This window comes from Malus sylvestris, chromosome 15 (assembly GCF_916048215.2).
Source record: "Malus sylvestris chromosome 15, drMalSylv7.2, whole genome shotgun sequence".
In the NCBI taxonomy this organism is placed as follows: Eukaryota; Viridiplantae; Streptophyta; class Magnoliopsida; order Rosales; family Rosaceae; genus Malus; species Malus sylvestris.
The window spans coordinates 25939843-26011931 of record NC_062274.1 but is presented as its reverse complement, the minus strand read 5'-3'; the positions used below and the strand labels follow the sequence as shown (position 1 = coordinate 26011931).

Sequence of the window (72089 nt, the reverse complement as noted above, 5' to 3'; positions counted from 1 at the left end):
TTAAAGCAAGAGTATATGATACTACTAACATAACCTTTGCATTCATTTGATGGACTATATAATTGCCTTAGGGCCTTAGGATGACTATGAACCTTGGTTTAGATTCAACACGAGCCTTGTGTTGAATCTCGGTCTAGGGATGGTGATTGATTTTAGTTACGCGTTTAATCACATTAAGGCGTGTTGTCTTAGGGGCGTTGGACCCAACTACTTCATTTTCATGCATATCATATAAAGCAAGAAAGAAGTACTTCAAAGTAAAGGTGAGCTTATGCTCATTACAACATTTGCATATAACAAATTACTTTAAAGTAAAGAAGAGCTTAAGCCCTTTTACAACATTTGATCAAATCAAATTACAACCAAAATTAATCTACACATTCCCATGGTTCAAACAAATTTGAAACGGCCTATCACATAGCTCAATTATATTAGGCTTAGGTTCATAATCACCCTTTAATTAATTAACACTTTAACTAATTAAATTGAATGCAACATTTTCATTTGGTTTTTGTATCCATAAAATTGATTTAAATGGAGCTAAACAAAATGAAAATCCAATTCTCATTTAAAGAGACAAAACAATTTTGTTCTCTATCTAATTTGGGCCAATATGCAATAACCACAACTTTTGGGCCATAAAGCAATTAACCTCAACTTTTGGGCTATATTGCAAAACTTTTGGGGTCACTTTGTAAAGACACAAAAGTCCACTACTTCATGTAATTACACTAGAACCCAAAATTTAATCAATGCAAAAACTTCATTAAAGGATCAAAACAATTTGTCCCTTAGCGTTTTTGGACCTAAACGTAAAAACGTAAACTTTTGGGCCAAAGTGCAAATACACAAAAGTATCAAAACTTTATGTAATTGCATAAAAGACCCAAAAGTACCCCACTTGCAAGGGTGGCCGGTTTTGGAAGAGGATAGAGTGATGTGTGTGTTGATTTGTGAGTTTTAGACATAAAGCAACAAGTGGTGCAAGTGGTGTGTGTGAAAGGAAATTAATCCTTACACACCCATCACCATTTCCATCACCCTTCAAATAAATATCTTATGCATTAAAACATTTGAAAAACATAAAACATAAACTTTATGTAATAAATCAAAACTTTGAATCAAAACACAAACCTTTTTGTTCTTGGCAAAAATGTCAAGAACAATGAAGAACATTCATGAAAAACCCAAAATTTTTCCATGAACTTTTTTCACCCAAAAACATTCCAAAACCATTCAAACTTTAGGGAAATAACATCTAACCAAACTAGGGTACATAGGGGTTCCAAAAGTCACTTGAAAACACTTTTAACAAGTCAAACAAGAACCCAAAAATCCACCCTTTGGATTTGGCCGAAAATTCCCAAAGTCATGGCACCAAATTTTAGCTCCAATATTCATGCTCATATGAACTACATCTACAACTTTTGAGATGGCAAATTTTCTAACAAAATTTACATTCAAAGAAACAAGAATAAAGCTTGTAACAATTACAACTTTTAAATCACAAACTATGAACTACAAAACACAAAAGGATTCACCAACTACTAGACCTAGGCTCTGATACCACTTGAAGGAATATTTTGTGAAAACATGTTCATTTAAGCAACATCATATAGCATGCAATTAACAATTAAAGGCGGAATCATGCTAGCATGCACTTAAAAAACAAAACATTAACCAAGAAATTCAAAGCCTAGTAGATTGGTGAACCAATAAACAACTCAAAAACAAAGTGAGTTGAAATATATACCTTTGTAGATTCCTCTTTGTATTTAAACAAAGGCTAATCACCCAAGAGATAGGGCCTTCATTCCTTGCATCTAAGATCCATGGATTTGGATGGATCTACACCAAGGAGAGCATGGATGATAAATGAGTGACCATGGAAGAATAGATGGCTAGCTACAACTTCCATGGTGGCCGGCCTTTCTAGAGAGAAATGGAGAGACAATTCTCACCAATTTTCCCCAAAACAAACCCTTAATGAATAAAAGGCTATAAAGTCATATTTATACCTTTATTCATTTGAGTGGCAAACTTGTAATTAAAGCAAGTTCACTACCCTTTCTCTATATGGCCGGCCATGGGGGGTTGTTTGGGCTTTTGGGTCTTAGTGAATCATTATTCATTAAGTTGTCATACAACTTAAGTCAATGGGCTTGACGTTCGAAGCCCATTGGGCCTTAAGGTCCAAAAACCTATCCCGAGGTCTTTAACGAACTTATTCGTTTGATTAATTAACATATTAATTAATCCTTGCCATAAATAATTAAACTATTCAATTATTCTTACTCATTTAGTTTGTTTCATCCATCTCCACCTTATACGGTGTACGATCCATTAGGTTCCTTTTAGCGAGGCAGTGGGCGATCAAAACTCTTTCAAATCGATTATGAATTGAAACTTACTTTCAATTCTCCCTTTAGTGATAATACACTTTTAGGGTTTCCACATACCATGAGTGACACCTAGCCGTATGTCATGGTTACCCAAGCTAATCAGAAGAGGTTAAGAACCTATTCAGTTTAGGATTACAAATGCAATACGGTCCTTCTCTAATACAATACTCTTGACCACATTGTTTGGTTTGATAGTTTATTCATGTCTACTATCCAATGTGAATCTTGTGCATATATGATTACTTTGAATGTGATTTGGAACGCATTCCTAAATCTCATTCATACTCTGGCCAGAGATTCTAAATCATATCATAGAGTATTCTCCCTCAAACGGTTTGAAGGTTAGAGATCCCTTGTTGCGCATTCACTTGCCTCCATGACTAAGTGGCTTAACCCCAACGATGCCGTGGACACCCCGATGGGGTGACATTGACATAATCAAAGATCAAGGACTTAACCACAAGACAACTGTGATGCCTCAGGTCAAAGGACTAATTTGCATTATCCCAAACATGAGTTCTCATGTGACATGAGTATGAGAACTCTTCGTTGATCGCGTTCAGTGAACTCATTCTCTACTGAGCACCTACGTACTTGTCTTGATGTCACACACACCAATGACTCGAGACTAGTCACTCTCCCTGAGAGAAGACATAGCACGTACCGATCTTGACGGACTGTCAATGCCCAATTGTCAATCCTATGATCAGGAACATTTAGGATGTGTCTACGAAAGAATGGTCTCATGAATCTAACTTCATTAGATTACATTCTTCCAATCACATATTCCTTGGACTTTATCGTTTAAGCATATAACATTTATATGAGACCGCTCAAACAATAATCTTTGCCCTTTATATTAAACCAGATTAGTTTAACATGTGAAATGTCCGTAAAGTATCATCACATGATTGGTTTTAGGGCACATTTCCAACACGGATCTCCTTGGATAAAGCTTGTCTGTAATCTTTACACGCAACATCAGCTTTCCAGATACCACAGACCACTTTTTCAAAGTGCTCTGACAGAGTTAAAACATGTGAAGCTGGCAGCTCCCACTACCGTGTTATGACCAAGCATGGTAAAGGAATAACATTACTACTTGTTGTTAGGGAGACTCCTATATATGTTGACCTCTATCCACAACAGACAGGCAGACCTGCAAAAATGCTCAACCCTTCCTCATATCTGAGAGGGCACTCCCAAAGAAGCCTTTTGAAATATTCAGCTTTCTTTCCCCCCGATAATACCTCTGCAAACAAGCCATACTAGAGCAAGAATATCTCATATCATCAGGGTTAAAAGCAAGAGTATCCCATATCATGTTTTTTCTCTGTCTTTTCCTTTGGCCTTGTTTTTACCTGCAAGACAAGGAGAAATAGAGCAATCAGTCAGCACTTGGAATCAAGCTTCCAGTCAGGAACTGACTGCCTGGAACCCCTTACTTGATTACTTACCTGGCATTGCTCTCGAGTACTCATCTTCAACATCTTATGCTTCCAGGGAAGATACCGCATCTGCCTGAGGAACATATAGGGCAAGTGAGAAGGATACAAGGAAGCATGTGGAGACAAGCGTAACAGCACACGTGCCGATACATCCACTACTCTGTCAAAAGCAAAAGTATCCCATATCAGCAGGGTCGAACGTACTATAGATTTGATGGACTTGTTTTGACCCTCAAATTCTTCAGTCGGCCTTATACTCTGGAGGAAACCAGAAAACCCTCCAGCCCAGTTCAAGAATAAGCTTGTGGAAAGTTACTTCTTCAAAAGCAAAAGTATCTCATATCATCTCTTCTCATTTTTCTTCTCTTTATCCTTCATGCTGCCTGCAAGATAGGGAGAATGTGAACAATCAGCCAGAACTCAAAATCAAAGTTCTGATCTGGGACTGATTGCTTGGAGCTCTGATTGCTTACCTTGTCTGTCACCTCTTTCAGCAGATCCCCTAGCTTGGCGACTTGGAGGACTCCTACTACATGGTTTGTATCGCGCTTGACCAAGCCTGAAACTACAAGTAAGCTTCAAGTGAAATTGATACATTACCTTGTGCATCTCCACCAGTTAAAGATACCACCCTTGGATGGAGGAAGAGTACTTCCAGAGAAGATGCCACATCTACCTACGAGACAGATAAGGCAAGTCAAGACGATACCACACTCCGGAACTTAGAAGTTTCGTGATTACGGGATCATTCTCCCACAATATTTCCTAATGTCATTTGTACTAAATCATTCACTTGTACTCACTAAAAGAGAGCTTGAACCTATGTACTTGTGTAAACCCTTCACAATTAATGAGAACTCCTCTATTTCGTGGACGTAGCCAATATGGGTGAACCACGTACATCTGGTGTTTGCTTTCCTATCTCTATCCATTTATATACTTATCCACACTAATGACCGGAGCAATCTAGCGACGATCACAAAAAGCGACCGTTTTCGCTACCTAGGATCTATCTTGCAAGAGAACGGAGAATTAGATGGAGATCTCAACCATAGAATACAAGCTGGATGGATGAAGTGTAAGAGTGCATCCGGCGTGTTGTGTGACCGTCGTAGGTCACTGAAGCTCAAGGGAAAATTTTATAGGACGACAATAAGGCCAGTGATGTTGTATGGCACAGAATGTTGGGCGGTGAAGCATCAACACGTACACAAAATGGGTGTAGCGGAGATAAGGATGCTTCGTGGGATGTGTGGGCACACGAGAAAGGAGAAGATTGTGAATGAGGATATCCGAGGTAAAGTAGGAGTAGCCGAAGTTGAAGGAAAGATGAGAGAAAATCGGTTACGGTGGTTTGGACATGTGCAAAGAAGGCCTACTGACACTCCGGTTCGAAGATGTGACTACGGAACAGAGGTTCGGGGCCGAAGGGGTAGAGGAAGACCTAGGAAAACTTTGGAAGAGATCCTAAGAAAAGACTTAGAGTACTTGGATCTAACGGAGGACATGACACAAAACCGAGCGCAATGGCGTTTTAGGATTCATATAGCCGACCCCACTTAGTGGGAAAAGGCTTTGTTGTTGTTGTTGTTGTATAGTTAAAGTGGATATTACTCAATTTGTGGGAAGATTAATGTTCCTCAACGACTTCAAAATGGCAAGAACATTTTCTTCTAATCGGCCGCAAATCGACATAACGAAACTCAAACTCGTTTAAAACGAAACTACATAATATAGACAACTTAATCTGAGTTAGGATTCATGACAAGATAAACACCAAACGTAATTCTAATTAAGAACACCTTGCTACCATGAGGTGCCACCAAATCTAAGCATGAACGTACCATAACCATACAACTTTATCTAGAATAGGCAGACCTACCCAAAATCACCAAAACTTCATGTCAAATGTGAAGAGCATCAACACATCACAAACCAAAAACCAGTTGATGCCTTGCCGCGACCCACAAGAAGATGAAAGTAAAAACTCTAGAAAAATAAGTTAAAGCATCTGAATTTGACCCCAACACATGAAATACATAGGGCACCACAAGAGAGAATAGAGAGATAGTAGAGGGTAAGGGAGGGATTGCCACTGACTCCATAGTCAAAGGGAGGGACCAGTGGCTGAAGAATGATTTTTAGAGTTTTCTCCCACTTAGTTATTCACTAATTTTGTAATTACTTGAAATATATTTGAGATACTTATAGAAAGGTTTTGAGAAAGATAACACGCATTTGTATACAAATCAGTGCAGATGATGTAACACGAATATCTCTGGTAGTCAGTCTATTTCCTTCAGCCGGCCGGTGGGAGCGAGAGGTTTGGGATATGTTTGGTGTTTCTTCCATCAATCATCCGAATTTACACCGTAAGTTATCCTTCTTCTGATACAACAATACAATTTCACTATTAGTATCGAAATTAAGCATCCATGGCTGAATTAAAGCACCCACTCATATTTGGCGAATTCATAGTTTCAATTCCTACTGAATGCACGCCAATGAGACCCTCCAATAAGTCTATTGGAGTTGACTCTGTATCAATGGAATCTCATCATCCATTCTTGCTAAAACTTTACTTTGTAGGATTGCACTTGAAAAACCTTTAGAGAAAGAGATGAACTTGCATACCAATATCTTTAAGCCTTCCCTTCCACTTGATGAGAAACTTAAGGTAAGTGATTAATACGTAATCGATTGAACACTATTTGAAAATGAAAATAGCTTTTCTGCTCATAAATGATTGAGGCTGAAACACACCCTAGGACCAATGTGAAATACGATATGAAACAACTCACATGCTATAATGGGTGTTATCCTTTACCAATCAGAACAACAAGGAATAGCGGCTTTGTATCGGGAACCAAATTTTGAGTTTAGTATGGATAAAAGATCGTCCTATTTTATACAACGGCTCTGTAGTGATGAACAGTCATGTGATAAGTGATAAGAGGTGTTAGCACAATTGTGCCATTAAATATAATGCATCACGGAGTCCATGGTCTCCCTTAATGTTTTACCTTATAGGTGAAATTAATTCCTTTGTGGCATGAGTATGTTTCCCCAACATCAAAGATGACAAGAACTATGTAAAACCAAGTCACATGCTTCTAAAAAGACCTTGTGTTGTGGAGGTTTCCATCTCAAACCCACCTCTTCGTATACGATACTATTGTGCAAAGTTGGAAGTTTGAGACTAGACTCTAATTAAGGATGTTTTATGGGTTCTAATCCACATGATGAAGGCTAGCTAATACCAACAGAACTGAATTGATACCATATAAATCACTCTTTATTGACTTGAGCACCAAAGAGCCTTTTATGGAGGCTCCTAATTATGATTATCTTTCTTTGTCTTGCAGGGTTAATTTTGTGACATTATGATTGCTCATTGCTCTGAGCAACCTTTAATGTTGATAAATAAGTAAATTTTAAGTATAAATATAGAAATCTGTAAAAGTGTCCGTCATATTTAGCTGGTAATGAACATCAAAATAAAAACAATTTGTTTTAAATAACTTGATGACTGGACAAGAATGAATATTGATGAGATTATGAGATTTCCTTTGAGAAGAATATATTTATATTTGTCTAGATGAATGGAAACATTTATTTTAATTATTTAGTGAATATAACAATTACTTGACACATATTTGTCTTCAAAAGGGCTTGAGAAGGAGAAATACATATCCTGTTCTGGAGTGATCACAATTGTTCTTAAGTATTAGCATTGTAAGAATAATTGTCTCATTACTTGGTTGCACGTAAATTTGTCTCTCAAAAGACACTTAATTTTACGAAGTTTTAATATCTTTGGTCTTCATCATTGTATTATTATGAACATGGGTGGATTCAGATTGGACTTTTGAAAAGTGACTTGTTCGGTATCTTTCCAAACATGCACGACCACCTTCAACAGTTTCTCTACTCTAATGTAAATTATTTGCTTTTTAACCGTAAAGAAAAGAATGAGATTTGGCTGTTGAAAGATCAACTGCAGCCTCTGTTGATGATCAATTATAGCTGAATATGTGTTCAAATTGTTGATTTTTTTAATCTAATTTAAACACGTGTTCAGTTGTGATTGATCATCAGCAAGGGTTACTGCTAATTTTTTTAGCAGCGAAGTTCATTCCTAAACAAAAAGATCAATGCTTTAGAGCTTTTCGACCTATTTTATTCTTTGTATGTTACAAGGAGATGGATCTTAAAGTTTAAGGAGCAAAAAGGAGCTATTATATATATAAGATTTTTGAAAAAAAGATGAAGATATATATATTATATATAAGAAAATCCCTAATCTAAAAGCAGGCATTTTACACTTTAAATCTGGGATTAATTAATTAATTAATATGATACGGATCACCTACTCTAATTTGTTGATTAATTTTTTTTTTCATAAAAGCCCAAAGTGGTCAGTAAATCAAGTTGTCCTCCCAGTTAACAATTTTAAGGCTGATTTGGTATTACTGAAATTATTTTAAAAGTAGATTTAAAAAAAAAGTTGGGGCTAAATTTGTGTTTGGTCAAAAAAAAAAAAAAGGTTTATATCAAAATCATGGGTCCAAAACAGCAGAAAGCAGAAACAACACTATCCCAAACTAGTCCTTAGATGGGGATAAAACAGGTAAAAAAAAATGAACAATGCTTGGCTCCTCCATGACGTGGAGGAACTTCTCTTTAAAACACATTATTGCCAATTTGTAAAATTTCGTACTAATAATTAGAACTGTTCATGTTATAAACCAATTTGTAAAGAGCATCTCGAAAAAAAAGTCAATTACAACCAAGGTCGTTTAATCAATCAACTATAGCAAACAACTAAATAGTTCATAATAATTTTATCGAATTCAACCATTTGTTTGTTTACAGTTCGAAGACTAAATGTTGAGAGACCACATCAAGAAAATGAGGGATATTCCATGTACTTATAAGTAATTGAGATATTCCCCATATTGCCAATTGGTTTTATGGTGGAACCTCAATTTATTCATGAAATCAGAGCAAGTTGTCCCGTCTGAAAAACTCACCAGCCACACGTCTAACATCTCCATGCACCCGATTTGTGTTGTCTACATATATGTTAGGCTTGAAACTTCGCCACACGTGAGGGGGCGTGATGAGAGTACAAATCCCACATCGGAAAAATGAGGAACTTTGCATGTGCTTATAAGTACTTGGGTTACTCCTCATATTGCAAATTAGTTTTATGGTGAAACCTCAATTTTCTTCAACTTCTATTTAAACACTAAACGATCTCATGTTTTATTGACTTTTAGTAGAAATGATCTTTACATCTTATTTATAATATAAAACTATGAATTGTCTGATCATAACTATGAAGTTTCATGAATGAATCACAAAGTATTTTGAGAAGGAATTTTACCTCATTATTTGAGGAGCCAAGTTAATCCAAAAAAGATTAAATGGTGATGGCTGAGATTAATCAATGCATCTGCATGGTAGAGATTAAGTAAAGATTAATTAGCTTTTGGATTTATACTTGATTGAAGTAACTTCCTTAGTGCAGTGGAGGACCAAAACGCAGACCCAAACATAGCTTGGTGCCATTACAATTATAAATTCCATGCCAAATTTACAGCTTTGTTTTGGTATTTCAGAAAAGTTGTTCCAAAAAGAGACGTGGTGGTCCGGCTAAGCCTCTTGATCATTAAAATGTGGACAGCTTGGGTCCCAAAAGCTGAATTGTATAGAATGGATTTATTATTACTGCAACATTTTGATTCATTAATATAGTGTTATGAGTAAGTTTATGTCCCCTTGACATTGTATGTTAAATCAGAATACCACATGATAAAATACCATTCTAATGTAATTTGCTCTCGTCAAGGAGTCTCGACGCTTGAGCAACATCAGAAAAGTTTTTATAGACAATTGAAAATAAAATTTCACCATGAGAGATGTAGATAGAAGGTGAGATATTCTCCAAGTTAAACAACAAAATATTTCCCCTACAATACCCTATATATTGTAACTATGTTAATAAATAAATGTGGATGGTTTATTACCCTTGATAATGCTGAATTATGAGAAACCTATGCACCTTTGTACCCTCCATACGTATCTAGGAGATCCTCATTTGATATACTTAGCTACCGGTCAAAATTGTAACCAAAACTTCTCAATCCAATAATTATGTTTGTGATGGGATGACACTTGATCACTATACACTGAAATTTAAAAAAGAATCACACAATTATTGGTGTATAGCCGACGTTTTTATGTTAAGTTTTCGTACAAGTAGATATTAGAACCATTGTTCGTGGTGAATTTAGTACCTATATTTTTGAGCCCGACTCAATATTTTGAGTTTTTATAAAAGTATGAGAATTGTTACCCACATTGAATTTCGTACATTTTATTTTGGAATTCGACTTAATACGTCAAGTTTTTATATTAGTACATACAAATCGTTACTCACAATGAATTTCGTATTTTATATTGTAGAATTCGGCTCAATGCGTTGAGTTTTCTTATTAATACGTATGGATATCGTTACTCAAAGTGAATTTTGTACCTTATATTTATGAATTTAGCTCATCGTGTGATTTTTCATTAGCATGTATAAGATTCTTCCGCATCATATTGTATGCATTATATTTCACACATTAATTCCGTACGTTACATTTTAGAGTTCGGCTCTCAACTGCTCAATGCAAGATAGAATGTAGAGTGAGATGGTGCAAAAGTTTATGTGCCACATTTATAGGAGAAATTTTTTATCGTGCTCGTAACACAAGTAGTACACCATATGTTATTATATAAGACTATATCCAAATGAGATGTAAAAAATACCACATAAACATATAACAATAACAAATGACGTACTATTGACTCCAACTGAGATGTCAAAGCTGACATGGAAAAAAAGGCTAAGAGCATCTCCAATGGAGATGTTAAAAGATGAATGTCAAATGTTAATTTGATGACTGATGTGGCAATGTCAAACTTTCTATTTTTCTGACTGATATGTTTTTTTTTTGTTATAAATGATATTTGTAGAATCCATTTTAAAGAAAAAAAAATCAATTAAAATAAGTTTTCATGATCTATAATAGATGCATTAATGAGATCCATACAATAAAATAATTAAAAATTATTTGATATCACATTTTCTCATATGTCAAATTTGACATATAAAAACTCGTATGTCAATCCACATAGGATTGACATATCGGTTGTAGCTTGCTTATACCTTCAAATTTGATTACATAGTATTCAACATCTTATTTGGAGATGGTCTACGCTGACATGACAAAGAGATATCAAATTTGAAGCAACCTTCAAATATGGTTTTTGCTATTTCCCAAGGTTCTAAAAAACGCTAGGCGCTAGTCGGGCGGCGGGCTAGCGCCTAGCGCCTAGGCGGCTAGGCGGTGCCTAGGCGGGCGCCTAGGCGGCCTAGGCGGATTTAGGTAAATTTTTTGTATATCTTGTAAATAAGTGCATATTGACACCTAAAAAAAAACTATACTTGTATGGATAATAAAATAATGATAAAATGCAAATTAGGTACACTATTTCCATAAGTATTGGATGAACTTGTAGTAAATTCATCATTTGCAAATTAGATACACCATTTCCATAAGTATACCACCATGAAACCAAAAAAGAAAAAAGCACGCAATTAATAAAAAATAAAAAATAAAAAAACCTCCTAGGACCGCCTAGGGCCGCCTAGCCCGCCTAACCCACCTAGCCGCCCAGCCCGCCTAGACCGCCTAGGCGCCGCCTAGCCCGCCTAGGCGGCCGCCTAGGCCCAAACCGATTTTTCCTCCCGATTTGCCCAAAATCACCTCGATTGGTGCCCGCCTAGCGCCTAGGCGGCCGCCTAGGCCGTTTTTTAGAACACTGCTATTTCCAAAAGCATGTCACTTACTTTACCTTAAATGCTAACATACTTAAGCATTAATTTATTATTTTTAAACAGCTTAAGTGTCAAAATGGTCCCTGTGTTATAATCTTATGGCCAATTTAGTCCTCGTGTTTTCGATTTAGCTAATTTAGTCATCGTGTTTGTCTATGTTAGTCAATTAAGGACATTTCATTCATATTCTTTTAAAAAATTCATAAGAAAAGTTATATGAGATATAATTACCTTTTCTTTTTACAGAAAAATGAAAATCAATGAGAGATAATACATACAAGAGATAAAATTTTCAATCTGAAAAATGATTAAGGTATAATTTTATAAATAAGTTTATACTAATTTATAATTTTTTTTTTATAAATTAGATTGAATTGTTTTTAATTGGCTAATGGAGATAAACACAATGATTAAATTGACTAAATTGAAAACACATGGACTAAATTGACCCAATGACTAAAACACATGAATCATTTTAACATTTAAGCCTTTCTAAACCAACAACCCAACTTTTATTATTTTTGTTTACAAAAAACATAAATGAAAAATAAAATTTTGGCATATCGGATAGAAGGAAAATATTGATAATATGTCAAATTGTTAAGTCAGCCATCAAATTAAAATTTGATGATTTGAATTTGACATCTCCTTTGAAGATGCTTTAAGTGGTGAGAAACTTTACTTTTTATTTTATTAATTTTTTAACACAATAATCTTACTATTTGTTTAAAAATATGTAATATACCATTCCATCTTCTAATCACATTAAAAAATTTCTCAGCACCTGTCATATGGGAGATTTAGGTCACTAGCCTATTTCACTCGAACGTTAAACTGGCAGCAGCAATCCTATATAATAATCCCAAAAAACCCTAATTAAAATAAGAGCAAATGGTTTTGTAAAGTCAATCTAACAGGAGAAAAGCTTTTGTAACTCCCCAAAATCCACCTACATGTCACGTACCAAAAGATGCCATTCACTTCGCCTCCATTATTTATTTTTTCTTTTTCTTTTTTTTTCTCTAGGATTTCTATTTCTTTTGTTTCTTAAATGTTGACATGGCAGGGAGATGAGGCAAGAACCCAAACGGTGAAAGCATTTAATCACCATCCAGAAAAGCACTTCATTTGTATATATCTGCAACAACAGCTGAACAGCTGAAGCAGAAGCAGAAGCAGATTATAAGCTGTTGCAAAAAACACAGAGCATATTGGTACCAATCTTGTGAACTGTTCATCCCAATGCCCACTATTTCCCCATAATATTTAACAACTCCTCCCTCTCACATGGCCTCACTTTTCCCATAACTTATTAAATCTCGCTCCTCTCTCTATACTCTGTCTGTCTGTGTTTTCTAGAGAGAGAAATGTGGGATTCCAGTGCAGAAACATCATGAGCTCCCAAAGCCTCCATTTTTTACCATGCTTTCTTCTTCTTCTTCTTCTTCTTCTTCTCTCGGTCCAATCTTCTGCTCTCGACACAGATGGACTTATCTTACTTTCTTTCAAGTTTTCTATCCTCCGAGACCCTCAGTCCGTTCTTGCAACCTGGAATTCGTACGACGAGACGCCGTGTTCATGGAGAGGCGTCGTTTGCGCGGCGCCGCCAACACCATCGTCGGAATACTACCCAAGGGTCGTAGGTTTGAATCTTCCCAACTCTCAGCTTCTGGGTTCCATCCCTGCCAACCTTGGCATGATCGAACACCTTCAAAGTCTCGATCTTTCCAACAATTCCCTCAACGGGTCCCTCCCACAGTCGCTCTTCAACGCCACGGAGCTTCGGGTTCTTGATTTGTCGTACAATTTGATCTCCGGCGAGCTGCCGGACGCGGTGTCGCAGCTCACCAACCTCCAGAGTCTCAACCTCTCCGACAACGCCTTGGCGGGAAAATTGCCCACCAATCTGTCTTCTCTGCCCTCTCTAACGATTATTTCTTTGAAGAATAATCATTTCTCCGGCGGCCTTCCCAGCGGGTTGGAATCCGTTCAGGTTTTGGATCTGTCTTCGAATCTGATCAACGGCTCCCTGCCGTCTGATTTCGGCGGCAACAGTCTGAGTTACTTAAACGTCTCCCACAACGGAATTTCCGGGAAAATACCACCGCAATTTTCCGAGAAAATTCCAGGTAACGCCAAAACCGACCTATCTTTCAACAATCTCACCGGCGAACTCCCGGAATCTCAGGTGTTCTTGAACCAAGAAACTGGGTCTTTTACCGGCAATCCTGATCTGTGTGGCCCACCGACCAAGAACCCATGTCCGATTCCTTCTTCTCCTTCCTCTTCACCCAATGCTTCGTCTCCGAATTCTCCTCCGGCAATTGCTGCAATTCCCAGGAACCCAGAAGCCGTTTCGCCGATGTCTGCAAATGAGCATTCGCAGCAGAGCCAGACCGGGCTCAGACCGGCCGCCATTGTCGGAATAGTAGCCGGCGACATAGCCGGAATCGGAATCCTCGCGCTGATTTTCCTGTACATTTACAGATTGAAGAAGAAGAAGAAGAAGAGCACCAAGGCCGAGATCACAGCAACGCTGAAGAAAGACGCTAATACGAATTCAACGCCGGTAGTCAACGACTGGTCGTCTTCCTCGTCGGAATCGAAAGGGTTCACCAGATGGTCGTGCTTGAGAAAGCGAGGCGAAGACGAAGACAGCTCCAACACGACAGCCTCCGACTCCGAAGAACATCAGACGGAGCAGAATCCCCAAAGGGGTCACGAAATCAAACGGCAACAAGAGCAGGAAAAGAGCAAAGGCGGGACCTTGGTCACCGTCGATGGCGAAAAGGAGCTAGAACTGGAGACACTGCTCAAAGCCTCGGCGTACATTCTGGGCGCCACCGGTTCGAGCATAATGTACAAGGCAGTGCTCGAAGACGGAAGCTCGTTGGCAGTTCGAAGGATCGGGGAGCAGAGTGTGGACCGGTTCAAGGATTTCGAGAACCAAATCAAGCTCGTGGCCAAATTGGTTCACCCGAACCTGGTTCGAATTCGTGGATTCTATTGGGGGATCGATGAGAAGCTCATTATCTATGATTTCGTCCCAAATGGCAGCCTCGCAAACGCTCGTTACAGTGAGTTGTCTCTGTTTTTCCTCTGGCATTTGTTTATGCGCATGTTAGTGCAATAGTATCGGGTTTTGCTAACATGCTCTGAAAACCGATGGTGACGGTGTGGCGGTCACACTAAAATATTTCTCCTCGACGGTGAAGTAGGTCAAACTGAACATTTGTTAACGCTTCAAGTCAACCGTTACGTACCCCACAAGTCTTGCGATAGCGATGGTTACACACAATAATCCAACTTACATGATAATACAGCCACTTGTTTACTTCTATGGTCACGCTCTTGTTTTGTTTCTGTCACCTGTCTCTAAATTTTGTCTAATAAGTGACAATGTGAGTGAGATTTTTTTCCAAAATTGGTACTATAGCATGACTGAAATTTGAAATTTCGTACTAATTGTGTCCTAAAAATTTCAGGGAAGGTGGGCACATCGCCTTGTCATCTACCGTGGGAAGCGAGGCTCAAGATAGCGAAAGGGGTTGCCCGTGGGCTCGCGTACCTCCACGAGAAGAAGCATGTCCATGGGAACCTCAAGCCTACCAACATTCTCCTAGACGCGGACATGGAGCCCCGGATTGGTGATTTTGGACTCGAGAGACTTTTGTCCGGCGACACAAGTTACAAAATGGGTAGCTCGACAAGAAATTTTGGAAGCAAGAGATCAACGACTTCACGGGATGGCTTTCAGGACTTTGGACTAGGACCTAGCCCGGGTCCAAGTCCGAGCCCTAGCTCCATGGGCACATCGCCTTATCATTGCCCTGAGTCGCTTCGGAGCCTAAAGCCGAACCCAAAGTGGGATGTGTACTCATTTGGGGTGATATTGCTTGAGCTACTAACCGGGAAAGTTGTGGTTGTGGATGAGGCAGGGCAGGGACTTGGGCTTGGAGTGGATGATGGCGGCAAGGCCTTGAGGATGGCAGATATGGCAATTAGAGGTGAATTGGAGGGCAAAGAGGAGGCCTTGTTGTCGTTGTTCAAGTTAGGGTACAATTGTGCGTCGCCTGTCCCACAAAAGAGACCAACAATGAAAGAAGCCCTACAGGTCCTTGGGAAATTCCCATCTTCTCCTTCATCATTGTATTATTATGCCCCTTAATTTGTAGGGAGAGATGTATGTATGATTGACCAATAATTTTTTGTTTTATTTTATTTTATTTTTCAGTATGAATCCATCTGTTTTTGAGATTATTGGATTGGTCCTTGTAGTAGGTTTAAGTGTTGATTAGCTAATAATTAATCTTCATTAGTCAATAAGATGCACCTTAAAATTGTTGGTCAATTGACGAAATATTGTAATAATTTATATGCCAATGTGTCAATCATGCAGATGCATGTCATTTTATGACAAAGATTTGAGCTATCAGTGGTGACTTTTATGATAGATACTTTTGTATCATCGATCATCTTATAAATTCAATCAATTTAATTGTTATTAGTACTACAAAAATGTAAGAGATCTCATAAAGTCCTAGCATCGTTGTGTGCAACCTATTGCACCTTGTATTTACAGTCCGATAGACAAATTTTATTTTATTCCTTACATCCCCATTCGTCTTTGTGAGTATCCACCTCGTATCCAAGTATCCATATCATCCCCCAATGTATACATGCATCTCGTGTATCAAACTTGTATTAGTATCTGTTATGCTATGTGGACCCAAATTAGAGTATTTGTACCTCAAAAGTTAAATACAAGGCACTCCCCTTTTTACCTTTTGCAAACGAGAGTGCCTTGTACTTAAACGTATAAGTGAAAAAGGTCAAAAGATAGTACAAAAATCAATTATCTTATTGCAAATGTCTCAACTCAGTCATTCCACCAATGTGCTTCTGACATCGTTTGACAAAAAAGTAAAAAAAATTAACACAAATGCACTTTCAAGAAGCAGCCTGAACGTTGGGCTTAATATTTGGGCTTCCACCAAGCGGGTTAGAAGCCCAGAGATCCAAATCTCCAGACAAACGGTTCGGTCCGAAAGCCACTTTTGAATTTATATTGAAAAGATCCCGCTCCCCGAAACGCCTCCCAGTTTTAAATTCCTCTCTCTCTCTCTCTCTCCCCAGAGACGCAGAGACCTCACCAAAATCTCCAATGGCGACGAATATTGGTATGATGGACGGCGCTTACTTCGTAGGCAGGACCGAGATCTTGGCCTGGATCAACTCAACTCTCCATCTCAATCTCAGCAAAGTCGAGGAGGTTCTTTCTCCAAACCCTAAACCCCAACCTTTTCCATTTCGAATTTACTCTCTTACGATTCAATTTCGCCCATCGATTTTCTAATCTGCATTTTCAGGCTTGTTCCGGTGCCGTTCACTGCCAACTCATGGATGCCGTTCATAACGGTATTGTGCCGATGCACAAGGTCAATTTTGATGCCAAGAGCGAGTACGAGATGATTCAGAACTACAAGGTCCTTCAGGACGTTTTCAACAAACTCAAAATCACTAAGGTTCAATTTTCCTTGCTTTCTTCGTTGTAATTTATTAAATATAATTGGAGTAGATTTGATCCTCATTTTTTCTTGAATTTATGCTATGTGTTTACCATTTTTGTTTTCTGTGTGTGTGTATTGGGCGTTTTTAGCACATTGAAGTGAGCAAGCTTGTGAAAGGAAGGCCGCTCGATAATCTGGAGTTCATGCAATGGATGAAGCGGTACTGCGATTCTGTCAATGGAGGCAGTATGAACAAGTAAGTTCTAGCCATAATTGTGTACGTTGTATAAGAATTCCCTTCCATTCAATAACTGTTTATGATGTTATCTGGGAGTTACATTTTGTTGTAAGTTGAACCATCAAGTGTTTGTATTTCTATTGAGACATGCTGTATATGTTTGAAGCAAATGGACTTCATCCATATTTGAATGTAGAACTCCAATTCTTGCGAAACTTCGTTTTGATTCAATTTTCTGCCGTTGTTGAAAATCAAAATCAAAATTCGAATCCTATACTTAGTATCTATGCTCTCTCCCAAGTGTTTGCTTTCTGTTTGGTTAGTACCTTGGACTTGCCTTCTCTTGTTTACCTTGGACATTTATTTTATCCGCTATGCTCTGCATATTATGATGATATATTCGTACTCAAGTCTGCACTCGTCAATGACAAGTTAAGTTCCTTTGGGGCTGCATATTTGAAAGAAAGAACAAAGTTGTTCGTTTGTTAGCGGTAACTAAGGGAAAATTTTGCATATAAATGATATGCCTTTTATTGTCACTGTTAGTTACAATGCTCTGGAGAGGAGAGAAGGTTGCAAAGGAGGGAAAGAAGCTTGCAAAGTTGGGAAAGAAGGAAACAAGAGAGGTGCCCAATTGCAATCATCAGCTAAGGGTTCAGCAGCTCCCCAAAGATCTCAGTCCTCCCACAATGCTCGAAGAAATGATGTAGCACCTTCTGTGAACTCCACAAGTCAATCAGGGAAGACCTCGAGGCCTTCTTCCAGTGGAGGCCCTACAACCCCTGCGTATGATGAACAGGTGGTGCTTTTAGTCTGAGTATGAGTGAGAATTCAATCAATGAATGTTAGATGGTCTAATACTAATTTGAATGCAGATCACGGAGTTGAAGCTGTCGGTGGATAGCCTTGAGAAGGAGAGGGACTTCTACTTTGCGAAGCTCAGAGATATTGAGATACTTTGCCAGAGTCCTGAGATTGAACACCTAACTGTACTGTACTTTCACTCTTCTGTTTTGATTTTTTCTGGATGTCTCATCAGAATTACCGGAAACTTTTCTATATGACTGATAGGCAGTGGAAATTAATGGTTTTTATTCCTTACGCAGGTTGTTGCTGCTATACAGAAGATTCTATATGCTACCGATGATAATGCATCGGTGGTGGCAGAAGCTCAAGCCATGCTGTCTGCCCCCCAAAAGGAAGTGGAGCCCTTGAGTCCAATTGCTGAAGCTTCAGATGAGAAGGCGAGTTCAGAGACACAAAAGAGGAAAACTTATCTGAATCTCGACGTCGATGCTGCTGCCATGACGACATTATCTCCGAAACAAAGGATCTCCGACGCTTCTGATGTCCATTGTAGTGGGTCACCCCTTATGACTTACTGATCTCCTTCTCAGTTCCATCTTATAAAAAAAAAAAACAGTCATCCATTGAATTTGTTAGTCTTACCTATATATTTTTTGGTACGTTTGATATATTTGCCGAACTGTAGTTCAACAAGTAATTGGTGCAAGGGACATGGGATGTAATGCCTTGTTTGATATATTTGTGTTGTAAGGTAGAAGAAGGTACATCCATATGAATGAAATATTTTAGTTTCTGCTCCAGGAATTTTATGACCTTTATGTGTGTTTTTGTTCCTTAATTTTAAAGAATAAAAATATCTGGGATATTTGCACAAACACCACCTAGACTATTAAGAATGTGCGTAAATACTAAGAAATATTTATTTTAATTTTCCACCCAAGCTCTACTTTTAGGGGTGATTTTGGATTGTAGTGCTTTTTAAAAAGCAACTTATTTAAAAATCTAGAACATCAAACATGTTTGGTAAAATTTAAAAAAAAAAATACTTTTTTAAAAAAATACTATCAATAACAGTAGATAAATATAGAAAAGCAAAAGTGATCCCTGAGATTTGCATAAATCGTCACTTTGGTCCCTAACATTTCAAATCGATAAAAGTGGTCCCTAAGATTGTCCATCATCCATCATTTTGATCATTCCGTTAAAAACTCCGTTAAGTGTCCCAGAGCTCTTGGCTGGAAGTTTGGGAAATTTTCAAAGCTTTGTAACTCAATCGTTTCTTCATCAAATACGACCCATAATATATCAAAATAAAGATAGGAAAGTGTAGAATAAGATTATACCAATTTGGAAGCCCAATTGTTGTCAGAGTTGGCCGGAAAATAGCCTCAAAGTTGACTGGTCTGAGGGAAAACTTGAAAACTCGTCGGAAACTGGGTAAACTTTAAATGTTCATAACTTCTTCAATACTCAACGAAATCAAGTAATTCAAAAATGAAAATCATACTTCTCGATGAGACAAAGAGAATGGTACATTTTTTATAGCTAACTCGCCATGTTTTGGCTGGAAAACGGCTCAAAAGTGGCTGTCTTAGTCTCGAGTTAGCCACTTTCGAGCCATTTTCCGGCCAAACCAAGGTGCTTTAGCTATCTAAAAAGGTACAATTCTCTTCATCTCATCGAGAAGTATGATTTTCATTTTTGAATCGCTTGATTTCATTGAGTATTGAAGAAGTTATGAACGTTTAAAGTTTACCTAATTTTCGGCGACTTTTCCAGTTTTCCCTCGGACTAGTCAACTTTGAGGCTATTTTCAGGCCATCTCTGGCAGCCATTGGACTTCCAAATAGGTATAATCATATTCTACACTTTCCTATCTTCATTTTGATATATTATGGGTCGAATTTGGTTAAGAAACAATGGAGTTACGAAGCTTTGAAAATTGCCCAAACTTCTAGCCAAGAGCTTCGGGACACTTAACCGAGTTTTTAACGGAATGATCAAAATGATGGATGGTGGACAATCACAGGGACCACTTTTATCGATTTGAAATGTTAGGGATCAAAGTGATGAGTTATGCAAATCTCAGGGACCATTTTGGCTATTTAGCCTATTAAAAATTCTAGAATATCAAACATGTTTGGTAAAACAAAAAAAAAATGCTTTAAAAAAAAAAAAAACTGCTATCAATGACCGTAGAAAAATATAGAAAAGCAAAAGTAGGGTCTACCATGCTACTAAGCTTATAAAGTTGTTGAGTGTTTGATAAATTAAAAAGTGATTTTAATTTTAAAAAAAAAAGCAGAGTGTGAGTATTTGGTAAACTTTTATATAAATTGCTTTGAATATGTTAAATGACTAAAAAGGGTGTGATATTTCATGTGATATAATAATTGTTAAAAACAATATGTAGGGGCAACAATTGTAATTTTGTAAAACATGTGGGAGTATTTGCTATTTAAAAATTTCATTAAATTAGCATTTATTACTATACTTTGAAAAAAAAAAAGTTTTTTTTAGGAGCATGGTATACCAAACACATTTAATATTCCAGATTTTTTAATAAGCTTTTTTGTCTTTTTTTTTTTTTTTTTAAACACCACAATCCCAAACCTGTTGTAAACTTCTAGTTTAAGTTCTAGTTTAAGTGTGATTGTGTAAATCCTAGATTAGATTTGATTCTAATTATTTTTTCCTATATGGACTTGTATTCCTTGAAAAAGAATGATTTCTTCGCTCTCTCTTATTACTATAAATAAAGGTATTGCGTAGAGGGAATAACACACATTCCTCTACACAACCCTAAAATCACATATCTCTCCGTGCCGCCGACCCCCTTCTCTATTAGTTAAAATAGGCCATAACACATTATCAACATACTTCTACCGTTGAGCTTAGGAATTTGACATAGAAGCTTTCTGCATCAAACCAGTTCACCAATATCATCACGCAATCAGGTTCTTCCAAAACAACAGTTTTTACCTTGATATTTTTGCAGCCATGATAGCATGAACATTCACCATAATGCATGACTCAACTTTACATTTTTCGAATTTTAGATTCTACATAAATTGTGTATGCATTATATTCATAATTGTTGAATTATGTGAATTTGATATTGTCATGAATTGCATCCTATATCTGCTCATGCATTAAATTATTTGTCCATATGCGTTGAATTAAAATATGGAAATAAAGAAAAAAAATTTTAAAAAAAATCTAAGGTTTTTTAAACCCAAACCTGAGCCACAATTGGAACCCGAAGTTCCAAACATCTGGAACTCAGCCCAAAAACCCCAATGCCCTTCACGGCGTCACACGCATGGCCTACAACCATTACGACTACCATCCTAGATGACCTTGCAGTCGTCACCGACCTTGTTTTTGGCCAAGATTCGTATGAATCTCCCCGGATTTCGAAAACCCAAATTTGAATCCTAAATTTTTCTTTGGTTTTTGGACGTCGATACTTTTTCCGTCACACCATCTCGATTCCATGTCAAACACAACAACTCGTTTTGAGTTTTTTTTTTTACCAGAACACGGTCGCCTGTATTGGAGGCACCGACCTTCGTCCCCAGTGACCACACCCAATAAAGCTAGGGTGTTTTTTTTTTGCTGAAACCCAAGGTCAATTGGGCAGGCCTTCTCAGCCTGTGACATAAAAAAAAAAATTAATTTTTTTTTTCGTTATTGGGCTCGCCTGATATGGTCCAAGACCATGGCTCGGCCCAATATATGACACCAGCCTAAGGGTTATCGTGTCCTTGCGCCCGCGATGCACGGGATCCCAGCTTGCGGCTAGTGCATCAGTGCACCTGATCAGCGCCTATCTAGGCCTCTATTTCTTGAACCCTGTCCTTGCAGCCCGTTTGCTGCTACTGGGCTTGCAGTCCAAAAACTAATTGGGGCATGATCAACACGTGCCTACCCCATCCCAGTTTTGGGCTTGCGTTTCACGATACAAATTTGCTCAGCCCACCCGTGGGCTTTGGCTCATGTTTTTAGACCCTGAGCTTAATTGTATTTTTTTTTAGACAATTTGAGTTTTATAATTTTTTCACCCACACTTTAAATTTGGCCCGAAGTCCAAATAATTATTTCAATTACAATTATAGACCTGAAGTTCTATTTACATATTTTCTTGTTGCAGATTTATGTATATATATTTGTGTTTGTCTACAAGAACATATGAACCTGAAGTTCATAATTATTTGGAAACCTGAAGTTTCTAGAAACATGCCTTGTTTGAAAACCTGTTAAAAACATCACCCATGAAAACCCGAAGCTTTTTCATGCAAATTTAAACCAATACATCTCTATTAGAACCTTAATGTTCTACTCCTATGTGAATGGATTGATTTTTTCTCCATTACACTAACCATATCTTGTCCATTCATTTTGTGATAGGAACATGTCGAATTTGAACAAACTCGACTTCACCACTTTGGAGGTCTCTGGAAGAAACTACCTCAAGTGGGTCCAAGATGTGAAGCTCCACCTCACTACAAAGAATTTGCGTCCCACCATTGAAGATTAGACGGATAACCCTGTTGGCGAAGCTGAGAAAGCCACTGCCATGATCTTCATCCGAAGACATATTCATGACACACTACAAACTGAGTACTTTGTTGAGGAGGATCCACGAGCACTATGGGTCGCTTTGGTTGATCGTTTGATCACCAAAAGGACATCTTTTTGTCTGAAGAAAGACATGACTAGCAGTATTTGCGCTTCTAAGACTTTAAATATGTGAATGAATATAATTATAAAGTTTGTCAAATCCGATCATTTCTCAAGTTCTGTAACGAGACTTTGACTAAAGATGATCTCATGGAGAAAACCTATTCGACCTTCTTAGCTACTAATATTGTCCTGCAACAACAATATTAGGCTCAGAAGTTCACTAAGTTTTCAGATATGATCTATGTTTTACTTTTCACTGAAAACAGAATCAGCTGTTGATGGAAAATCATCAAGTTCGACCTACTGGAGCGACTGTTGTGCCTAAAGCATATTATAACACAAACAAAAGCCCAAAATGCCAACAAAGGCATGGTAGGGGTGGCCAGAAGCCACCCCGTCAAGGTCAACAGAGCCAAGGCTTATCTAAGGGAAAAAACAAAGCCCAGAAGTGCCCTAAACTCACTCTCAAGGCCCCAAACCTCAAGAATAAGGGCAAAGCACCTGAAACCATGGATGGGGATATGTGCTTTCGCTGTGGTTCAAAGGACCATTGGTCCTGTGTTTGCCATGCTCCCTAGAAGGTTGTAACTGAATATTATTCTTGTCGTAAGAAGTAAGAATCAAACTTTATGCAAGTGGATGAACAGAAGGGTACCAAGATGGAGGTTTCTGACTTTCAAAAGGCTATTAGCCCTATAGAAGATTAGAATCTTAGACATAAACTATTTTTCTAGTTGAAATTTAGACATTGAGGCCGAATTCCACCTAGTGGCCAAACCTCTATTGTGTTTTTGGTTTAATTTTGAACAATTTTCCTTTATATTTGGATTATTTATTGGTGATTTGTTTTTTGGATATTAAGTTTTTAATTAATTACCATCCTTGAATACTTAAAATTATTTTGAATGGATATTTGTTTTTAGAACTTTTATACATGTGACCGATTCAAATTAATTTTCATTCTAGGTATGACTAGTGGGGAAGTTAGTTGTCTGGCAAATAGTGCGACCACGCACACAGTTTTACGTGAACGCATCTATTTCACTAACTTCATACTTAAGAATGCACATCTGACAACCCTTTCAGGCTCATCCAACTTGATTGAAAGATACAGTAAGGCACATATAATGTTGTCCAATGGTACAATTTTGACCATTGATAAGGCACTTTATTCTCCACATTTCGGAAGAACGTTGTTGAGTTTTAAGGACATTAGAGATAATAATTACCACACTGAAACCTATGTAGAAAACAGAATCGAATTTTTGTGCATAACTTCCTACAAATATGGCCAGAAGCATATTCTGGGGAAGATGGAGCGTATCCGAGTGGTCTATATACTACGACCATACACCCTATAGAAAGCCACTATGTGGCCAGCTCTATCTCTGGACCATACAAGACCTCTATGAGGACCATTTAGATACTTTATGGTTTTGGTTGATGTTTCCACACGTTGGTTACACGTGTGCTTGTTGTCCACAATGAACGCTGCATTCTCCAAATTGTTGGCTCAGGTTATCAAGCTCAGGGTTCACCACCCTGATTATCCGATCAAATTGATTCGATTGGATAATGCTGGATAATTCACTTCTAAAACTTTTGATGACTATTGCATGTCAGTTGAGGTTGAAGTTGAACATCCAGAACCCCATGTTCACACCCTGAACGGCCTGACAGAGGCATTCATTAAGCGCTTACAAATGATTGCTTGATCGTTGGTCATACGTACCAAGTTCCCGATCACTGCTTGGGGCCATGCATTATTGCATGCAACCATGTTGGTCCTCCTGAGGCATGTTGCAATCTAACCATATAATGCTCTTCTTTTGGTTGCCAGATATGAACTCGACATATCGCATATGCGTGTTTTTAGTTGTGCAATCTATGTGTTGATTTCACCTTCCTTACATACTAAAATAGGGCCTCAGCAAAGGATGATAATCTATGTCGGATATGATTCTCCTTCGATTATTCGTTACTTAGAACCTTTGACAAGCGATTTGTTTATCGCTTGTTTCGCGGATTGTCACTTCTATGAGACAGTCTTCTCGTCATTATGGGAGATAAGAACATCAACATTCCTGACGAACGACGTGAATTATCGTGGACGACTCCCACTTTGTCTCATTTAGATCATTGGACTGCTCAGTCTGAAATTGAAGTGCAGCGCATATTAGATCTTCAAAGCATATATCAGAGTATGCCATATGCTTTCACCAATCTAGTGCGAGTGACAATATCACATATTCCAACTGTGAATGTGCCTGCAAAGATGGATGTACCAAATGTACGATGAACTTCCCTCCTTAAGGCTCGGGACTCTAACTTAGGCGATCCACGTACATTAAATGCTAGCCAATCATTTGCCCCTATAGCATGAACGTGGCAGACCTCTTGGTTCAAAGGATTCACACCCCAGAAAAAGGAAACCCACGACACAGGCACCTGAAGAGATTACCATGAATCTGACTGTCTCCTACTCATTCTATCCAACTCATGAGGAAATTCTAGGTTACAGAAGAGTCCTTGAAGAGATGAATCTACCTCTTAGGAATTGTGAGATTTCGGTTTATTATGCTATATGTGTGAAGGTTTTGGGTATGATCTGTTGATGCAGCTTTTGACTGTTATCTCTATAATTGATGACTTAAACTATCCAGAGAAGACAAATACATACTATATCGTCAATGTCCCATACTTATTTTCCACATGTTGGAAGGTTTGTATCCTAACAACTCACATTTTGAAATAATACTGTTTAGCAACACATTGGGTTTACAAATTTAGAAAATAATACCCAAAACAGATAATTAAATAAAAAATAAGAAAAATATTAATTTAATTAATTCGAATCGGTTTGGTTCGGTTTCTAGACCATTGAAACCGAAACCGAACCAAAAGAATTCGGTTCGGTTCGATTTTTTCAATTCGGTTTGGTTTTTTTGGTTTCGGTTTTTGGCTTTTTGAACTGACCCCTAGTTACTATCCACCCTAAGGGCTACTTTGATATTGTTGTGCTTTAAAAAAAAACTATTTCTGTTGTGTTGTAAGAATAAACAGTTATAAAATAAAGTTATTGAGTGTTTGGTAAACTTGTTTTGTAAAAGTGCTTTTAACCAAAAAAATAGTGTATTAGTGTTTGGTAAAATTTTATATAAATTGCTGTGAATATGTTAAATGACTAAAAATGATATAGTATTTAATGTGATACAATATTGTCAAAGAGAATAATGTACATGCAATGATTGTAATTTTGTAAAATATGTAGAGGTATACATGTCATTTGAAATTTCATTAAATGGGCACCGATTACTATGCTTTGAAGAAAAAAAAATGTTGTTTTAGGGTTGGTTTTGTTGTGGCCCATATTTAACTGACAATGGAAGGGGGCAGGCGGCACAGAGAGAGAATAGAGAGAGATGTGTTTGTAGGATCGTGTAGAGGAATGTGTGTTATTCTCCCTACGTAGTGCCTTTATTTATAGGAATAAGAGAGAGAAGAAATCTTTGTCCTCCAAGGAATACAAGTCCATATAGGAAAGAATAACTAGAATCAAATCTCATCAAGGATTTACACAATCACACTTAAATTAGAAGTTTACAACACTCCCCCTTGAGTGTATAAATACTCAAGTAGATTCGGCATCATGTAGAAGTTGAGGAAATCGACTCGTCGGCACTGATTCTCGGAACACGCTATTCTCAATAAGGTAGGAACTTGCATAAGGAAGTAAATCTCACAAAAAAAACCCTATGGCTATGGTAAAAACCCGAATAGGGACAAAACCCATAGTCTAACGAAAAATGCGTGAGTAATGCAAAGTCAAATCAAACGTCTACGGGACATCATCAGGGATATGATTAACCCAAGGTGGGTGCCTCGTTAAAACCTAGTTATGTAGCAAAAACCTAGTGGGAAAAATACTTCTAATCGTAGGGAAAAGAGTACATTAAGATCAAACAAGTATTCTTCAGGATACTCCTCCTAAGTTTGACACAATTCCAAAGAGAACTAGCCATGTTACAGCTCAGAAAGTTTACGCATACCAATTCCTTGAACAAGCTTTTGAAATGTTGCCTTCAGTATTGATTTGGTGAAGAGGTCAGCCAAATTGTCTTGTGAACAGATTTGCATGACTTCAATCTTATGATTCTCTTGTTGTTGATGTGAGAAGAAGAACTTCGATGCAATGTGCTTGGTGTTGTCTTCTTTGATGTAACCCTTCTTGAGCTGTTCAATGCCTGCTGCGTTATCTTCATAGATTGTCGTCGAGACATCAACGACGGGGTAAAGATTGTAGGAGCTTCGAATATGGCCCATAATTGCTCTCAACCAAAAGCATTCCCGAGTTGCTTCATGAAAGGTGAGAATTTCAGCATGGTTAGACGAAGTGGCAACTAAGGCTGTTTAGTTGACCTCCAAGAGATTGTGGTACCTCTAACGGTAAAGACATAACCCATTTCAGACCACGCCTTGTGCGGATCTGATAAGTATCCTGCCTCGACATAACCAACAAGGCAAGAATCGATTCGAGATAAGGGGGTACGACATCACTCGAGTATCCGTAGGGCTAAAACAAGCCCAAATTCGTAGTACCCTTAAGGTAGTGGAAAATGTCTTTAACACTAGTCTAGTGTCCGTGTGTTGGTGCATTACTGTATCTTGTCAAAAGATTAACAGTGAATGAGATGTCGGGTCTAGTGCATTGAGCTAAGTATAATAAAGAGCCTATTGCACTTAGATAGGGAACTTCAGGCTCCAAAATCTCTTCATCATCCTTCTTCAAATGGAAGGGATCTCGTTTTGCATCTAGTGATCGAACGACCATATGAGTACTCGAAGGCTTTGCTTTATCCTCATTAAAGCGGCGCAACACATTTTGGGTATAGTTTGTTTGATGCACTAAGATTCCATCCAAACGGTGCTTTATCGTGAGATCGAGATAGTATCGCGAACTCTTCAAGAGTTCCGATATGGTTCATGTCATCGACATATACTGCAACAATTGCAAAATCGGAATGTGACTTCTTAATGAACACTTAAGGGCATAGTTCATTATTCACATATCCCTGAGTAGTCAAATACTCACTCAGACGGTTATACCATATTTTTTCGGATTGCTTCAAACCATAGAGTGAACGCCTCAGCCGAATTGAGAGTGTGTTCCAGGGTTTGGAAATATTTGATCCAGTTAATGTAAGTCATTCAGCAACTTTCATATAAATTTCCATATAAAGATCCCCATAGAGATACGCAGTTACTACGTCCATCAGCTGCATACTCAGTTTTTCGGAAATTACCAAACTGATAAGGTAGCGAAAAGTAATCACATTCATAATTGGTGAATAAGTTTCGTTATGGAAAATCCCGGGGAATTGTGAGAAGCCTTGCACAACAAGACAAACTTTGTAACGCACAATTTCGTTCTTCTCATTACACTTCCGAACGAAAACCCACTTGTAGCCAATGGGCTTCATATGTGGAGGATATGAGTTACAGGTCCAAACACCTTACATTTCACAAGCGAATCGAGTTCGACTTAGATTTCTTGTCTCCAGTTTGACCAATCGATTCTACGTCGACATTCATCAATGGAACGGGGTTTAATGTCATCGCTCAACATGATCTCAGTAGCTACTGCATATGTTAATGCATCGTTGGCGATCATCTCATTTCTACACCAAACATCATCTAAGCTAGCACTACTACAATATTAGCTTTAGGTGTCGGATGATGGTGGCGGTTTATAAGTTATTCTGATGGATAAAGATATCCGACACGTATTTTATTTAGTGTCGGATAAAATCTCATTTCTGTCGGATTTGTTCTAGCGGATTTAACCGCCAATAAATTTCTATAACCCTCAGTAATTTTGAATTATTTTTTTTAATATTTTTTTTACATGTTCTGGCGGTTTTGAAGTTAATAGTGGCGGTTATAACCGACAAAAATTAATTTTTTATTATTTTAGTATTCTGACGGTTTTTATTTTAATATTCTGACGGCTATAACCGACATAAATTAAATATTTTATAATTTTTCGCCTAAAGCTTTTCTATTTGTTGTTGATTCAGATATCTTTTGCTTCCATTTTCTCTTCTTCATCTTCAATCCTCATCTTCAATCTTCAATCTTCAATCTTCAATCCGTTTCTTCTCTTCATTTCTTTTGCTTCCATACTTTTCATCTTCTATTTTTTTCTTCATCAAGCACTTCATCTTTTTCTTCTCTTCATCTCACACAGTAAGTTTTTCATTTCTTTTGCTTCCATACTTTTCATCTTCTATTTGTTTTTTAATCAAGTACTTTGTGACTTATTTTTATTTTATGATTTGATTTTGCAGGGGCTTTAATTAGTTAGCTGACTACGTAAAGAATAGATCGACAACGGAATTCTTCAATAGTTCAGGTTTTATTACTGAACTTATTGATGTTTAAATTGTTTGTTTAACACACAAGATTATTTATTTAGAGATTTTAATTTAATTAGTAAGATAAATTAGGAATATTTGTGTTCTATTAGTTTATTTTATTTACTTAAATTGTTATGAAGAAATTGAGATAAATATTTATGTTAAATTGATAATATTTAATATTTCATAAATTTGTAATATTTAGTAATATAGTTATATATTATGTTAATTAATTAAATATTTCACTCTAATTGCTATGAGGATAATAAAAACTTAAATTTAATAAATAATCAAGAGTATAGATAAACATATTTTTGTTAACCTTTTATTGTAATTTTAATTTGTTTTACTATGATAGGTGTTGGAAATTAAATTTCTAATAGTTATGCCTACATGATAGGGATTAAAATATTGTATTTTATTTACTTAAACTGTTATGAAGAAATTGAGATAAATATTATTTGGAAATATTTATGTTAAATTGACAATATTTAAATGCCATAAATTGGTAATATTTAGTAATATAGGTATATATTATGTTAATTAATTAAATATTTCACTCTAATTGATATGAGGATAATAAAAACTTAAATTTAATAAATAATCAAGAGTATAGATAAACATATTTTTGTTAACCTTTTATTGTTTTTTTTATTTGTTTTACTGTTATAGGTGTTGGAAATTAAATTGCAATTGTGATAGTTCGAGGTTGAAAAATAGAGATTGAAATTTCTAATAGTTATGCCTACATGATAGGGATTGAAAGATTGTAGGCATCTTAGTTTCAACGTAATATTTGCTCTCGTACAGTGGTAAAACATGGAAAAGAATTGGTTGACACTACCGCGAAATTTGGAAGCGTATACAGATGGAATTAATTTATTTTTGGATCAAGCAGTTGCGAATGGTGCTGGCCCCGATAAGTTTAGATGTCCTTGCAAAAGATGTTGTAATCGATATATTTTTGTTAGAAAAACTATTGTCGAACATCTTGTGTTGTATGATATGGATAAAGATTACAAAAATACTTCATGGCGACATCATGGGGAGCCTTTAATTGGAGAGCAAAATATGGAGATTGGAGAAGAAGGTGTTGGGCCATCTACTGAAACAGGAGATCGGTTGACTAGTATGCATGATGTTCTTAATGATGTATTTGTCCAACCATTAACTGAAGAAGGTGTTGGGCCGTCTACTGAACCCCTTTTTGGGGAAGGGCGTCCTGAAGAGGTCGAGACTTTTTTTAAGTTGCTTGAAGAGGCAGATCAAGATTTGTGGCCAGGTTGTAAGGAATTTAAAAAATTGGAGGCGGTTGTAAGATTGTATCAGATCAAGTGTTTAGCAAGAATGCCGGACGGGATCTTTACCACGTTACTCGAGTTAATTAAAAAAATGCTGCCTGATGGAGATTGTTTGCCTGAATCTTGTTATAAGGCAAAACAACTTATAAATAACTTGGGTCTAACGTATGTAAAGATTGATGCGTGTCCCAATAATTGCATGATCTATTGGAAAGACACTGCAGAGTTGACCGTATGCTCAGTTTGTGGTGAATCAAGATATAAAAATGTCAATGAAGATGATGGCTCTAGAAAAAAAATCGCAACTAAGGTTATGTGGTATTTTCCTTTAAAACCACGATTGCAGCGGTTGTATATGTCGAAGCATACAGCTGAACATATGAGGTGGCATGCAACTGAATGTCCTAAGGATGGGTTTATGAGACATCCTTCATATTCTCCAGCATGGAAGCATTTGGATAATTTATATCCGGAGTTTGGATCAGAAATTCGAAATGTCCGATTAGGGTTGGTCAGTGATGGATTTAATCCTTTTGGAAAAATGAGGCAAGACTATAGCACATGGCCTGTGGTGCTTTCAGTTTACAATTTACCGCCCTGGATATGTATGAAGCAACCAAATTTGTTGTTATCTCTGTTAATACCAGGACCGCGTAGTCCCGGCAAAGAGATTGATGTGTACATGCGTCCATTGATTGATGAGTTGAATGAGTTGTGGGAGGTGGGCACTCCTACTTATGATGCGTATTCCAACCAAACTTTTACGATGAAAGCTGTCGTTTTATGGACTATAAGTGATTTTCCGGCTTATGGAATGTTATCAGGATGGAGTACACATGGATATAAAGCTTGTCCACATTGCATGCATGATAAAGAATCTATTTACTTGCCGGCGAGTCGTAAGATTTCCTATTTGGGGCATCGACGCTTTCTTCCTGTTGATCATAGGTTTCGAAGACAAACCACATCTTTTAATGGTCGGCGAGAGCATCGTAGTGCACCAAGGCAGTGGACTGGTTTACAATGTCTTGAAGAACTTTCTACTTTGAGATTTACTTTTGGAAAGCCAAAGAATGATGCTTCGGTTGGGCAACGCAGAAAACGAACTGAGAGCAGTACAAGTAGTAAGAGTCAGTGGAAGAAGAAATCTATTTTTTATGAACTACCTTATTGGAGGCATCTGTTGATTAGACACAATCTTGATGTTATGCATATTGAAAAAAATATATGTGACAATGTAGTTGGAACATTGTTAGATATAGATAAAAAGTCCAAGGATGGATTGGCCGCACGTGCAGATCTTGAAATATTGAACATAAGACCTAGACAACATCCGCGTAGGGAAGGAAATAGAACATTTCGACCTCCAGCATTGTTCACGTTGAAAAAAGAAGAAAAAACTGCATTTTGTGAAGTGTTGTCTACTATTCAGGTTCCCGATGGATATTCATCAAATTTGTCGCGATGTGTGCATGTGAATGAAAGAAAAATACATGGATTGAAAAGCCACGATTGTCATGTTTTAATGCAGCAGTTACTCCCGCTTGCAGTACGTGCGGTTTTGCCTAAATCCGTTACTATGATATTATTAGAGTTAAGTGTCATTTTCAGACAATTGTGTAGCAAGAAGGAGTCCGAGGAAGGTTTCAAGCAATTGAATTCAAAAATTGCCTTGACATTATGTCAATTGGAGAAGATATTCCCGCCGGCATTTTTTTATGTAATGATGCACCTCCCAATTCACTTGGCAGATGAAGCAGCTATTGCAGGCCCTGTTCCATATAGATGGATGTATCCAATTGAACGGTAATTAACAAATCTTTATAAAATTTGTTAGACCATCTCCAACCCTTGGGCTAAAAGCCAAATTTTTTAGCCCGGAAAATTTAGCTTTTAGCCCAGAAACATCTTTTCTGCTCCAACCCTTCTACCCTAAAATTTTAGCCCGGAATTATTAAAGAATGAAATTAGCCTAAATTTTTTTCTTAAATCAATTTTTAAAAAAATAAAAAAATATGTAGATTATTGTAAATTAATTTTATGAACATTTTAATCTAAAAAAATTTAAATTCCGATAAACATTCGCATTTAGCCCGGGGGGAAAGTTAGGGGGTATTTGGCCCAGAAATAGCATTTGGCATTTAGCCTAAAATTTTAGCATGGGTTGGAGAGTGTTTGGGGGGGTAATTTGGCTTTTAGCCCAGGGTTGGAGATGGTCTTAATTTATAATGATAATTTTTATTAGCAATTATAATAATTTGTGTTTTGTATTATAATTATAGGTTTTTACAAACACTGAAGCGCTATGTTCGTAATAAGGGTCATCCTGAAGGTTCTATTGCTGAAGTGTATTTGGTGGATGAGTGTTTGTCCTTTTGTTCCATGTATCTTAGAGATGTTGAGTCTCGTCGCACTCGTAGAGGTCGAAATGAAGATGGTATTGGACGTGGAGTATCTGGTGGGTTATCAATTTTTGACTCTAAAGGATGTTATATGGGTTCAGGAGAAAATGTGAAGCTCGAGTTAAATGTTCTTGATCAGTGCCACAGATACATTCTAAATAATTGTGATGAGGTTAACCCATTTAGAAGGTAAAATCATTTAGTCATACGTCTTAATGTTTTATCAATTTTCTTTACTTTGAAAAAAAAGTTAAGCATATTTGGACCTGATTGGCTAGGCAACATGAGGAATTCTTGAAAAATCAACATCGTCGAGCAAGGCTAACTGTGCGACAAATCAAGGAGCTAAGCAAGAAGGAATTTCCAGAATGGTTCAAGCAACATGTGAGTTAATATAACAGTCACATTAGTATTTTTTTTTTACATTTTAATTATGACGTGGTTATATTTGTCGTGTCAATTTTTATCATTTTACTTATTACAGATTAATTCAATATGTCATGCTAATGACATCTTGATATCTGAAGACTTGCGTTGGCTAGCCAATTATCCTAGTAGGGTTGTGACGAAATATAAAAGTCACATTATTCATGGGTTCAGATTTCGTACAAAATCTGTGGACGATAAGCATAAGAATCAAAATTGTGGTGTCTTTGTACCTGCAAATGTCCCTGGTGCAATTGGGCAAGTGAATTGTTATGGTAGAGTCATAGACATGTTTGAGGTTAGATATTGTGGCCCTACTGAAGCAGGAGACAGGGGTCGAGCTGTGATGTTGTTTAAATGCGAATGGGTTAACAGTGAAAGTCCAAGAGGTATGAAGACCGATCAATATGGATTTACTTTAGTAAACTTTAATCGATTGGGATTTAAAGAGGATCCTTTCATATTAGCTTCACAAGCATTACAAGCATTTTATGTGGAGGACACAATTGAAAAAGATTGGCATGTTGTTGTTCGAACGCAACCAAGAGATTTGTTTGACGTATTAGAGGATAATGATGCTCTTGATGATTATGCCATACCTGATTTGGATGATCGTGTACTTGACAATGAAAATTTGCATACAAGGGTTGGCGTGGAAGAGACTCCTTTTCACGAAGTATTACCATTGCCTACCCAGTTTCCTGATTTTGTTAATGCCGATGATGACCTAACAGAAGATGAAATGGAGTAGTTTTATTATTTACTTTATGTTTTTTAAGTATTAATTAAACTATCTTTCAATTTGTGTGGCCTTTAGTTTGTGTGGTAAAATTTAAAATGTTATAATGGTTAAAAAAAAAAAAAACACTTGATTTAATTTTTTTATATTTTGTGTGGTGACTTTTATTTAAAATGTTATAATGGTAAAAAAAAAAAAACACATGGTTTATTTTATATTTTTTTTGGTTGGGTGACTTTTATTTAAAATATTTTATTTTGTGTGGTAAAATTTAAAATGTTATAATGTTAAAAAACAAATCAAAACAAATTTTTTTTTTTTCGTTAACATCCTTGTCGAATATAACCGACACAACCTGACTAAAATTTTGAGCGGGAATTTTCCCGCTCGTTAACTTCGAAAAAAATTAATGAAGCACAAAAATGTAACTGAGGAGAAATTCCTGGCGGTTTTTGGAAATTTGTGTCGGTTTTTGGAAATTTTCTGACGGTTTTATATAATTTCTGTCGGATTTTACCGACACTACACTAACACATTTTCAATATTTTAATTTATTGGCGCTTTTATTGGCGGTTTTAATGGAGTTTCTGTCGGTTATAACCGACAATGTATATTTCCCTCAACCACCCTATCTACGAACTGACATTAACCTGTCATAATAATACGTTCTGACATAATAAATATCTTACTGACCGTTGTTAGTTCCTGACGGTTTTAGATAATATCTGTCGGATTTTACCGACAATACACTGACACATTTTCAATATTTTAATTGACTGGTGGTTTTACTGGAGTTTCTGTCGGTTATAACCGACAATATTTATTTCCCTCAGCTACTTCTCCCGTTCCTCTTCTTCACGCGTTTTTACTCTTCCTAATCTGACAAGCATTTTCACTCTTCCTCTTCTTCACCTTCTCATTTTCACTTTCACTCTTCATTTTTCACCTTCTCATTTTCACGTTCTCATTTTCACGCTTCATTTTTCACCTTCTCATCATGGAGGAACAAAGTGAACGTAGGACACGTGGAGCTTGTATTCCGAAGTGGAAAGGGAAGCAAGTTTGTCTATTTGACTCGACATGGAAATGTGTAAGTGAAAATTCCTCTGATTTTTCGAAAATGGTAGCCTCAGAGGTTAAGGATCCAAGACATATTCCACTGAAGAAGGATTGGCGTGGGGTTCCTGCAAATGCTAAGGAACTTATGTGGGAAATAATTAAGGTATATATTTTCGTTTTGGGCCTTGTAATTTTTTATGTATATATTCCAAATACTAACATGTATATATATGTGGATATAGGGTAATATCTTGTTTCTTGATGAAGATCAAGATAGAATGCCAATTATTCGCAACATGACTCTCAATGTTGCGGATCATGCATACAAGGAATATCGTAATTGGTTGAAAGCAGAGTATTACACCAAAAGGCAAGAACATGAGCGCTCAGAACCTCCCCCTGGTGTGGATGGTGGTCAGTGGGCTGAGATGTTAGCGTATTGGGATGATCCTAAAACAAAGGTAAAAAATTAATGGTTTGATATTTGGTATTGAAATATGTCCTTATAAGCGTTTTTTTTTTCAAATTTTCAGGAGGTGGCAGAGAAAAACAAGATTAATCGTGTGTCAAAAAAGATGAACCATACTACTGGTTCAAAAACGTTTGCTCGGGTTCGTGAGGAGCTTGTAAGTGTTGCTATATTCTTTTATTTGAAGTGTTTTAATTTTTTTTTATTTATAATGAGGGGTTAATATGTATTTGTTGTTCTGTTAACATGTTTAAAGAAGAAAAAGCATGGGAAGGAACCAGATCCTATCACCTTTTTTCGAGCTACCCATACCCGGAAAGACGACACTTGGATTGATGAATCGTCACAACAGAGAGGGGTAAATGATTTATAACTCTATTCAGATTATGACTGTTTTCAAGTTTTATTTGTCTTTGGATTGTTGAATCTTTGTTGAATCTGTGTTGTGACAATCTAATTTTGTGAAACTTGATGAAACATTGAATTTCAAGATTCTGTATTTTTTTCTCTTAATAATTTTTATTGTTTTGTTTTTATATTATATTGCAAGATATCTATGGAGAGCCAAGTTCAGTCAATTGTTGAGTCCGGAGAAGAGGACACGTCTGAGATTAGAACACATATTTATGTTGAGCAGATGGGGTCTGAGACTAGAAATAGAGTTCGTGGTTATGGTCATGGGGTGATTTCGGATATGGTGTCATATGCAAGTTCTTCAGATGCTAGAGCTTCTAGGAAATCATCCAAGGGTGCATTGGCCAGGATGGTAGCTAAGAACAACAAATTGAGGAGGAGGGAGGAAGAAGCTTCTAAGCTGTTGGCGGCGGTAACGGTTGAGCTTCAGCAATCAAAGGAATCGCAGAACCAGGTGAACCAGCAACAGCAGGCAATGATGCAGCAGCTCATGATGCAGCAACAACAATTATTTATGATGCTAATTCCACAACATCTGCAGCGGCCACCACTTAGCCCTCCGGCATCACAGCATTCGGCTCCCAATCAGCCACCTGCGTCTGCCTATCCCATGCAACATATGTCTTTTCAGCCGCAGTATCCAACGCCAGTATATCGACCTCAGATGGCTTCTCCCGGTGATCACTCACATATTTCTCCTGGTGTTTTTAATGCCGGATTATCCTCGGGTTTACTTTCTGGAATGATGTCGGGTAGCCTTGATGGCGATTTGCTGAGGTATCTGGGAGCCCATGCAGGATTGGCAGAAGGCGTTGGAGGAGTGGCAGAAGGCGCAGGAGCACAGGGAGGGCCGGCCGAAGGCTCGGGTTCAGTTGAATAGCTTGTTGGTATTCAAGACGACTATGTCTGACGTCTTATTTATATTTTTTGTTTAGTTATGTATTATGGCGGATGCAGATGACCGTGTTGTAGGTTAATTTATATTTAACGTTAACTTTATGTGTTATGATAGATTCATAAGACAATATTCTAGTAAGTTAATTAATATTTGAATGAATGTTATGTTTGTTATAAGCTTTATTCACTCATTGCTTTTTTTTTTATTCATTCTCTAAAGTAAGAAAGTAAAAAAAAAAATTCCTATTTTTTTTAATTATTAAATTTTTGTTTTATTGAGTCAGTAAAAGAAAAAAGGAAAAAAATGGTTTTTTAAAATACTAATATTTTCCTGTCGGTTATAACCGACGGAAAATAATTGAATTAATTTTTTAATATTTTTCTGTCGGTTAGGACAGACAGAAATATATTGATATTCGACAGTTTTTTTTTATTTTCTGGCGGTCATGATCGACAGAATGTGGATAATATACGACAGTAATTATTCGACAGAATATCCGTCGGTTTTAGGGCCTAAACCGACAGAAACCTCATTTCCTGACGCCAGCAATGCTGTCGGTTCATATATCCGTCACTGCATAAGATTCCTATCGGATTTTACTAAATTTCCGACAGAAATATATGTTTTTTGTCGGTTATTATAGCGACACCAATAATCTATTTTGTAGTAGTGTGTTCCAATATATTGTCCATATTTCTTCGTTGCGGAAGGCTATAACAAAAAGGGGGGGAAATTAGGCTCCTAAAAGAATTCCCTATTAGAAAGATAAAACTAAACATTCTCAAGTATTGACCAATACAACGCGATCTCTGTACTCATTCATTTGGATGTGAAACTGGACATAGTAATTTATCTACAATGACAACGAATCAAATAAGTAAGCATCACCACAAGAATAATAATATCACATAACTGCATACAAACATGCACCAAACTATGTTTTAACAGAAACATGGGTACATAAAAGCTCATTATTTTAGAAAATTTGCGTATTTGCATGTTAATACATGACCAATGTTATAATATCTTGAAACTCCATGGTATACTTGATGACTCATTTTCTTAGCATTGGAAGTCTTGGTAACACCAAAATATAGAACATTATGCCCATAAATTATAATGCCTTCTCTCAGGTCAGATTTTTTTCATTTTTTGAAAAAATCAAAACCGAACCGAAACTGAACTCAAAAAAATAAAAAATAAAATGAACCGAACCCAGCCCTAATAGAAACCTATGTCCAGCTTTGCTAGTGGCAATATCAAAACTCTATTTTGTGCACGTGAACACTTTCATACGTGTTTCACCACTCGAAGATCCCCGAACAACTTGATGTAAGCATTTTGTTGACAACCATTTGTATTCAGGGAAGCTGAAGATATGTCCAACGGACTTTCGTCACCTGAATTCATACCCCAAGTCATTTAAGGGACTTAAAAAAAGCTACCATGTGTTGCACAGATGACACTAAATTATTAACGAAAAGTATTAAAGGTGGATAAATTAACAAGATTTTTGAAGCCGATGCAGTAAGATTGTCTAATAAAAGAAAATGGAAAAGGTCCTAAAATCTAAATGGTTAACTTGTAGATTTTGGCATTGACCATTTGAGCTCCTCTTCCTTCGGCTGAGAAATCGTCCTATGAAAAACTAGGTAATAAATACCTCCATTTTTCCGGAAAGAAGCTGACTGAGTTGGTTAATTACTTACCACCACCTTCAAAAATGAATGCACAAGCCATTAAGGTATCATTCCCAAATTTTTAATCTTTTTACTTTACAATTTTCTTATAGTTTCTTCGTTTTGTGAATCCAAGTTTATGAAACTCATGCAGGAAATTAAGGAGATCAATGCACAACATGCCAAGGAGGCAAAGGTGAACACAGTAGACATCCAGTCATCGGCGGGGCAAGGCCAAGAACAAAGGAATGTGCAGGTGGTTCACCAGCTGCTGTGGTGGCAAACACCCTTCAGTCCGCCAAGGATGCCATCTCCAAAAATGAATAGCACATTACAGTTCAGATTTCAACACGTATATAATCCCAGATCTTGTCACGAATTACCTATGAGTATCACTAAGAATTGTAAAAATAGTTCATCCTTTTTTTTGTTGACAATTTTGATTTGTCATTTGTACAATGCAATGCAAAATGTTATGATATGCATGTATCCATGGAAGCTTTTTGTTGGAAAATATTAGTATTTTGGTTTATTTGAATGTTTGGTTTTATGGGCTTAACCCGTTAGAATTAGGTTTTGTTAGAGATTAGGGTTAGTTTATTATAAATAGAGTGTTTTGTTATTTATTAGAGAACAAGTTAGCCACAATGTAGTCTCTTAGGTTTTTGTAGCCGTTTCGGCATTCTCAGTTTGTTTAATAATATTCTTATTATTTGTTAGTCTTATTCGTTGCGCATTCTGATATTCAACTCTTTTCATATTGCATCAAGATTAAAGAACACGTTTGTAATAATTTGTTGTAAGGAATTGTGAATCAAATACAATCGGATCCAATTATATGATCAAAACACAAGCACTCCGCCCTCTTAGCCCATTACCCTAACCCCATGAGATAGAAAAACTTCGGCATTGATGTGGGAGGAAGACTTCGAAAAAACAATTTGAAATCATTAATATTTTGGAATAACAAAGGTTTTGTATTTGAATTATTTAGGAATTTGTTAAGTTATTTTGGGAGTTGTAAGGGTGTCATGGAAACTTGAGGTCTATTAATTTGTAAACGCTTATAAATATTGTACTATAAAGCCTTGAATGGCAGACTTGATGAATGAAAATTTATATTTACCTTGTGCATTTGAAGAGAGTGATTTCTCCTTCTAAAGTCAAGCATTTGGCTTGATCGTGTGAGCGCATCCACGATTAGCGACGTTGAGTGATTTCGTTGCCTCTGGTTGAGTGATTCCCAGGTATCTATCCCCCATTCCTTCTATTTCCCTCGGTCCTTTGGTTCTCTTTTGCATCAAGTGGCATTAGAGCAAGTTTTCCATTGCGTATGAAGATCATGGGTGAGATTTTCCATCCGTTTGAAATCAATTGGTTGAAGAGACTAGCTTGGTCGATTGGAATTTGCCGTCAATTTATGACAAGTAAGTTGATGACGACGAAGAAGTCAATGAGAACTTTGTTGATTGGAGTTCTACACCAATCTTGGACTAGAAAAATGATTAGTACAAGTATTTGATTTTAGTGGCTAATCAAGAATGTTGTAGGCAGCTTGAGGCCACTTGTTCTCAATATTGGGATTCTACCCCAATTTTTGTTGACTGCCATGTAGACGTAGGTAAGAGTTCATGGGTTGAACAACGATGTGGACAACTTATAAAGAATGTGAAGTCTCTTGCATTCTGTTTTCATGATTATATTTGGGACGAATTCATTGATTGTGCTTTGGTTAAGAGAAAACACTTGGATAAGGAACTACCTTTTGCTCATTATTGGAGTTTTCTTTTCTCGTTCATGAGTATTTACGGTCTCCCATAAGCAATAAGTTTGGAAGCCTATATGCATCACATTTCTTTTGGAAGAAAAGGGGATCAGTCTATACACGATGGAAACAAAAAATATATTACAAATTTTATGCTCTTTGCAATGTTGTATGAATTGTGATTATCTTACTAAAATCTCTACTATGGGAAACGTTGGTTGGGCATCCGAAAGATTGAGGAATACCAAACGAAATTCAAGGATGAATTTTCTTCAAGAAGAGGAGAATGGTGCAGGAGGAAGACTTGGAGAAAACAATTTGAAACCATTAATATGCTTTGGAATAACAAAGGTTTTGTATTTTAATTACTTAGGAATTTGTTAAGTTATTTTGGGAGTTGTAAGGGTGTCATGGAAACTTGAGGTCTATTAATTTGTAAACGCTTATAAATATTGTACTAGAAAGCCTTAAATGACAGACTTGATGAATGAAAATTTATATTTGCCTTGTGCATTAGAAGAGAGTGATTTCTCCTTCTAAAATCAAGCATTTGGTTTGGTCGTGTGAGCGCATCCACGATTAGCAATGTTGAGTGAACTCCATTGCCCCTGGTTGAGCGATTCCCAGGTTATCTATCCCTCGTATCCTTGAGAACCCTTTGCTTCTCTTGCGTCAGGTGTAGACTATCTCTTGTCATATGGACGATATTTAATCATAGATCCCTGTGCTTCTGATCTGCCCTTGAACTATCATATCATTTCTCCTCCGTCTTATTTTCCGCTCTGGTAAATCGATCCTTCAGTTCATTGTTCCTGTAAACGATATACTATTCATTAGGGTTTTCGTTTTCTTGGTCTCATATTGTTTTAACTGCCTCTTTGGTTAAACAAGTTGGAAGCAATGGGCCTGGCAATATCAAGGCTGGTGAGGGTCCTCTTTGCAAGGAACTTAGGAAAGAGATGAGAATACTAATGGCGGGTCTCGACGCTGCCGGAAAAACCACCATCCTCTACAAGCTCAAACTTGGAGAGGTTGTCAGTACCATACCCACAATTGGTGTCTACTTCTGATCATTAATTACTCCAACTTTTTCTTGGTACTTCTCATATTGAACTTACTATATATGTACCTACTCGAACTGGGATGAAAAAAAATCGGTTTCAATTGATTTTGTGCGACCAGGGTTTAATGTGGAAACCGTTGAATACAAAAATGTAAGTTTCACTGTTTGGGATGTAGGAGGACAAGACAAGGTACTAGCTTTGATTCTTAATTTAAACTAATGTTTTGGAATTGTATGCTACTGAGATATACAAAACTGTGGTAGAGGACGTGTCGGAAAATGTATCGATTATGTGTATCTAAATATATAGTACTGTTGATCTGTGTCACCGCATCATAGATCATAATTTGAATTTTTTTTAGAGAGATTTTTTGTTCTTGATTTACTGTGTGCTACATGTAGATTCGACCGCTATGGTCCTATGATTTTCAGAAGACTCAGGGTCTCATCTTTGTACTGGATAGCAACGACAGAGACAAAGTTTCGGAAGCAAGAGATGAGCTCCATCGAATGCTTAGTGAGGTCAATTTCCTTGTTCCTTCTATAAATTGCTATTAAAACTTTAATTTGTACCATACAAATGTCAATCCTTGTTTCTTTTGTTGTTGCAGGATGAACTCCGTGACGCGACACTGCTTGTATTTGCCAACAAGCAAGATCTTCCGAATGCCATGAATGTTTCTGAGATCACCGATAAGCTTGGTCTGCATTCACTCCGCCAACGCCGATGGTAACAACCAAAACATGCTTCTTAATTACATACTATACTACAATAACTAATTAAATGATAAGGATTATTTTCTTGAATAGTTTGACATGTTATATTGTCAGACTTGAACATTCAAACCTGACTTGACCTAACCGACAAGGTCTTGATTTACATTTGAATAAGAGAAAAATGACCTGAATAGCCAATCAAGGCCCTCATATATTCTTTTATGCTTGTGCATGGGTTTTAACATATCCAGGTACATTCAGACTGTTTGTGTCACCTCCGGCCAAAAACTATGAGGGCCTTAATTGGCTATCCAGCAACATCTCGAACAAGGCATGATAAATATACCTAGCTCCTTTTATGTTTTATTTCTTATTGTACCAAATGTTTGATTGTATTTTTACAGGATATATATATTATTATGTACTTCATTACTTATGTATTTTTAGTTACTGCACAATGTTTTTTTTCTGGATGATATCTTTGCATATCTGCAAACATAATCCAGTCAGTCTGGCAAGCTTTTAGTCCTGTTTAGTTTATCTCGATCTATGTTAACTAGTAAAATCCTGGCATCTTCAGTTATGCTTTATATACAAGGCATTATAGTTCTTCGAATTTATTTATGGTACGAAACAACTAGAACTATTTTTTAACGTTTCAGAAAACTTTACCTGAATACATTTGATTTTTGACCTTTATCGACAACAAAATGCTCAAAAAATATATAATTTCAGCACCGGTTTTTCTGGTCAGTTTATCTTGTTTGATGTAGCACATAGTTGCATGTGTGTCACTTCATTTGGTAAATCAAGAATAAAAGGGTGCAAAGAGTATATAAATACTTAGTTCTCATAAACCTTGGGACTTGGGAGACGTTTGATTGACTGGACTAGAACCTAGATTGGGCTATTTTACACCAATCTCAACCTGGACCAACATGAAATTAATTGAGAACTAGATTCATTAGGATTACACCTCACAAACAAGGCTACTACTTTTAAGAGCAAGTCCACTTGTTGGGATGGCAAGGGCAAGGGCATGGCATTCGAATTGCTTTTACTAATCATTTTAAACATTAATTATTTTTGTGCAAGTCTATTCATTCGGGAAGGGCAATGACGATTGTTCACAAATATATTTTTTATGCTTTGATGGCCTTAGTGCGTTTAAAGAGATAATAGTAAAAATAAATATTAAGTTGTGGTATAGAATGAGAGGATGGTTGGGTATTTGTAGAAATAAAAAAAAATTATGAATTTTTTTATCGTTCGATTAATTCGAACCGTTAATTTCCATATTTTTGTTAAAATTAGAGGCACCAGATTGTGCCACGTGGCACAACCTATAATTTAAAAAAAAATTATTATTGGAAATTCAACAGTCCAAATGAGAAGACTATTGGAAGGCTGAGGTCGAGGCAAAATTACCTTTCAGCTTGGTCGCTTGCACATGGGGGGTTTTGTGGGGGAGGGGGGGGGGGCTCTGTCTGCTGTTTGACGTCAGCCATGACATAGCCCATTTCCAGTAGGCTCAAAGCCTAGCAAAACTTTGGTTGGGCAGCCGAACAGACTTGGTGGAGCGCACGAATTGCCCTGAAGAAAATGGACCATTAGACCTCCTTTTTGTGTTTTGGGCAATTTGGTAATCCTTGCCTCTGCATTTAGCTCACCAGTGGACTTGCTCTAGCCATTAAAATGTGTGCCTTAAAATAAGGCACGGTCAAGTCTATCCAAACCAGTCCGTGACTACAATCGTTGAAAGCCAAGCTTATTCCGTGCAACAAACGTCCACTAAATCTCTACTTCCATTTATTAAAGCTTTCTTGAGTATTATTTCTAACTTGATCATCGAAGAATTTTGACGAACATCACACAGATGTTCCGTTCACACTCCCGTTATATTTAGATTATTGTCTTTTATCTTGTTAGGGTATAACTTGACCCAATCTTTCCAAGCAGAACACAATGTAAGAAGAAACAAAATCAAGACAAAGACAAGCACAAACCAACATGATATCTATAGACTAGACATTGACATTTCTCTAGTACTCCTATAACTTTGTCTCTTGGACATACCAAAGGAAGATTAAAGGTTCTCTGAAATTTCCTAGTGAATTAACACTGAGGAGAGGACATACCATTTCAGGTCCAGCAACTTCATAGGAACAAGAGAATACTAGACTTTTGACAATATCTCCAAAAAGATATTGAAACAAAACTTTCTAGCTCTTCTCAACAACTCTTCATTTCTGTCCTCTCACATATCTTGTGTACTAGTTATGTTCTCTCATATGTTAAACCAAATCAGTTGGATTAATTAACTGATAAAAAATGGGGAAATGCTTAATACCGGAACTTGTGCTCCCGTCTTACGTTTTTCCCAACCTGTCTAGTGTTTAGGGTCAATTATTTGTTCGACACTATGTAGCCGAATGTACATGTTTTGGTCTGCACCACCTTTACAATTTTTCTTTAAACTCAACAGAGTTAAGCGAAATTAGCTTCTCAATAAAGGTAAAAAGGCGGAAGGTTTATGTCTTAATAACATATTAATCTTTATGACGCACGCTTACTTGTCCAAAGGTGTTTATCCAAACACAATGAATGTTGAAAGGTAAAGCTGCAAGAAATGAGCTACTCTAGTATTTATGTTCATCAGAAGCTCATGAATAAAATAGATGACAGATAACAAACAAGAGCCATTTTCTTCGTGCTGAGTAAATATGGTTGATGCACAACATTTGTGCATGATAATTGCAAACCAGTGAAGCCACTTTTCCTTCAATTTTTGCTCAATTGGAGAGGACCATACTCTCCTACTCCTAGTCCTGGTGAGTTTGATGCAGGAGTAGTTTCTTGTCTCTGCCAATGCACTATGCAGTGTCCCCATTATCTATTATCCTAAATGCCTGTCAACGTTCTTATTAGTTATTGCGACAATTTTGCATTCTTTACATTGGAAGACGAGTGAGATGGTCGTTAGTGCTTCCCAATATTTCTTTCTTTTGTATCAAGGATGAATTCTCCCTCCGTCCTACTCCACACCCAGGTGTACACCAAAAAGGACAAAAGGCATGGTCACACAAATCAGTCCCACAACTTGTGCGATGGTTAAATCGAGACTCACAGAGCCGACTGAGGATTGACCAACTAATGTCTGGATTGGGTCTGAAATTAGGTGGAAATCGAACTTGGGTTGCTACTATTGCAGTACTTCAAGTTGCCAACTCAACCGATCTCTTGGCCTCGTCGATGGCTAGGATTGGGTTTGATTGAATTTGATAATTCACTAGATTCATTATACTTTCAAGTAAAAAATGGATGTCAACTTCAAAATCTTGTATAAGTTGAATGTAGAGATCGATTAGTCACTACTAACGTGGAAGGATAAGTTTTTGTTATAATTAATTCCTCTGATATCTTTGACTCTGACAAGATGTGAAATTTGACATCAATTTCTTACTCAACTGTTCAACATACATACTTTTTTCATAAACAATACCTAATTTTTCAAGTATGAGATAAAAATAAATAAATAAAAAACACATGGTTATGATACATGGTTGAAATCAAGTGAGACCAACTTACTTTTCCATTTCTTGTGTGTCAGCAAACACAAGATATGTCAGGAATAGCTGAATAAGAATGAGACACACACCTTGTGTAGTCATTCATGACGTAATAAACATACGTTAGTGAGTGCTTCACGTAACCTTCACATTTATTTTGGCATTTAAAACCCAAATAAATTTACAACCAACATGACTGTGCCTGATAGATCATGTGCAAGTTTGGTTTTGACAATGTGGTGCTTTCTGGCTTGGGAGAACACGGGAAACATAACAACATAAGTGGTTGTTTCTTGCTGGTCATACGTTTTAAATTAAAATGTGACCTTTGACTTCACAGTATGAACGATTATGGCACGCCTAATTTTTTTGAAGAATCACTGTCATCATCTTCTCTCTCTGCATGCGACTTATGATAAGAAAGAGATGTAGCTTAAACTTTAACCAAACCTAAAGAAAAAGGCAGGGGAGGACCACAGACAACAAGAGCAAACATACATCCTCACAAATTCCCATATCCTGCACAAATCCAATTTCAAACCTTTCCCTACAGAAATTTATGGATGCTGCTAATCTTATACAAGATATGAAAGCCAATTTACGAAGATAATACGCAAAGTCATTTACTAAGCACGAGACATTTGTTACTAAATACATTGACATATTCTGCTTCCTGATTGCATTTGCAATCGACTGATAGAATCTGACTTATGAATGGAACTAGGTACACAAACGTAAAACTGTACAAACAAGGTGCCTAAACTTGCAGACTGCTGACTTCTATGAACATAAGAAGATGGCGTTACTAAAAGGCTTATTGCGTGCTTGCACTCGACTGACACAATCCGACTTCTAAATGCAACAGTTACATTGCTCATTCTCTTAGCAAGTGACTATTTGCAGATTTGAAATAAGGTGTTGGATCAAAACAAAGAAGGGAGTAGGTGTAGGCAGGGGACTTGAAAAGGTCGATAGAGAAACAAACCAATGTGGCTAAATAACACTAATCTGCTAGAAAACAACCGGAAGCCTGTCAACAGCTATGCATAGTTTAAACCTGTACTAAGACCAAGCTACATCAGTAAGACTAGTTACTCAGCCACAAGAATCATTTGTATGAGTGAAAAGAATAGATAAACACATTCTCGGATTGTCCTAGTTTGCGACCATGTCTATCATTTCAATTAGCATAATAGAAATACGAGACTACTTCATCAGTACTGGTTTTGGACATGTGCATGGGCACAAACACAGTTAAAAGCCTCTTAAGGCAGGAAAACTTGTTGCAAGAAAATATTCCGTAGTTTGGAACCTTGCCAATGTCTAGTGATGAGTTTGATCACGTTGTAAGAGGCAATCCAATCAAATTACCTAATCATAGAGCTCTCTCTCTCTCTCTCTCTCTCTCTCTAATCTAGTTCAACAAACCAACTATCAAGCACACTGCTCATTACTCACCTCTTTCTAATTAGAAAAACTCCAAAGTCATTGTTTTGTTCAATCATGCTGAACAACCAAAGACTTTCAGTGCCCAACATTTTACTTCTTTATTGTTTGGTATAAATCACTAGCGTTGCCTGTCTCCATCTCTGGCTTTTTTTATTGTTCCATTTCCCTTTTGCCTTGAGGAACTGAACTTACACTTCTATATCTACCCTCATCCCACCCCCTGCGGCAGTGATGGACGCCTCAGGTTTAGTTTCAAGCTAAGGTAGATAAAGAGCACAAAGAGGATGTCTCGGACTTAATTTTCTAGACAACCACTCCACTACATATAACAAAATGAATAAGTGATAAAATATACTTGTGTCAATTGTGCGTGTATGCATGATATAAGTACTTAAATATGGCAGATCAAGCATGATTGATTTCTTCCATTCATCAGCAAACACCCCCCCTCCCCCAACCACATCTCAAGAAATACGTGAGAGAGGTGGAGTTTTAATCTCACAGCGTTTCATTTTCACAAGTTTGGCCACAAAAGGAATGATGATATAGACGTACTCAATACAGATACCGCCAATAACACAATACGCAAAAGAGGGATTGTATATACTACCATGTTTAATAGTAGACAAAAGACAATCAGAGACTAACGTGAGCTGCTCAGCACGTCCACAGACACACGATTTAAAGAGGGCAACCTCATCTGCTGGTTCTGCAGTCTACTCCTTTTAAATTGAGGATCTGGTGAGGATGAGTCCAGTGATGCCACAGCCCACGAACCATTTGACATGTCACAGCTGAAAGACGCATTAATAACCCCATTAGGGCTGCTGGGTACCGATAAATGCTTGCGTTTGTGGCTTTGGTTTTCTACGCTCCCTGACAGTTCCAGGATGAGCTTGGAGCACTCATTTACCCTGTCCTGTAAAGGACATAATAATATTCAACTATTTAGGGCATCAAGTTGCATAACATTTGCAGAAGCAGGAAAACAAATTACATGAGAAGTGACAAATCCGTTTATTAAGTACAAACCTTACTGACTTTAAGTAAATTCATAAGCTGATTCTGGTATTCCACAGGATTAAATGCCTCAATCTCAACTATAACATACAGCATTGTTGCAGTAGCTAATACGGAAGGCAAATAACAAGTAAATCTGGAATCTGCAATAAAAATACCGAATTGAATATAAGATTAGTTCCAACTGGTTTTATGCCTTTTCGATATATATGATTGATACTAAACTACTCATTGATCAGAAACTGAAACAAATTCGATTGCTCACCCGCAATGACGGATAGAAGTAGACGCTCACATCTCCACAGAAACTCCCAATGCAGGTGGATCTTCAAACCGAACCTCCTGATGATGTGATCAAAGTATGAATTTGGGGTCACCGGATTCATCCTCCACCCAAGAGTCGATAGCACCAAAAGCTCCATTCTTTGAATGGTTTTTGCTTCGAAAACATACTTTGATTCCTCCACCTAAACACAATCACAAGATATTCAGTAAACAAAACAGTCTAGCAATTTCACAAACACTCAAGTTGCACATGGAAATTTACACATACTTGCAAATCTAAGAGAAGGGGCACATGGGTCTCCTCCACTTTGGCGGCCAACGAGACGCAGGCGACGGCGGCGAGCTGACTCATCCACAGCTTGTCCCTCTGAAACGGCCGACTGGCAATGAATCTATCAAAGTAGTTCACAGCTAGAACGGTGGTCAAAGAGGAGAACCCATAGTGTGCCCTTACACTCAGAATCCACTCAACTGCCTCTTTCCGAGCAGCCATTAAAGACCCATCTGAGATTTCGCCACTGAAACACACATGGGTTTGTTCCTCTTTGGAGATTAGAGAGGAAAGTTCATCATTTTCCCAGAAAATATCACTTTCCATAACAACCAAAGGGAAAGATGATTGCTTTTTTGAAAACCCATCACAGTTCTCGCTCTCCTGATCACTACCATTGTCTCTCAAATCTTCCTCAAATCCTTCCTCGCAGAATAATAAAAGGTCGAACGCCACTGGAGGGTTTTGGAGCTCTTGGGGTTCTTCTTGCAGAGCCATCTTCTTCGGAGAAGAAGAGAATAAAAGTTTTGGTCATTACACAAAATGAACAAGGGAGAGAGAAAGGGTTGAGCTCATGCCCATATCCATCTCTGAATCTGTTTCTTTCTCTCTCCAGACCTTTTTAGGAAACACAGATAGCGCCAAACGTAGGAAGCAGACGAAGAGTTTTCTCTCAGAAGCCCTTCACGCCGGTCCTTTTTTTTGGTGCCTTAGCGTTCAGCCATTACTTTACAAAGTAAATGGTAGAAATTGTCCATCAACTTCAATCAAATTAGAACAATAATTTTTCAACTAAAAATTTATTATCATTGATCCCTTAATTTATCAAAATGTGTAGCTATGGTCATTTTTATCAACTTTGTTAGAATTTTATCAAAATAAGTTATGTTGGACTGACCATTGCTACAATTGGAGTCCCTCAACTCATCACAACGTGTAACTATGATTATTTTCGTCAACTTCGTTAGAATTTTATCAAAATGAGTTATGTTGGAAGGATCATTGCTACAATTGGGTTAAAGTTGAGGGACTATTGCTCTAATTAGATTAAAATTGAGGAACCATTTCCCTAATTGAATTAAAGTTGAGGGACCAATGATAATTGACTTTTAGTTAAGGGACTATAGATGCACGTTTTAATAAGTTGAGGGACCAATGGTAATGGATTTAGTTAAGAGACCATTAATCTAATTGAGTTAAAGTTATGGATCATTGCTACAATTTGCTCTTACTTTACAGGGGCAGGGCTATTCACACAGTTTTTTTTTTTTTTTCGTCTCACAATTCTTGTTAATTTTTTATCAAATTATTTTTTAATTGATTCAATTTAATAGTTGAAGGTTAAGAAGAGTACATGAAATGTAAAAATACATGTGTAGGTAGCACCATGCTCCTCCATATTATACTTAAAGTATTAGATGATAAAAAAAAATGTGACAAAAGAAATTGTGACTATAAAACCAAATGTAATTTTTTTTTTTTATTATACGTACCACCGAGTGACTTAGAAAAATCTATTAGTGAAATGTATCATTTCAGTCAAACCCTATGAAATGAGCTCGAACTAAAAATGGTTGTTTGGCAAGTGGACTTTCAACTAATATAGCATTAAAGTGAGTAATTATTTGAACGACAAGTTATGATGAGAGATTTATTATCACATTTTGTTAATATGAGATTAAGCACAGTTCGCAAGTGACCCTCTACTATAGTGGTGGGGAGGAGTGTTGCCCTTGCACTACGATGTGGATTTGAACCCCATCAACTCCATAATCTAACATCTAGTCTAATAAATATATCGTTTGACAAAAAAAGAAAAAAAAAAAAAAAAAAAAAGAGAGATTAAGCACAGCTCACAAGAGTCCACCATCAACAGGTGGATAACAATTCAGAACCTGAAGTGTGTGATTTTTTGGGAAGAGTCTATTGTAGAAGTAACTATTTGTTTCTTTTGCAATTTGTCCTTAAGTCAACACTACATGTATTCAAAAAGAGTTACTAGTTTTGCTGATGATTTTGTGCGCATAATCTCTCATGTAACGAGTTATAATGTGACTGAACTTTCAGTTGTAAAGATTGAAATTCTTTTGGCTCTTGGAGTGGTGGTTATGTTCCTTTTCTACGTCTTGTGTTTGCCACGCCACATATCCATCAATATGGTCTATATTGGACTGGCCAAGTTGACATTATGTTTCTTCATGTTGCTTTTCAAATCATTACTAATTGACTTGGATCTATGCTAGAAAAAGTCAAGGCATTTCAAATTATTTATTGGCACGGACAAAGTCAAGAAAAACTTGTAAAGATATAATAGTTTCAAATGTAATCTCTATTTTAGAATTTGGTACCAACAAATATCATCCCCCTGAAACAACATTTTTTTTTATTCTTTTTTTTATTTTTTTGGCTTTTTCAAGTCTTTTTATTTGATGACCCCTCAAATTTAATTCAGTGTGTCTTGTTTAAATTTGTACATGTTCAGGCAGGAATTCCCCTGGAGAAGGCCCATGGCCCGAGCACACAACTCCCCGAGAAGTTGGCACTTTGGTTGGTTGTTGGGCTCTTACTTGTTGAGAGGCTGCAAGAGGAGGACAGAGTTAATTCTGAAAGGTGTCTTTGTAGGGCCTTAGGTGTAGGTCTTGAGGCTCGCAATCAAAACTAACTAAGTGCTTAGGCGTGCCACTACCATCTCAGTATGGCAGATGTAAAACAAGTGTGTTTAAGTCGATTACTTGCGCCCCAAGTTATTCTAACTTCTTGTTATCAAATGATTGTCGAAGATGGGTTAAGTCCATATTAAGTTCTTTTCTGCGCCTTGAGATCAAGGACTTTTATTATTATCTTGTATGCTTTAAAGGTTAAAAGTCATCGGTCTAGTTCCCATTCAATCTTTTATAGCAGTAAAACTACTAAATGAACCAGATCTGAGTGCCAATGGAACCTTTGATCATCAAATGACTGGGAATGACTTGAATATATACTGGAAAGTATCATAATACCAGATCTATTTATTGAAAGATAAAACAAAAAGAGTCGGGCAAGGGTGAACGTCTTGCAGTTTATTCTCTTTGTGATTACAGAGGTTTGTGTGTCGAAAAGGATAAGTGGTAAACAAGTTTACATGAGTGAATCGACACTACAACATCTGAATAATGTAGCAGAGCTTTTACACCGAACAAAAGATGACTTTCTAAGGGAACTATTGCTAAAAAGGGTTTGGAAGGTACGAACTGGCTTGAGAGCTTGTATGCTTGTTTGTTTGATTGGTTAAGCGTTCCTGTTTGTGGGCTCTGTCATCCCTTTTATAGGCATTTTATCTTGGTTGTTGCAAACTTTGCCCGAAAGCACTTAGTGAGTCATCATCTTTTTTACATGTTCTGCCATTCAAAAAGTGAGTAGGTTGATTTCTATCAGTTGACACTTCCCTTGTAAGCACTTAGCCTTTGCATTTATGAGGGGCCGTCACATTGTCTTGAAATGGATGGATGGGCCTGGTGCTGGGCCTTGGGCAAGTCTCATTCCTTTAGTTCTTCTGAGCTTTCTTTCTTTTATGTCTAAAGTTTAAATATTAACCCAAACAGTACATTTTCTTAAAGTTCTTTTAAAACCGCTATTCACCTCTGAAAATGAACATTTTGAAGAATCTTCACACATTTGTAAACAAAAATAAACATAGAATCACTACTTTCAAGTAATATTTATAGCTTGTAGTAAATGGTAAAGACCAACAAGAATGATTCTGTCATATGCAGGCATCAAGGACTTATTAGTATTTCTTTTCACTAGACCGTAGTACTAAGTGACTTATTAAAAAAGTCTTAAATCCAAAAATTATCCGTTCATATAAAGCAGTATGATGAAAAATATAAATTTCTTTTGGTTCATATCGGGAAATGATATCTATTGTATAATGTGACATCGAACATAAAAAGTAAAATAAAAAAACGGTAAATTACGCAAAACTACCTCAATTATGGATTGAACCACAATTGCATACCTCTTATGAATTCGTTGCAATATCAGATCTCCGTTAAAGTTTTTGTTAATTTTGTTATTAAATGATGATGTGGCAAGAGTGGGGCCCACTCATTCCCCAACTAAAATAAAAAATAATTAATTTAAAAAAAAACTCTCTTCTTTAAATATTTCCAATTCCCCAAGTCGACTCCACTACCCTTCTCATCCCCTAATTGCTGACTACCTTCCCAAAGACTTGCACCATCCACCCACCCATCATTCTCAGTCGTCCTCATCGTTCTTCTCCTCAACTACCTCTTCCTCGCCCCACCTCTGCTCTTGACTTCCTCTTCAACTCCTTCTCCAACATCACCAATGTCACCGACCTCACTCTCATCAACGACTCTAGGCCGTCTGCATCTTCTACCCAACAAAAGTTTCCATAAAAGCCACCTCCAAGTCCATCTATGTTACCTCATTCACAGAGGGGGCGTTGAGGGAGAGCGAAAGGTGTTGTCGCACAGGGCCCCGAATTTGAAGAGGCCCCCAAATTTTTTTTCCTAATCTAATATTTATATGTAATCATGTTTTGTATTTAAAAATTGCTTTTGTTATGTAATAACATTCTATATTTAAAAATTGTTTTTGTTAGCACTTTAAAATTCCATTGTGCACTCCTTATAAACGTATTTTTTTTTCCTTTCTAACACCTTAAAAATGGTATTCTTTTTTCAATTTTATTATATAAAATGTTTATATATTCAAGTGAAACTTTAAAGTTAGAAATTTTTAAGTTTTTTTTTCTTTGTTTGGTTGTTTAAGATTGAATTGCTTTTGATTATTTAGTGAACTTTATATTCGTAGCTCTTTTTACTTATTATAAATGATATTTTTAAACTTGCAATCAGTTAGTGCTAAACTTTGTTTTGATTTAAGTGATTATTTTCTAGCGTCAATACGTTATCCTACCTTTTTTAAAAACTATCTTAAGGAGAGGCCCTTTCATAAATTTCGTACATGGCCTCCAAAATCTAAGAGATGGCCCTGTTTCTTCACTACCTCTTTCGTCTTCTTCGTCTTCCCGAAAATTGCAACGATCCCGAGATTCGAACTCTGCTTCGTCCTCTCTAACTCTACCTCGCCGCCCAACGCCCTCGCCAGCCAATACTTTGGCCTCTTCACCAATGCGATTGTCCCCTTCGTCACCCCGTTGCTCGCCGACGAATTCAACACGAGTCAAAGCCTGGAATTCAACGACCCAAATAGGGATCACATCGGTGCTGACTAAGCCGTCGGCAGAGGCTTGGCAGATATCGAATAGGCTATCAAATATGGGGCAGTCCTCGTCGACGTTGAAGAGCCTGAGGTGACGAGAGTGGACAGATCGGCGGGGGTCTCCGGGTTTTTTTTTTGTTTTTGAAAAATTTGAGGAACTGGAAAAATTTGGGGAATTGGAAAAATTTGAGGAAGAAAGTTTTTTTTTTCATTTTCATTGCTAAATAAAAAATTATTAATTATTAAAAATTAATTAATATTTTATTTTAGTTAGGAAATGAGTGGGCCTCACTCCTGCCACGTCATCATTTAATAGTCAAATTGATAGAAAATTTAACGGAGGTCTGACATTGCAACGAATTCATAAGTTGAGGTATGAAATTGCAATGTTTAAAACATTAGGTATGAGATTGTTATTCGACCCATAATTGAGGTAGTCTTGTGTAATTTACACATATAATAAATATGGGGATGAATCCCTGGCGTTATTTTTTATACACAACTTTTGACACATGTTTTTGTAACGCCACTCCATAATGTATTTCAATTATCCGAACTGTCTATTTTTAAGGTCTTTCCTCCAAAATCATGTCTACAAAAAATCAGCCAAATATGAGACTATATGACAATAGGATTAAGGGTTTCTTTGTAGAATCGTAATTGTCAATTTCTTCACTTCAAATGAATGTCTTAATGGCTTTGGGTTTGTCTAATTTTTTGCAACTATCTATGAATGATGTTCTAAAAGATCGATGATTTGGATCGTTAAAATACATTATGGAGTAGTCCCCACAAAAACGTGTAGAAAAAAAGTGATGACAAAGATCCGCCCAAACAGCCCAAGAAATATAAGACAATACAATATATTCTTTCTTAAACATACAATACTTTTATTATTATTATTATTATTTTAAATACTAAAATATATTTACAATAAGACCATCTCCAATCATTCTGCCTAAAACAGGTTTTGGATAAAACTTAAAATCTGAGCAAATTTAGCCCAAAAAACCAGTAGCCCACCACTGCTCGTGGACGCACTAGACCCAATTCCAGTCTCGGTGCACTAATGCACCCATTGCTTTTCCATGCGACATAAGCAATATGGCATCCAGTGTTGGGACCTAGCGGGCTGACACCTGTCGACCAATTGCACGAGCCGAACGGCTCTTTTTTTTGTGATCCAACGACTACAAATTATTGGCCAATAGTTGATCCGATAGTCCAGATTCAATTTTTTTTAATTTGATTTATAACTACATTAAATCCAACTGCTGATCGAATATGATCAAATCAAATAGTAAAAAAAGATCTGATAGTCCAAAATTAAATTCAACAGCTAAAACAATTTAAAAAATTATTTAAGTTCATATTCACACAAATAAACTTAATTGTATTATGAAAAAAGACCAACGCTAACACATTTAATTTTATTATAAAGAAAGACCAACACATTAGCACACATCATTTGAAGTTAAAAGGAAAAACCAACACACTAGCACACTTCATTTTATTGCAAGGAAAGACCATCATGCCAGTGCTCCTTCATGGTGCAATATATGCTCAACCAAATTTTTTTGGAGTGTGTCATGGTCTTCTGGAGCTTGAATCCTATTAAGAGGTCTCATATACTCACTAAGAATTACCCTATCATGTTGGGTCTCGTATGTGGTTGTATCTAGATATTCAATGTTTGATGCGAAATAGATAAGCACACAAATTAAACCCTCTTTTTGTCAAATTGTAGCAAAGATGTAAGTAGGGATCGTTCTAGACCGGGGATTAGGAGGGATTGCTAAACACTTGGAAACTGACTTAAAGACTCAAAAACAAAGTTTAAAACACTAAACTAGACTCAAAGAATGCAAAACTAAAGTTTAAAACACTTAAACAAACCTAAAACTCAAAACAGCAACTAGAAGGCTCAAAACTGCCTAAAAACCACTTTCTGGGCAGTTCTGAGCACCTACACTAATTTGGACGAAATTTGATGAAAACTTGAATCAAAATACTTAGAAACACAAATCAAAACACTTTCTAACTAATATAAGACTTCAAATTAAAGGGGGATTTGTTTTGGACGAAAATTTAACACAAAACAGAAACTTTAACTAGCACAGATTGTAAAAACGATTTTGGTGAAATAGATGGATAAAAGGCTAGTTAGGAGGTTCTTCTCCACACATGTCACACTTGCAAACAAAACGATTTTCAGTTGTTCTTCCAATAAATTATAAATACTCAACGCCCCAGATTAACCGTGAATTGCACTAATTAACCCTCAGTTTTTCCACAAGTTATTAAGTTGGATGATTGCATACGACAACCCAAAACATTCCCTACAAGTTCCCTACATGAATTGCATAATAGAGATACAAGCAAGAATCATTACGTTCTATGAAAAACATAAGCATTGACGAAGCATTTGTTACTATGAATTGCATGAAACTTATGCTAAGAATTCATTCAACGCGATCGTTTTCAAGCGATCTTCACTACTTGTGATTATAAGATTGTAACTATTAGGTGAAACTCCCTCATAATCTAGCATCATATTCATGCATGAAAACTAAGCGTGCACTCTCAATCAACATACACAAATAAATTATCAATCAAATAGATGAACGAATTGAATCCACAACTTATGAAATAACAACTGAATGTAATCGAATCAAATTGCAAGCATGTACATGGTTTCGAATTACCCCCCAACCAAGGGGGTTTAGTTCCTCATACTCACAACATAAAGTTTATTGAATTGAAACATCGAAGACATAAGAAAGATTACACCTAAAACGCCCAAGAATTCCACTTTGAATTTCTGCACGTCAAGCTCCTCTTCTCTTCTCCTTGCTGCGGCAGAGATGGTTTTGGGGGTTTTTGGATGTGGTTTTGGTTTAAGAATGGAGTTAGGATGATATGGTGGTGCGGCAAGGTGTGTGGGTGGTGGATGGAAGTGTAGAATGGTGTATGGAGGTGGATGGTGGCTGCGGCAAGGATGGGGAGTGGCTGGTTTGTATGGAGGAGTGGCGGCTAGGGGTTCTAAGGGTGATGATGGCTGCGGCAAGGATGGGGAAATAAGGTTGGATGAATTTCTGATTTTTAGAATGGGAGAGGATCGGCCAAAGGATGTAAAACACATATATATAGGCACCTAAACCCTAAAGAAATCAGATTAGACAATGGGCTAGGGTTAGGTGCGGCTAGGGTTGGAAATCCACCAGAAAATTGGGTTTCTAGAGCATTAGGTGCGGCATGGGCTTAGGGGAGATAATCAGATTTTTGCATGTGAACAAGGCCTAGGTGCGGCTGATTAAGTGGGCTAGGGTTAGGGTTTAGGTGCGGCATAGGTCCAAGAAGTAAGGATGGGTCATCTAGAAGCCCAAAGCCGAGAATAGAAACTCACAAAAATGGAAACCTTCAAGAATAGAAACATCCAACTTTAGAAACTTTGGTTGCCAATTCCGATTTAGGAAAGATCAACCCAAAATGGAAACTTTTAGGCTTAGCTTTCCTACTTCAAGTAGGAAACCTCAAATCTTCAACTCTTCAATTCCATCCCAACCTTGTGTTCCAAGCATGTCCTTTTCAATCCAAGCTCATATTTTGCTCCAAAAGCTCCAACTTGCATCATTTCATGTAATATGTCCTTTGAACCTGAAAACACATGAAAGTAGCTTAAAAGACTACTTTAACGAAGAAAACATAACAAAGATGCATAAGAACTAGCTAACTAAGGCGCATAAATATGCTCCTATCAATGTTTCTTGCTATTTCTCTTGTAGATGTTGGTTGGTTGTCATCGACATCTTCGTCAGAATTTTCTTCCATTTCTCTATATTCATCTTTAACAATCATATTGTGCAAAACTTTGCACATCATCAAGATTGAATGTAAGCCTTCATATTCCAAAATTGTACAGGCCCTTTAACAATGTCATCGAGCTCATGGGATCCCGAACGCTCTGTCCACATCTTTCATATACGACTCTTGCTTCTGCCAAAACAATTTGTTCCATAACCTTCACGTTTCATGGGAATAAATTTAGTGATTTTTCATTATTGATCGGAATCTAAATAATTTTAAGTTAAAATGTTCATAAATTATTTACATAAAACTTTTTTTTTAAGTTACCAAAGAAAAAAATTTAACCTAAATTCATTCTTTAATAATCTTGGGTTAAAATTTTAAGCCAAAACCATTAGAAGAGAAAAACTATTTGGGTTAAAACCTAAATTTTCTGGGCTAAAAATATAGTTTTTAACCCTATCCATTGAAGTTGGTCTAAGGGTGGGAGAGTAATTTTATATTAAACTCATCATTCACAAGATTCGGAATAAAAACCTCTCACTTATAAGTAGAGAGTAATACTCATCACCCATGTAGTACTAAGTGACCAACATTTTCAATTATTATTATTTTTTTTGAACAAACAATATTATCTACACTAAGGGGGATGGGTAGGCTTAGCCTCACAATGGGCTATTAATAATATGGTTCAAAATCGCCTTGAGCGAGAATCGAATCTAAGACCTCTCACTTACAAGTGAAGAAGAATACCACTAGACCGTAGTACTAAATAGCACATTTTCAATTATTAGCTAGTAATTTTCAACTACATATACAATTATGCATTCAACTTGTAGAACAACATATGAGAAATTTTAAAGGGGAGACAGAGGAGATCAAAGGAAAATTGAAGCATTAAATTAATTTTATGGTGTGTGTGTGTATATATATTTTTTTTTTTGAACAAACGATATTACTTATATTAAGGGGGAGGGTGGCCTTAGCCTTACACTGAGCTAGCAATAACTTGGTTCAAATTCTCTTTTGACAAGAATTGAACCTAAAACCTTTCACTTTGATGTCACTAATTTAAAACAAAGAAAGTGACTTACTTTTCTTAGGAATGAGGATCCTTTCCAGATCCTCTTTGTGAGGATCCTGGGGATTCTCAAATTGTGTCCCTTCATCAGATATCGTTCGGTCAAAAATCATTTTAAATACTTTTATTTTAAATTAAATTTGAATAGTATCTGACAAAAATTGACCGTCCAATATACAATGAATGAACACAATTTAAAGATTCCCAGGATCCTCATAAAGAGGAACCAGAGAGGATCTTGGGGATCCTCAAATTGTGTCCGTTCATCAGATATTGTTCGGTCAGAAATCATTTTAAATACTTTTATTTTAAATTAAATATGAATAGTATCTGATGAAAACTGACCGCACGATATACAATAAACGAACACGATTTAAGGATTCCCATGATCCTCATAAAGAGGAACCGGAGAGGATCCTCCTGATTTTCTTAGAAGCACGTGAAGCACAGTTTAGATCTTAAGAGATTTAATATCGTCGGATAGGAGATTTAATGGTTGAGATGGAAGGAGGCAGATTGTCTGCACTCATGTTTGGGTGCCCTTCCCATCCCCTCCTATTTGTGCGGTCACGGTTAAGCCACGTCAACATTTTATATTCTTATTGTTTTTTGTCTTATTATCTCTATAAAAAAAATTAATATAAAATGTTGACGGGGCTTAACCGTGGCCGCACAAAATAAGAGGGGATGTGAATGACACCCAAACAGGAGGGCAGACAATCTGCCTTCGAGATGGAAACGTGACTTCACGCGGTCAAAAATTAAATTGAGAAGGAAGGTCTTTGTTGTAGTGGAAAAACATTTTTGCTCACCACCATTTTGTGTGATGTATGTTCATCATCCTATTTATCATCATTAGATGAGTTTGAATATTGAGATTTGTGCTTATCCACTACACGAATCTCGAAATTCAAATTCATCTAACGATGATAACTAGAGTGGTGAGCATCAAGGAAGAAAATATCGGTAATATCGGAAATATCGGTAGTCCGAAAACACGGAAATATCGATGGAAATATCGGTAAAATATCGATATCGATAAAAATTACATGGAAACCACGGAAATTGTAAGAAAAACTTGGAAATTTTTAATGAAACTTTGTAGGATGTTTATTTAGTCAATTATCTATTAGTTTATCACAAAAAATTGGAAGGAAATGCATTGCATGATGGATTTAACTGATTTAAGTTGATTATATAGCGAGCTGGCAAACATTGTGAGTGTAGAAAATATGTAGTAATTAATGAAAGAAGTTTAAACACACCATAATCATTTATATATAATTAATTAGTACAATATTTGGAGGTTTTATTTAGGATATTAAAAAAAAAAAGGGAAGTGAATAAAATGATGAAGAATAATGTGCCGAATTTGACACTTTAAATTTCTTACACATAAGAATAAGACTAAATTTTAATTTGGATGCCGATTATGTTTTTTCAAGTTTATATAAAGTAAAAGAATTGAATTTTGGAAACCAGGAGTGTGTCAATTGAATTTTGGCCGGCGTGCAAGGTATCAATCTCTTCGTCTCGTCGAGTAGTACAACTTTCCTTTTTGTTTCACTCAATTTCGTTGAGTATTGAAAAAGTTATACTCATTTGAATCTTACCCAGTTTCCGGCGACCTCAGTGGCTTTCGAGGCAATTTCCGGCCAAAGAACAATGAGTCAGACGTCGTGTAAGGTACCATTCTCTTCGTCTCTTCGAGGGCTACAACTTTCCTTTTCGTTTCACTCAATTTCGTTGCGTATTGAAAAAGTTATACTCATTTGAATCTTACCCAATTTCCGGCGACCTCAGTGGCTTTCGAGGCAATTTCCGGCCAAAACACGGCGAGTTGGCCGGCGTGCAAGGTATCAATCTCTTCGTCTCGTCGAGTAGTACAACTTTTCTTTTTGTTTCACTCAATTTCGTTGAGTATTAAAAAAGTTATACTCATTTGAATCTTACCCAGTTTCCGGCGATCTCAGTGACTTTCGAGGCATTTTCCGGCCAACCCACGACGATTCAGACGTCGTGTGAGGTACCATTCTCTTCGTCTCTTCGAGGACTGCAACTTTCGTTTTTGTCTTGCTTGATTTCGTTGAGTTTTGACAAAGTTATGGCCGTTTAAAGTGGGTGTAAATTTTCGGCCGAAATTCTGATTTTCTTCCTTGAGTGACTGAGTCCCACATCGCCCAGCGAGGGCAGTGAGCAAGCCAAAATTGCCTATAAAAGGCACATTCACCTCCTCAAAAAGCTTGTCTTCATGTCTTGGTTGGCCCTTTGGGCTTTGATCAAGTGTAGTATGTTGAGATATCTCAACATATTAAGTATTTTTGAATATTTTATTACGATATTTTCAATAATTTTAAAAATATCGTGATATTATCGATAATATTGCGATATTTTGACGAAAATTATTTGGGTAGTTAAAAAAATATCGGATCTTAAAAAAAACGATAATATCGGCGAAATATCGCCGATATTATTGATTTTTTATTCCTTGGTTAGCATACACCACATTAAAAGGTGGTGAGCCAAAATGCTCTCTTAATTATTAGGTTTTCTACGGACTGACACGTGTTCCAATTGAAAGTGAAATATAGTCAACCCGGTAACAGAAACAGTGGGATTGTTGGAATTACCGACAAGTCGTTTTTCGGATCCACAAAGGTGCTCAACCTCGTTTTTCTTTTTTGGTCTTTCGGTTTCTTGTTGTAAAATTCAAACAGGAAATTATTACTTACTTTTTACAGCTTACTGTACTACTGGGCTATAAGCAGTTTTTTAGTTCAAACACGCTTTCCCAAGAAATGGCAGTAAAAAAATATTACAGGTTAAACTGGCCAGGTAAAAAGACTTCTATTTTTTGAAAAGAAATAGAGATTAGGTGTGGGGCTCACTCTATATCGAATTTCAACGATCCGAACTGTCTATTTAGTAAGTCTCAATTCATAAATCATTCTTATAAAAATTCAATTCAATTTGAAATCATTTGCCTATTGAATTATCAATATCAAATTTCATCGTTTCTTATATAACAAAGTATTCGTTCATTTTTTTAAAATCCAATTAGATGCCTTAAATATTTCCGATTTAGTTAATATTTTGTAAGGATGATCTATGAGGTACAACTTAAACAAAATAAACGATTCGGATCGTTAAAGTTTGATGTGGTGTAGAACCTACAATTAATCCCTATTTTTATAAAATAAAATAAAAATCTCTTCTCTTTAAGGCTTCCACAAGTTAAAATCCAAATAACTCAACTTATATTTCATGAACATCTTAAAACTAATCATCTTTTTCACAAGTAAAAGATGCAGACCCAATAATTTAAGGGGTATGCTATCCACACACCCCATTTTACTTCTCACACACCCCTTGATAATTTATGTCTGTTGATCTTCTTCAATTCATCCAATCCGAATTCCAAAAATTAAAAAGGTGTGTGAAAAGTAAAATGAGATGTGTTGATATCACACCCCTAATTTAGACCATGTATGGAATGCTTGAGTGTTTCATTTTTTGGGGCTTAAGAAGGAGAGACTCGACCCGAATATGAGCAACTATTATGTAACATTCGGTAATTGTTTTGTCACTGCAGCTAAAGAGAAAACTTAGGTATCACATATTTACAAATCCGTTTTATTTAAATTTTTCGAGTCATGATAAAACCAAAAGTATCAAGCGAGCGAAATTTCCTAGTTTATGGAAAGTTCATAAATTTTTTTCTTTAAGCATGTTGTGGATGTGGATATTGAATCAGAATTTAAGGGGACCTTGTCTTGTCTCTATGCGCAAAAGTGAAGCTTCCTCGTTCCTACAGACATTGCTAAGTGAGGCCCAACAACATTTTTGGTCATTTTGGAAGAACGCCTCACTAAAATTGTTTTCATACCATATAAATTGTATTTTATGACTGAATCAACTTATACTAGTCGATGTGTTAATTAACACTTGATCATATAATTCATAACATTTAATAATCATTTAATTTGGAGATTGTTTAGTCATCCATATGTGTACTAATCAATGATTTCAGTAACAAGTAGCATCATCATGATGAACTGTCCATTTGTTTAACACGTATGGATGACTAAATGATCTTCAAATTAGATTTTTTTTTTTACAAATATAATATTTAGATGATGATAAAAAAATAAAAAATTCTATGATTATAATCTTTTGATGGTATAAATTCGTTAAATGTAAATAGATGACAAGTAAATCCTTTTTATGAAAGAACACAAGCATTATCCATTGCCATAAATAATCAACTAATCTTTAAAAAGAAAAAAAAATGAAAAAAAGGGGGAGAGCCCATGCCCCATGCCACGACAAATAATAAGAGAAGACGAAACTTGCTAATTGAAATTGGGCAGGTGAGACAGCGACAGAGTGACACAGTTTCCTTATTATTGTTGCCGTATTGTCTGTACGAAACGGCATGCCGTACGCCACATTTGATGTCCTCCCATTGTGTGCCGTACAAAATGTATATTTGCTAATTTACTTTGGCATTTAGGATTTACTAACTATGGCTGACAATTAATTAATATACACACGACTTAGTTCACAGAAGTAGATCCCCTCCGAATCCAAATGAACTGAACTCAAAGATTAAATAATCCGGATTATTGAAATTTGATCCAACGACTACAATTATTATAACTTTTAGAGGGCCTCCCTGTTTATAATCATTGAATCAAATTTAAATGGCTCGGATCATTTGATGAGTAGACTCAGTTCCTTTAGGTCTGGAGAGGATCCGGTTCCTTAGTTCACCCATTTCCTACATGCATGCTTGCTGCTACGACACATGTTACAGTACAATTACTCAATGACCTATTCTAATTATTACACAAATAAATAAGGGTAAACTACTATTTGACCTCTTGAACTATTACCCCTTGAACTATTTTTTTTTTTGGTAAATTAACCTCCTAAACTATTTGAAATAAGCCGATTGACCCATTGTTGGTAGATTTCATTCACTATTTCGTCAAATTCAAAGGAAAATTAGTTTTTCCTTCATCAATTCTTCTTGTTAACTATAACCAACAATGTAATTATGACATGTGAAAACAAAATAATGTGTAATGACAATGTGAGATGGTCCCTTATGTAAACGTTTAATTTTTTTTTATGTCTTCTCATTATGCTATATATTTTTGAATTATTTTGTGTCCATGTGTCAAAATTTTATTGGTGGTTATAGCTGACAAGTAACAATTAAAGATGAAATGACTAACCTGCCCTTGAATTTGATGAAATTGATTTTGCAATCTAACGGTAAGGGTTAATTGACTGATTTTAAATAGTTCAGGTGGTTAATTTACCAAAAAAAATAGTTTAGTCAATTTCAACTGGGGTGGTAGTTCAAGGGGTCAAACCACAATTTACCCAATAAACAATACCTTTGGAAATAAAGCATTCATTCATCGAAAGACCGCTTAGTCAGTCAGATAAATAAAAAAATTGAAGGTTCATTGTGAGGATATACTTGTTATCACAGTCTTTTTCAAAGCACGTATATGAATAACCAAAATAGTCTCTGAATTCAATATTTCTTTTAGAGATTATCTTTACATAATGGTAAGAGAATTGACGATTCCGATTAAAATGTTTATATGCTAGCATAATATCCCATTATAGGGTAGAAGGAGGACTTTCCTCCCTTTTGAGAAAGGTTTTGATTTTGCTAGATACGTAGACAGATTTAATTTTGAATTGCAATATGTATTATAATTAATTTCCTTTTGTTTTTTAGAAGAAACAGACTGACAAAGATTACATGATGATATCTATTATTGTTCTTGTTGCAGTCCTATTTAGAATATGAATGTGATTGTGTAAATCCTAGGAAATATGAGAATGTATCTTATATTCCTATTAGAATTAGATTACCTATTAAATGTTGTAATCCTAAAGGGAAAGGTTTTACCCTTCCTACTACTATAAATAAAGGCACAATGGGGTGAGATAACACACCCACAATTACACATCTCTCTATTCTTATCTCTATTGCCGCACCCCCTCTCTCTCTAAGGCCTCCATAATTGTTCAGTAAATTATGCCTACAACACGTTATCAGCACGTTCTTGACGCTACGCTAACAAGAGAGTTTGATCTTCAATTTGGGGAGTATTATGTTTTAATCATTCTTTTCATGATTAATTTATTATTTTATTAAATTGATCTACATGCTATTGATTCAATTTAATTTTTCTATGTTGAACGTAATACAACGCATTGGAGAATTCCGGCTTTCAAGAAGGATCTTCTACAAATTCAAAGGCTTTTGTTGTTTTCTGCTACTCAGGTACGCTTAAAATAAAGGAAGATATTTGAAACGACCCATGAAGCATGAAAACATTCCCTATGATGCATGAACCCCCTAAATTTATATTTACCTTCCGATATATATATTGTATATGTTCATATATTGGTCAATATATATTTGTTTCATACATTACGCAATAATTGTTATGTGGAATTTGTGAGTCAAAGTATTCAATTAAATTAGAAGCATGTTTCGGGTTTTCCTAAACCCTACAGGATTTGAAAAAAAAAAAGGGGGAATTAGGACATGGTGCGGGACACCACCGCACCATCATTGTGCAAATAATCACCAGGCCTATGCCTGGATTTTACCTCGATAGGGCTTGCAGCCCTGAGCCTATGCACACTGGCCTTGGTCTGCAGCCATCCAACCTGCCCAATTGTCTGGGCTGTCCTCCCATACACACGCTGCAACCTTTTTGGTTGCTGGGTTTTGTTGCTTTGGCCTGCATACATATAGCCAGCATATGCTGGGCTTGTCACTGCGCCACCCATACCCAAGCCCATAACTGACCTGCAGTCACTATGAGGCTGCTTTCATGCAACCAGCCTTATTTAGGATCCCCGTGACAACCCACAGGCTAGCTTGCGCTAGACCTGTCCGTGCACTCCCTTGTGGCCCAAAACACGACCCAGCTGCGGCTAGGGTCTCCCATTCCTCACCCGTGGCCTGCAGCCACCACCAAAGGAACATTTGGGCCTCGCCTTATGCTTAAGGCACCCAACCCGTGCCTCTTAACCCCTGACATTAAGCCCAATTATTTTTGGGGCTCTATTTTCGATCCAATAATATTATTTTAATATTATTTTGCTTCTACGATCGACCCCGAAGGGTCCTGATCTATTGAATTAATTAAAAGTAACCTGCAATCCATTAATCTGATAATGAATCCAAAATTATTGACCTGAAGATCACTTTTGGACATTAACGATTCAATAATTTATTTCTCTTCTTTGAATCGTCACATACTTTCGTAGTAACGAAGCTCTCACACTTGAGTTCCTGAAGACAACTCAAATCCACTACACTAAGTTAGTATATTGCATTTTGAGTTTCTTGCATGAACCTCTCCTTTATGAACTAAACGTTTATAAACTAAATTGAACCTGTAGTTTCAAATTTAGTGCCTTTGAAACCCGAAGATTTCATAAAACAATACACCCATGAAAACCCGACGTTTTTCATGAAAACCATGTCTTAGAACTCGAATGTTCTAACTTTGATGCTTATGGATGATTCATTCCCATAACACCAATCACAATCTTGTTCCCTCAAACTCAGTGGATTGTCGAACCGTCACAAGTTTGATTTTCCTGATTTGGACGTTTTCTAATAGAAACCACTTTAGGTGGGGTATAAGACGTGAATCTCCACTTGACTATCAAGAAGCTGAGAAACCATTGATGCCAACAATGGCAAGGAAGAGCTGAATAAGCCTCCGCCATAATCTTCATTCGAAGACTTATTCTTAAAGCATTACAAATGGAAGTACCTCCCGAACGAGGATTCCTTGGCTCTTTGGCTCGCTTCTACGGACCGTCTAATCATGAAAGATATTGCCCAAAGAAAACCATGATTACGTCCATGAATGAGTACAATTATGAGGTTTATAAATCCAATCAAATTTTGACTGGAGAATACTTTTCTCGTCCTTCCTTGTTTCTAACTCGCCCCTGAAGCAGCAGTGTAGATAATGGAAGTTTATCAAATTCTTGGATCTGATTACTACCACAAACGTGAGAGAAAGGTATGGACCCAGTTTGGTCAAAGCCTACCAAATGGTGATGCACTACTTCGACAAGGATACACTGAATGGCATACTCTCTCACAATCCAATTTTGAGTTTGTTTTGACAAACATATGGTAGAATCAGGGCCTGCCAAGGTGTGGCACATGCCCGACGCGTGATCCTTGGCACCCAATATCTAAAACTTCAAGAATACGGGATAATATTCCCAAACCTTAACCCTGCAGAATCTACTTCCGTCTTGATGGAATAGACCATTGGTTATGCACCTGTTCGTGCCCCTACCAATGTTGTTGAGGAGTACCTTTCTAGTAGTCAATATGTGAGATTGATTTTGCTCCACTGAATATTGTTGGAATAGCAAAATTGTGACATGAATGGCCTTGTTGGCCGAATCCACCAAAGTAACTTTGGTTTACTTTGTGAACATTTTTCCATGTTCTTGGATTCAAGTTTGGTGTATGTTTTACTTATGGATAATCTTATTGATATTGTCCTCGAATATGAGTTAATTGAATCATGTTTCTTGAATACATGTGACCAATTCAATTGAACACGTGATTAGGTGAGAATGTGGGAAAGTTAGTTGTCTGGATGAATGCGTACTACGCACACTAACTTTACACCTAAATCACATCTCTAACAATGACTTCAGGTATATCCAACCTGATTAAGAGCATTTGGCACGCTCCTCGTTGTATGAATGGTACTGCATCACCATTTAAGGGACCTTAAATTTTCCCTGGCGTTGAGTTTTTAAGGATATTCGAGATGACAATGATCATAAATGAAACCACTGAAGAAAATAGAGTGAAATATCTTTGCACCACTTCCAAATATGAGCCTGAAGCTTTGATTTGGGGCCAATGGGTTGTCTCCCAACTAGGAATACACCACATGTGGCCGGCCTGTAGCCTGGTGATTGAGCAATTTACTTGCTTTGGCACGACCTTTTGGGACACTTAGGTCGAACAATGATGCCACAATGCATCTCCTTATCATTAGGGAAATTGATTTTGTGCCTACAAGCACACTTTGCCAATCCTGCTCATTAGGGAAATTGATTTTCTATATCATTTCTTGCAAAGATACGACACGATTCCATTTTCGCAATGGATTCAAGGGAATATATATGGACTAATCCAACCAAAATGCGGACCATATAAATATTTATGGTTTTGGTTGATGAATTGACAAACTGGTCACATGTTTGTCCACACACATTACTGCTAAACCTCTTGGCCGATTAAGGGTTCACCACCCTACTTATCCCTTGAGGTTTGGAAAACTGGATAATGCTAGAGAGTTTATATCGACGGTTTTCGATAAAGTATTGCATGTCATTTTAGGTTTTTAATTGAACATCGCATTCCCATGTTCACCCCAAATAGCCTAGCCTAGCGATCATAAAGCGCAATTTAAATGATCGCCCGAATTTTGGTAAACGTACCAAGTTTTCGGTCTTTGCCTAGGGCTATGCAATCTTGCACACAGGTATGTTGGTCCACCTTGAGGCCCATTGCCACCTAACCTATATGATGTTACAGTTGGTTACTGGGTACGAACTTGACGACTTTCGTATTTATGCATTTGGGTGAGCATTCCATATGCCAAGTTGCGCCGCCGCGACGTACCACCATGGGTCCTCAAAGAAGGATGTGTATCTTTTGTCAATCATGATTCTCCTTCACACTAGCTCTCTTCGAGCCCTTGGACACAATCTCTTTACCGCTTATTTGCGGGTTGTCACTTTAATGAGACAGTCTTCCCGCCGTTAGGGGGAGATAAGAACGTCAACGTTCCTATAGAACGGCGTGAATTTGCGTGAACGTTGCCCACTATGTTTCATCTCGATCCCCCATACCGCACAAGTGTGATAAGCAAGTGCGACGAATTCTAGATTTCAGAATGTTGCTCCAGACGCATTCCTCTGATCTAGCTAAAGTGACGAGATCATATATCAGCTGCAAACATGCCTGCAAGGATAGACGTACTTAACGGACGTTGAGTCAACATCCCTGGAGGGTGTGCTGCCCATGTTGGACAGTTTGGACGCCCTTGTTAGACGGTCTGGTACACCGGCGGATAGCCAATCAATATGTCTTGGCCTAGAGCACGACATATCATTTGGTTCGTAGGATTCACTTCCCTGGAAGAGGAAGACACGGCACAACAATGAATCTAAACTCGATTGCTGTCTCAAATCATTTCCATCTCATGAGATTAATCTAGATTACTCCCGAGACTTGAAGTTTTTGGTCCAGTATACTAGTTTGGATGAGAAAATGGAATTGAAATGAGATTATCATCGATGATGTTTTCACTTATATGGTAGCTACCGACATAAATGAAAAGCAACGATATCGAACCGTGTTCCGTTGATTAAGTGACAACGTAGAACTGATTGGACAACTAAAGTTACAATCCAGGTCAAATTCCTTACCAAAGTGTGTATTGGACCTGTCGTTCCTACACTGCCCAAGGTAACCCTGTTGAGTTACAAGTGGGAAAGGAAACGTTATGAGATGAATGAAATAGTGTGATATGATGCACGCCTTACATCGCAAGGTTTCTCTCAAAACGTCCTGTGATTGATAGCAGCATTATGAAATGTGGTTAGTATTTCTCCATGGGCATATAAATACGAAGATTTACGTGTAAGTTCCCGAAGAATTACATAGACTGGTTCAAATAGTTCCAAATCACGGAACACCCTCTTAACTCGTTTTGAGGCGTTCACTTATGGAATGAAAAATCCGACGGATGTGGTATACCTGTCTAAGTGATTATTTGATCAGTCAAGGATATGAATTATGCCTTTGCTTGTTAAACTATGAAGTCTTATTCCAAATTGCAAGAGTTACAGTTTATGTCGTTAACACGAATCTCACTAAGACTTTGGAAGAGCTTGAGAAAACTGCCTCGCACCTGAAGATGGAATTTAAGATGAAGGATCTTGGGAAAACTCGTTTATGCCTTGACCTGAAGTTGAAGCATTGTTCTGATAGTATTTTGGTCTACTAGTTGAACTACACCCGGAATGTGTCAGCTTTGAGTATACCCATGATCGTCCATACGTTATATGCAAATGAGACTCTTGAAGAGTCTATGGAATCCGAAATTCCATATCTAAAAGTTCAACTTTGCGCTTCGTTGTACTTAGCTCATTGTATTTAGACAGGACATCTCCTTCGCTGTTAATCTTGGTAAAGATGCAGCACCGCGCCTACACGCAACCACTGAATTGGTATTAAAGATGTACCCTGAAGGTATTACGTGGGAAAATCCCAACGCATCTTGAGCGGATCTAACCCCCCCTGATTTTCAAAATGATGCTTGCCTTATTTGTTATGCTGACGCTGGTTACTTATCAAACCCGTATAAGGCAAAATCCCTGAATGGTTATGTCTTTACCGTTAGGGATATCGCAATATCTTGGAAGTCCACGATATGACCCTAGTTGTGAAATCTTCGAATCGTTCCAGGACTCACCTTACTTCACTATGCCACAAGTGAGACATGGTTAGGAGTTCTTGTTGAGCATATTCGAAGTACTTGCTATATTTTCATCCATCGTTGAGTCCCAACGACGATCCATGAAGATTATGCCACATGTATCAACCCGACCAAGCCATGATACCTCAACGAAGTCAACAACAAGACATATTGCGTCTACATCTACATCAGCAAAGCATCAAGAGATTGAAGTCATGCAAACCGATCCCAAACAACCTTGCCGACCTCTAACCGATCCCATCTTGGGTTTTACCATAGCAAGGTTTTGTGAGTTTTACTTTTTATGCATTCTTCCGTTGATTTGAGACTCGCATTTGCCCATTGTGTCGACAACTTCATCAACTGTACTTACTTCATCAATGAAGACTTGATGCGCCATTTACTTGAGTATTTACACACTCAAGGGGGAGTGTTGCAGTCCTATTTAGAATAGGAATGTGATTGTGTAAATCCTAGGAAATATGGGAATGTATCTTATATTCCTATTAGGATTAAATTACCTATTAAATGTTGTAATCCTAAAGGGAAAGGTTTTACCCTTCCTACTACTATAAATAAAGGCGTAATGGGGTGAGATAACACACCCACAATTACATATCTCTCTATTCTTCTCTCTATTGCCGCACCCCCCTCTCTCTAAGGCCTCCATAATTGTTCAGTAAATTATGCCTACAACAGTTCTTGCTTTTTCCATCGTTTCCAACAAAATTAATAAGTTATATATGTATGCATGCAGCATGCACTGACCATCTCTTTTGTATAAAGAGAGTCAGAGATTAGAAACTCGTTTAAAAGTGTTTTTAAAATAATTAAAATTATTTTTAAAGAAAATATTTTTAAGTTTTATAAGCATTTAAAGTACTTGCTGCAAGAAGAATCATGGAACACTTCAAACAATTTTCAAGATTTGCTTATATTGTTACTACAAATTGATTTAAAAAACATTTTTACAAAAAGCAATTTCAACATTTTTAAAAGCACTACAAAACGAACTCTAATCCTTTTTAAGTTTTTCAACTTGGGTATATATCTTTTGGGAAATTTTATTTGAACCCATGTAACTTCTTTCTACACCCAACTTACTCTCTTCACCCATATTATTTTAGGAAAACTAACGAAAAGTCCAAAAAAGACTTTAGTTTTAATGAAAAATGACAAATAAAGGTGTAGTGAATATTACCAGGAAAAAGTAAAAATGTGATTTTTAGTCAAAAGTGAACAGTACCAGGAGTGTTTCGTTAAAATTCCCAATTATTTTTTATTAAAGAATTAATCCCTCTCAATTCCAATTCAAAATGTTAAGTTATTTTTACACGCATTCCCTTTATAAAATAACATCTGTAATTGAAATTAAAAAAAAAAAAAAAGCGTCCTTGCCCCTCTTCCTACTAGCATTTCCATGGCTACCTTACCCAACCATTTGCCTTTTTTCTTTCTACTGATGTGCATAA

At 36.8% G+C, this 72089-nt stretch overlaps 6 protein-coding genes across 6 annotated transcripts; 5 read left to right on the top strand and 1 right to left on the bottom strand.

Annotated features, from left to right (window-relative positions):
• The first annotated feature begins 12808 nt into the window (after positions 1-12808).
• Positions 12809-16067, top strand: LOC126605260 (probable LRR receptor-like serine/threonine-protein kinase At4g37250). The gene is made up of 2 exons (XM_050272630.1): positions 12809-14818; positions 15227-16067. The coding sequence occupies exons 1-2, from the start codon at positions 13135-13137 to the stop codon at positions 15907-15909; spliced, it is 2367 nt and encodes a 788-aa protein (XP_050128587.1). The 5' UTR covers positions 12809-13134; the 3' UTR covers positions 15910-16067.
• A 771-nt stretch (positions 16068-16838) lies between these two features.
• On the top strand, positions 16839-19100 carry LOC126601694 (microtubule-associated protein RP/EB family member 1C-like). The gene is made up of 6 exons (XM_050268435.1): positions 16839-17013; positions 17111-17266; positions 17401-17507; positions 18036-18288; positions 18365-18478; positions 18596-19100. Exons 1-6 carry the CDS (start codon positions 16906-16908, stop codon positions 18872-18874), a joined length of 1017 nt encoding a protein of 338 aa, XP_050124392.1. The 5' UTR covers positions 16839-16905; the 3' UTR covers positions 18875-19100.
• An 11369-nt stretch (positions 19101-30469) lies between these two features.
• Positions 30470-32282, top strand: LOC126602863 (uncharacterized). The gene is made up of 2 exons (XM_050269699.1): positions 30470-32131; positions 32250-32282. The coding sequence occupies exons 1-2, from the start codon at positions 30470-30472 to the stop codon at positions 32280-32282; spliced, it is 1695 nt and encodes a 564-aa protein (XP_050125656.1).
• Positions 32283-35263: 2981 nt separating this feature from the next.
• On the top strand, positions 35264-37164 carry LOC126602861 (uncharacterized). The gene is made up of 5 exons (XM_050269698.1): positions 35264-35488; positions 35568-35786; positions 35859-35951; positions 36051-36152; positions 36345-37164. Exons 1-5 carry the CDS (start codon positions 35264-35266, stop codon positions 37086-37088), a joined length of 1383 nt encoding a protein of 460 aa, XP_050125655.1. The 3' UTR covers positions 37089-37164.
• Positions 37165-41509: 4345 nt separating this feature from the next.
• Positions 41510-42624, top strand: LOC126605336 (ADP-ribosylation factor 1-like). The gene is made up of 5 exons (XM_050272707.1): positions 41510-41606; positions 41733-41803; positions 42016-42135; positions 42225-42343; positions 42582-42624. The coding sequence occupies exons 1-5, from the start codon at positions 41510-41512 to the stop codon at positions 42622-42624; spliced, it is 450 nt and encodes a 149-aa protein (XP_050128664.1).
• Positions 42625-47869: 5245 nt separating this feature from the next.
• LOC126605355 (cyclin-D3-2-like) lies at positions 47870-49616 on the bottom strand. Its single transcript, XM_050272732.1, has 4 exons — positions 48922-49616; positions 48634-48835; positions 48381-48511; positions 47870-48267 (listed from the first exon to the last, which is right to left on the bottom strand). The coding sequence occupies exons 1-4, from the start codon at positions 49420-49422 to the stop codon at positions 47992-47994; spliced, it is 1110 nt and encodes a 369-aa protein (XP_050128689.1). The 5' UTR covers positions 49423-49616; the 3' UTR covers positions 47870-47991.
• Positions 49617-72089: the final 22473 nt, after the last annotated feature.

Excerpts from the sequence above, each read along its gene's own strand:
- LOC126602863 (XM_050269699.1), top strand. The coding sequence starts at position 30,470 with ATGGAGATTGGAGAAGAAGGTGTTGGGCCATCTACTGAAACAGGAGAT. Across the intron at positions 32,132-32,249 it reads AAGTGTTGTCTACTATTCAG|TACGTGCGGTTTTGCCTAAA; the intron begins GTTCCCGATGGA and ends TCCCGCTTGCAG.
- LOC126605355 (XM_050272732.1), bottom strand. The coding sequence starts at position 49,422 with ATGGCTCTGCAAGAAGAACCCCAAGAGCTCCAAAACCCTCCAGTGGCG. Across the intron at positions 48,512-48,633 it reads ACTTCTATCCGTCATTGCGG|ATTCCAGATTTACTTGTTAT; the intron begins GTGAGCAATCGA and ends TTTTTATTGCAG. Across the intron at positions 48,268-48,380 it reads ATTTACTTAAAGTCAGTAAG|GACAGGGTAAATGAGTGCTC; the intron begins GTTTGTACTTAA and ends TGTCCTTTACAG.
- LOC126605336 (XM_050272707.1), top strand. The coding sequence starts at position 41,510 with ATGAGAATACTAATGGCGGGTCTCGACGCTGCCGGAAAAACCACCATC. Across the intron at positions 41,804-42,015 it reads ATGTAGGAGGACAAGACAAG|ATTCGACCGCTATGGTCCTA; the intron begins GTACTAGCTTTG and ends TGCTACATGTAG. Across the intron at positions 42,344-42,581 it reads TCACTCCGCCAACGCCGATG|GTACATTCAGACTGTTTGTG; the intron begins GTAACAACCAAA and ends TAACATATCCAG.
- LOC126601694 (XM_050268435.1), top strand. The coding sequence starts at position 16,906 with ATGGCGACGAATATTGGTATGATGGACGGCGCTTACTTCGTAGGCAGG. Across the intron at positions 17,267-17,400 it reads ACAAACTCAAAATCACTAAG|CACATTGAAGTGAGCAAGCT; the intron begins GTTCAATTTTCC and ends GGGCGTTTTTAG. Across the intron at positions 17,508-18,035 it reads AATGGAGGCAGTATGAACAA|TTACAATGCTCTGGAGAGGA; the intron begins GTAAGTTCTAGC and ends TGTCACTGTTAG.
- LOC126605260 (XM_050272630.1), top strand. The coding sequence starts at position 13,135 with ATGAGCTCCCAAAGCCTCCATTTTTTACCATGCTTTCTTCTTCTTCTT. Across the intron at positions 14,819-15,226 it reads CCTCGCAAACGCTCGTTACA|GGAAGGTGGGCACATCGCCT; the intron begins GTGAGTTGTCTC and ends TAAAAATTTCAG.
- LOC126602861 (XM_050269698.1), top strand. The coding sequence starts at position 35,264 with ATGGAGGAACAAAGTGAACGTAGGACACGTGGAGCTTGTATTCCGAAG. Across the intron at positions 35,489-35,567 it reads TTATGTGGGAAATAATTAAG|GGTAATATCTTGTTTCTTGA; the intron begins GTATATATTTTC and ends ATGTGGATATAG. Across the intron at positions 35,787-35,858 it reads GGGATGATCCTAAAACAAAG|GAGGTGGCAGAGAAAAACAA; the intron begins GTAAAAAATTAA and ends TCAAATTTTCAG.